The sequence below is a fragment of the Triticum aestivum genome, chromosome 4A (assembly GCF_018294505.1).
Source record: "Triticum aestivum cultivar Chinese Spring chromosome 4A, IWGSC CS RefSeq v2.1, whole genome shotgun sequence".
Classification (NCBI taxonomy): Eukaryota; Viridiplantae; Streptophyta; class Magnoliopsida; order Poales; family Poaceae; genus Triticum; species Triticum aestivum.
Window position 1 is genome coordinate 275300720 of NC_057803.1, and position 72089 is coordinate 275372808.

A 72089-nucleotide genomic window follows, 5' to 3' on the forward strand; every position below is an offset into this window, starting at 1 on the left:
GTAATGATCATCATTATTAGAGCATTGTCCCAGTGAGGGAAGGATGATGAAGACTATGATTCCCCCACAAGCCGGGTTGAGACTCCAGACGGAAAATAAAAAATAAAAATAAAAAAGGAGGCCAAAAAAAGAGAGAGGGCCCCAAAAAAGCGAAAAAATGAGAGAAAAAGAGAGAAGGAGAAATGCTACTATCCTTTTACCACACTTGTGCTTCAAAGTAGCACCATGATCTTCATGATAGAGAGTCTCCTATGTTGTCACTTTCATATAATAGTGGGAATTTTCATTATAGAATTTGGCTTGTATATTCCAATGATGGGCTTCCTCAAATGCCCTAGGTCTTCATGAGCAAGCAAGTTGGATGCACACCCACTTAATTTCTTTTTGAGCTTTCATATACTTATTGTTGAGGAACGTAGTAATTTCAAAAAAAGTCCTACGCACATGCAAGATCATGGTGATGCATAGCAACGAGAGGGGAGAGTCATCCATGTACCCTCGTAGAACATTAAGCGGAAGCGTTATGACAACGCGGACGTGGTTGATGTAGTTGTACGTCTTCACGATCGACCGATCCTCAGTACCGAACGTACGACACCTCCGCATTCAGCACATGTTCAGCTCGGTGACGTCCCATGAACTCATGATCCAGTAGAGCTCAAGGGAGAGTTTCGTCAGCATGACGGCGTGGTGATGATGTTGATGAAGCTACCGTCGTCGGGCTTTGCCTAAGCACCGCTACAGTATGACCGAGGTGGATTATGGTGGAGGGGGGCACCGCACACGGCTAGGAGATATCAATGATCAACTTCTATGTCCTAGGGTGCCCCCTGCCCCCATATATAAAGGAGCAAGGGGGAGGCCAGCCGGCCCCTGTAGGGCGCGCCAGGAGGAGGGGTCCTCCTCCTAGTAGGAGTAGGACTCCCCTTTCCTACTCCTACTAGGAGGAGGAAAGGAAGGGGGAAGAGGAGAAGGAAGGAGATGGAGGAAAAGGGGGAAAGGGGGCCGACCCCCTAGTCCAGTTCGGTTTGGGTTAGGGGGGCTGTGCGCCCTGCCTCCTCAATTCCACCACTTGGCCCATGAGGCCCATTACTTCTTCCTCGTATTCCCGTAACTCCCCGGTACTCCGAAAAATACCCGAATCACTCAGAACCTTTCCGATGTCCGAATATAGTCGTCCAATATATCTATCTTTACGTCTCGACCATTTCTAGACTCCTCGTCATGTCTCGGATCTCATCCGGGACTCCGAACTACCTTCGGTACATCAAAACACATAAACTCATAATACCGATCGTCACTGAACTTTAAGCGTGTGGACCCTACGTGTTCGAGAACTATCTAGACATGACCGAGACTCGTCTCCGGTCAATAACCAATAGCGGAACCTGGATGCTCATATTGGTTCCTACATATCCTACCAAGATCTTTGTCGGTCAAACCGCATAACAACATACGTTGTTCCCTTCGTCATCGGTATGTTACTTGCCTGAGATTCGATCGTCGGTATCTGAATACCTAGCTCAATCTTGTTACCGGCAAGTCTCTTTACTTGTTCTATGGTGCATCATCCCGTAACTAAGTCATTAGTCACATTGCTTGCAAGGCTTATAGTGATGTGCCTTACCGAGAGGGCCTAGAGATACCTCTGCGACAATTGGAGTGACAAATCCTATTCTTGATATATGCCAACTCAACATCTCATATGCTCTATGGCGTTCAAAACGTCTTTGAAGCCATGATTCTAAGTCGTAAAGCATGGTGCACTAAACTATCAAGTAGTCATCATATTGAGCTCGCCAAACGTTCATAACGTCTGCATCTGCTCCTGCAACCGGTCTGTCACCTAGCCGTGCATCAAGGACATAATTCTTCTGTGCAGCAATGAGGATAATTCTCAGACCACGGATCCAGTCTGCATCATTGCTACTAACATCTTTCAACTTAGTTTTTCTCTAGGACCATATCAAAATAAACGGGGAGCTACATCGCGAGCTATTGATCTACAACATAGTTATGCAAATACTATCAGGACTAAATTCATGATAAATTAAAGTTCAATTAATCATATTACTTAAGAACTCCCACTTAGATAGACATCCCTCTAGTCATCTAAATGATCACGTGGTCTAAATCAACTAAACCATGTCTGATCATCACGTGAGATGGAGTAGTTTTCAATGGTGAACATCACTATGTTGATCATATCTACTATATGATTCACGCTCGACCTTTCGGTCTCCAGTGTTTCGAGGCCATATCTGCATATGCTAGGCTCGTCAAGTTTAACCCGAGTATTTTGCGTGTGTCAAATTGTCTTAGACCCATTGTAGATGAAAGTTGAGCTTATCTCACCCGATCATCACGTGATGTCTCAGCACAACGAACTTTGGCAACGGTGCATACTCAGGGAGAACACTTTTACCTTGAAATTTAGTGAGAGATCATCTTATAATGCTACCGTCAAACAAAGCAAAATAAGATGCATAAAGGATAAACATCACATGCAATCAATATAAGTGATATGATATGGCCATCATCATCTTGTGCCTTTGATCTCCATCTCCAAAGCAACGTCATGATCACCATCGTCACCGGCGCGACACCTTGATCTCCATCGTAGCATCGTTGTTGTCCCGTCATCTATTGCTTCTATGACTATCGCTACCGCTTAGTGATAAAGTAAAGCAATTACAGGGCGATTGCATTGCATACAATAAAGCAACAACCATATGGCTCCTGCCAGTTGCCGATAACTCCGTTACAAAACATGATCATCTCATACAATAAATATAGCATCATGTTTTGACCATATCACATCACAACATGTCCTGCAAAAACAAGTTAGACGTCCTCTACTTTGTTGTTGCAAGTTTTACGTGGCTGCTACGGGCTGAGCAAGAACCGTTCTTACCTACGCATCAAAACCACAACGATAGTTCGTCAAGTTAGTGTTGTTTTAACCTTCACAAGTACCGGGCGTAGCCACACTCGGTTCAACTAAAATTGGAGAAATTGACACCCGCCAGCCACCTGTGTGCAAAGCACGTTGATAGAACCAGTCTCGCGTAAGCGTACGCGTAATGTTGGTCCGGGCCGCTTCATCCAACAATACCGCCGAACCGAAGTATGATATGCCGGTAAGCAGTATGACTTGTATCGCTCACAACTCACTTGTGTTCTACTCATGCATATAACATCTACGCATAAACCTGGTTCTGATACCACTGTTGAGGAACGTAGTAATTTCAAAAAAAATTCAACGCACATGCAAGATCATGGTGATGCATAGCAACGAGAGAGGAGAGTTGTCCACGTGCACTCGTAGACCGTTAAGCGAAAGCGTTATGACAACGCGATTGATGTAGTCGTATGTCTTCACGATCGACCGATCCTCAGTACTGAACGTACGACACCTCTGTGTTTAGCACACGTTCAGCTCGGTGACGTCCCGCAAACTCACGATCCAGTAGAGCTCGAGGGAGAGTTTCGTCAGCACGACGGCATGGTGACGATGTTGATGAAGCAACCATCGCAGGGCTTCTCGTAAGCACCACTACAGTATGACTGAGGCTGATTATGGTGGAGGGGGGCACCGCACATGGCTGGGAGAGATCAATGATCAACTTCTGTGTCCTAGGGTGCCCCCCTGCCCCTGTATATAAAGGAGCAAGGGGGGAGGCCGGCCGGCCCCTGTAGGGCGCGCCTAGAGGGGGAGTCCTCCTCCTAGTAGGAGTAGGACTCCCCTTTCCTACTCATACTAGGAGGAGGAAAGGAAGGGGGAAGAGGAGAAGGAAGGAGAGGGAGGAAAAGGGGGAAAGGGGGCCGGTCCCCTAGTCCAATTCAGTTTGGGCTAGGGGGGGGGGCACGCGCCCTGCTTCCTCACTTCCACCACTTGGACCATGAGGCCCATTACTTCTTCCTCATATTCCCGTAACTCCCCGGTACTCCAAAAAATACCCGAATCACTCGGAACCTTTCCGATGTCCAAATATAGTCGTCCAATATATCGATCTTTACGTCTCGACCATTTCGAGACTCCTCGTCATGTCCCCGATCTCATCCGGGACTCCTAACTACCTTCGGTACATAAAAACACATAAACTCATAATATCGATCGTCACCGAACTTTAAGCGTGCGGACCCTACGGGTTCGAGAACTATGTAGACATGACCTAGATTCGTCTCCGGTCAATAACGAATAGCGGAACCTAGATGCTCATATTGGTTCCTACATATTCTACGAAGATCTTTATTGGTGAAACGGCATAACAACATACGTTGTTCCCTTTGTCATCGGTATGTTACTGTAACGCCCCAGATATAATTTCCCTATTTGTACTCCAACTCTTGCCGTTTCCGGTGTCAAGTTATATTTATTTCCTGGGTTCGGGTCTTTGTCTCCGTGTGTTGTTTTTGTTTTCATGCATCTCTTACCATGTCTTCTCGTGCATTGCATTTGCATACATGTTCATCTCATGCATTCGAGCATTTTCCCCGTTGTCCATTTTGCATTCCGGCGCTTCGTTCTCCTCCGGTGGTCATTTCTAGTCTTCTTTCGTGTGTGGGGTTTAAACATTTCCGGATTGGACCAAGACTTGCCAAGCGGCCTTGGTTTACTACCGGTAGACCGCCTGTCAAGTTTCGGGTCATCTGGACTTCGTTTGATACTCCAACGGTTAACCGAGGGACCGGAAAGGCCTCGTGTGTGTTGCATCCCAACACCCCCCAAATTTATCCCAAAACCCACCAAACTCTGCTCCATGTCCTAGAGCGTTCGATCACGATCGTGTGGGCGAAAACCGCACCTCATTTGGACTCTCCTAACTCCACTTATGCCTATTAATACCCCCTCCATTCGGATCTCTTCTTCCCCCGTCCGAAACCCTAGATCCAACTCCTCCCGCCGCCGCCGGACAAAAACCGCGCGCCGAACATGTCCGCCTGGCTCCGCGGGACGAATCCGCCGCCGCCACGTGTCCCGGGGCCGGTCCCCAGTTCGCCGCCGCCCGCGGGCCCGCGGGGCCCGTGCGGGGCCCTCCCGGCCCGCTCCGCCGCCCGCCTCCTCCTCCAGTCGCCGCCCCCGAGCCCGGCGACGCTCGCCCGCTCCGGCCGCCGTGGCGCCATTGCCGGCCGCCGCCCGGAGCACCTCGCCCCGCCGCCCCAAGCCCTCGCCAGCGCTCGCGCCAGGGAGAGGAGCTCCCGGCTCCGGCGCCCGCCCGCCGCGCCGCTTCCTCCTCGCCGTCCGGCCCCCCTCCCCGCTCCGGCTACTTCCTCTCCGGCCGCCGCCGTCGTCTACAGGAATCCCGGCGAGATCCGCCGCCATCTCGGGCCGCGTGCCCGAACCCTAGATCTGGATCTCGGGTTGACTTTTTACCTCTAACCCTAGATTTTTGTGCCTACTTTGACTGCTCGTATCTCCGTAACCGTAGCTCCGTTTTGGGCATATGATATATCAAAATCTTCGCCTCGACATGTACATCATTTCACTCCATTGCATCATTTGCATTTGAGGTCATCTTCATACCCAAAATGCTGTTAGAAGGAGGCTTCGTGAGTTAAATTGCAGATCCGTTAGTTCATCATGCACTTTTGTCATTTTTGCCATGTTTAATTCGTGCATGATATGCCTGTGCCCCTTTGGGATGAATTGTTAAGCATTTTGTCTTCTTTCCAGATGTGCCACCCATGCATTTTTAGGATGTGTGTGTTGTCTTGTGCAAGCTTGCGAAGAGAGGTACCTGAGATTGCTGATTTCAGAGACTTAGTGATTTTCACTAAGTCTGGGATATTTTAGTTCGTGATGCTATATGTCCAGCTTGTTTCCTAGTGATCCGTGCCTCTTTTGAGGATGATCAGTAAGGGAGTTTTGATATTTATGTTATGCTCTATCCATCTATATCTTTGTTTACATATGTGGAGTGCTCTAGGTTGACTCAATCGAGCTCAACTTTTGCTTCGTTGTTAATCCGGGCAGATCGTCAACTTGTTTGCGATTTTGCCGATGCTACCGTTAGTGTTCCATGCATGCTATGCCTTCGTTCTTGCCATGTGTAGCTAGCACTTTGTGCCTTCTTGCTGGTTATATGCTTTCCTTGCCATGACTTGCACCGTAGTGAGTGCATCGAGCTCGTTTACATGCCTTCGTGAGTTATATTTCAGCGTGTCTCAGTTTTCACTAAGTCTGAAAACTGATTGTGTTCGAGCTATGTTCGTGAGCTCGGTAGAGTATTTTGTGAACCCTTTTGGCCCCAGGTCACTTTGGGTGTTTTTTTAAGCTTGTTGAGTAGCTCCATGCCATGTTCTTACTTGTCATGTTCAGGTTTTCTATCATGTTGTTTTGCTGCTCCGAAGAGAGCATCGTGATCTGAAATTTCAGACTAGTGTTAATTTCACTAAGTCTGAAATCTGTTTTGCATTTGCGTTTTAGCCATGCTTGTTTGAACCTCTTAATGGATGAATTTGCCTATGGCTCAGTGCTAGTGTTTTGTCAACCATCTTGTGTACATCACTGCCATGTATTTTGTTTTCATGTTTGGTGGCTGTAGCATGTTCTTTTCGTTGCATTTAGATGCCTACTTGCTGTAAATCGCATACCGGTGTCATATCTTAAAACGCTCGCCATTTCCAAACCGTAGCTCCGATTCCAATGATCTTTATATCGTTTTCAAGCGATTTCATCCCCTCTATCCAGTGGCACACTTGGTTTTCCAAGTTGATGCCAGGTTCATGCATTTTCCTGTCATATCTTGCATTTTGCATCCCGCATCGCATCCCGCATAGCATATCGTCATTTCATCATATTGCTTGGTCTTGCCGTGGTTGATTGTATCCTTGTTGCTTGTTTGTCTTGTTGGGTAGAGCCGGGAGACGAGTTCGCTACCGAGGAGCCCGTTGAGTTTGCTTGCGAGGATCCAGTCAACTCTGACAACTGTGCAGGCAAGATGATCATACCCTCGAAATCACTACTATCTTTGCTATGCTAGTTTGCTCGCTCTTTTGCTTTGCCACTGCTACGATGCCTACCTTTTGCTTGTCAGCCTCCCAATTGCCATGTTGATCCCCTAACCCACCATTGTCCTAGCAAACCGTTGATTGGCTATGTTACCGCTTTGCTCAGCCCTTCTTATAGCGTTGTTAGTTGCAGGTGGAAGATTGGAGCCGTTCCTTGTTGGAACTTTTTATTTACTTGTTGGGATATCACCATATATCTTACTTAATTAATGCATCTATATACTTGGTAAAGGGTGGAAGGCTCGGCCTTATGCCTGGTGTTTTGTTCCACTCTTGCCGCCCTAGTTTCCGTCATATCGGTGTTATGTTCCCGGATTTTGCGTTCCTTACACGGTTGGGCTATTATGGGAACCCCTTGACAGTTCGTCTTAAGTAAAGCTCTTCCAGCAATGCCCAACATTGGTTTTACCATTTGCCACCTAGCCTTTTCTTTCCCTTGGGTTCTGCAGACTCAAGGGTCATCATTATTTTACCCCCCGGGCCAGTGCTCCTCTGAGTGTTGGTCCACCTGTCAGCTACCGGTGGCTACCAGGGGCAACTCTGGGCTGGCCTACCCGTACCTAGGACAATCTGAGTGTGCCCTGAGAAAGAGATATGTGCAGCTCCTATCGGGATTTGTCGGCACATTCGGGCGGTGTTGCTGGTTTAGTTTTACCCTGTCGAAATGTCTTGTTGTACCGGGATACCGAGTCTGATCGGAATGTCTCGGGTGGAGGTCTATTCCTTCGTTGACCGTGAGAGCTTGTCATGGGCTAAGTTGGGACTCCCCTGCAGGGATTGAACTTTCGAAAGCCGTGCCCGCGGTTATGGGCAGATGGGAATTTGTTAACGTCCGGTTGTAGAAAACCCGAAGTTGACCTTATTTAAAATACATCAACCGCGTGTGTAACCGTGATGGTCTCTTCTCGGCGGAGTCCGGGAAGTGAACACGGTGTTGGAGTTATGCTTGACGTAGGTTGCTATAGGATCACTTCTTGATCATATTTGTATCGACCGTGCTTCGCCTTCTCTTCTCGCTCTCTTTTGCGTATAAGTTAGCCACCACATATGCTAGTCGCTTGCTGCAGCTCCACATATATTTGCCTTATCCATTCCTATGAGCTCAAATAGTTTTGATCGCGTGGGTGCGAGATTGCTGAGTCCCTGTGGCTCACAGATACTACAACTCCAGATGCAGGTCCAGGTGATTCCGCTCCAGGTGACGAGTACGAGCTCAAGTGGGAGTTCGACGAGGACTCTCAGCGTTATTATGTTTCCTTTCCCGATGATCAGTAGTGGTGCCTAGTTGGGGTATCGATTCAGGACCTTGTCGCATGTTGGGTTCTTTTCTATTTTGGCGCCGTAGTCGGGCCATGAGTGTTTGTTTGATGGATGTTATTTATGTACTCTGATGTGACGTGGCGAGTGTAAGCCAACTATGTTATCTCCCCCTTTTATTATATATTACATGGGATGTTGTAATGATTGCCTGACTTGCGACATTGCTTTCAATGCGGTTATGCCTCTAAGTCGTGCCTCGACACGTGGGAGCTATAGCCGCATCAAGGGCGTTACAAGTTGGTAATCAGAGCCATCCCCGACCTTAGGAGCCCCCATTGCTTGATCGTTTTTAGCAGCCGAGTTGTGTCTAGAAAAATGTTTTGAGTCCTTAGGAATTATATATCGGAGAGCTTAGGAATTCTTTTACTTCCCAGTCTCCTCATCGCTCTGGTAAGGCATCCTGACGTAGAGTTTTGACTCTTCTCTTCTCAAATTTCACTAAAAAAATTTTTAGGATCACGCGAGTATCTTGGTTTTGTTCCGATGGTTTTGTGACGAGAACATTGTTCTTGGTGCCTCCTGTCTTTAGGGGTTGTGGCAGTGTCCCGGGGAGTTGAGCTCCGAGGTGTTGTCGTCACAATTTCATCGTTGCAATTCTGGTATACTTGAGATATGTTCGCCGACATCGAAAATCTCTTTTATGCAGTTCGTTGGTGAGATAACCTCGACGCCACCCAGTACTGGGGCGGGAGTTCGGGAGTATCGCCATAACTTGTATAACGGATGCTTTTCGAAGGTTGAGGTAGATGGTTTCCGAAGTTTTCCTGGTTATGTGTTGAAGGATGGATACAGCTGGATGTAGGATTTGCTAGTTTGGGTGAGATATTGTGCTTCCCCTGTATCCCCAACACCTGATTGCATAACCAGAAAGGTTCGGGAATTTCATAGGTGGGAATTCTAGTAGCTCTAGTTCTTCTTCCACGGATATTGGTTGAGATTGGGTTTTCTTACCGATTATTCGTTCTTGATCCGTACCTTGTTGAATTGTTTCTCTACCTTAATTCTTCGTGGCTTCTCAATTTATGGATATGTGACCACTTCAAGAGAAATGCATTTGTTCATTCTGTTCAGATGTGAAGACTATATGTTGCAATTTTCATTCCGTTGGATTCAGCTTCTATATTGTTGTCTATCAGTGTGCTAATGGTGGTCAACCTGTTCAGCATGGCTCCTCCAACGCGCACGACTCCGAATCCTGATCCGCCTCCACCTCCGCCTCCTCCGGAAGCATGGCAAGCTGTGATGGCCGCTACTAATGCAAACACACAGTTGATCATGCAAATTCTCCAAGAGCGCAATCAAGGCAGTCAAGGGAATCAAGGCCATAATCAGCACCACTTTGCTACACTGAACCAGTTCCTTGCTAATGGCCCAAAGATGTTCAGCGGTTGTGTTGAGGCTACCGATGCTGACGATTGGCTAGTGGATCTGGGCAAGCATTTTGAATGCAGCAACGTCAGGCCTGAAGATTTCGTCAAGTTCGCTTCTTTCCAGCTCAAAGATCAGGCTGCAGAGTGGTTCCAGCAGTACAAGGATTCCAGAGGTGGACGTGTTATCACTTGGAATGATTTTCGTCAAGATTTCCGCGCTCATCACATCCCTCAAAGTGTGGTTGAGAGTAAGCGTCAGGAATTCCGCAATCTGAAGCAAGGCTCTTTGTCTGTCTATGACTACAACAAGTTGTTCCAGAAGCTCGCCCGTTTTGCCAAGCAGGATGTTCCTGATGAGAAGAGCATGATCTATCAGTTCAGGGGTGGTCTTCGTGAGGAAATTCAGCTCGCTCTTGTCCTCTTTGAGCCGTTGAGATACGATGAGTTCTACAACATGGCACTGAAGCAAGAGGCTGCTCAGATGAGGTGTGATGCTTCCAGGAAGCGTGCCAGAGATGTTACTCCGTCTTCCTCTACTCAAGTGGTCAAGCAGCAGAAGTATTGGCTTCCTCCTCCTCCGTTCCGTCAGCCGTATCAGCAGAAGAGCAAAGGTGGCAGTGGTTTCTCCCACCCACCCAACCCAGGCTTTCAGAACAAGTCTTCGTCTCAAGCGCCAAGATCGAGTGCTCCGTATCACCGTCCGCTTTCAGAGGTCACGTGCAACAAGTGCCAACAGAAGGGTCACTATGCCAACAAGTGTACCAACCAGAGGCGTCTTCCTCCTCCTCCTCCTGTCAGATCGGCAAGTACAGCTGTGGTCAAGCATAACCCCAAGTCCGCCAAGGTCAACTTGATGAATGCAGCTCAGGCAGAGGACTCGTCAGATGTGATCATGGGTAACCTTCTTGTTAATGATATTCCTGCAAAAGTTCTTTTTGACACTGGTGCATCGCATTGCTTCATCTCGAGACCGTTTACAAATAGGCATGAATTGGTCTCACAAGTTTTACCTAGTCCTTTAGAAGTTGTCTCTCCCGGTAAGCGCATGCAGGCTAACTCCATCGTTCCGGATGTTTCTATCACTCTGGGTGACTACAAGTTCTTGGCTTCTCCTACGGTTCTTGGCAACTCGGATATCGATCTTATTCTCGGGATGGACTGGCTCTCTAAGCATAAAGCTCAGCTTGATTGTGCAGCCAGGCAGATTCAACTGACTCATTCGTCTGAGGATGTCATTGTCTTTGCCGCTCGGGATAATACCATCCGGTTGTTTTCTCTCAATGAGAAGGGTGAATTGGATGCTATTTCGCAGATTCCGGTTGTTTGTGAGTATCAAGACGTCTTTCCAGAAGAGCTCCCAGGAATGCCTCCGCACCGGCCAGTTGAATTCGTTATTGAACTTGAGCCTGGCACGGAACCTGTGTGCAAACGTCCTTACAAGCTCGGACCTGAAGAGTTGAAGGAGCTGAAGAAACAACTCGGTGAGCAAGAAAGATTGGGTCTCATTCGGCCTAGTACTTCTCCGTGGGGTTGTGGTGTTCTTTTTGTGAAGAAGAAGGATGGATCGAGTCGACTTTGTGTTGATTACCGTCCAGTAAACAAGAAGACCATCAAGAACAAATACCCACTTCCCAACATCAATGAGCTGTTCGAACAACTCAAGGGTGCTCAAGTATTCTCCAAGCTTGATCTCCGTATGGGTTATCATCAGATTCGTATTCGTGAGCAAGATATTCCCAAGACGGCGTTCAGAACAAGCTTTGGTTCATATGAATACACCGTCATGTCTTTTGGCCTTGCCAACGCTCCTCCGACGTTCTCTCGCATGATGAACTTCATCTCCCACTTGCACTAGAGTCAATAATCTAGTTCACATCTTTATGTGATTAGTTCACATCTCCATGTGACTAATACCCAAAGGGTTTACTAGAGTCAATAATCTAGTTCACATCACTATGTGATTAACACCCAAAGAGTGATCGTGTTTTGCTTGTGAGAGAAGTTTAGCCTATGGGTCTGCAACATTCAGATCCGTATGTATTTCGCAAATTTCTATGTCTACAATGCTCTGCACGGAGCTACTCTAGCTAATTGCTCCCACTTTCAATATATATCCAGATCAAGAATTAGAGTCATCTAGATCGATGTAAAAAGCCTGCATCGACGTAACTCATTATGACGAACTCTTTCATCACCTCCATAACCGAGAAATATTTCCTTAGTCCTCTAAGGATAATTTTGACAGTTTTCCAGTGATCTACTCCTAGATCACTATTGTACTCCCTTGCTAGAAAGATGCTAAGGTATACAATAGGACTAGTAAACGGCATAGCATAATTTATAGAACCTATGACTGAGGCATAGGAAATGACTTTTCATTCTCTTTCTGTTTTCTGCTGTGGTCGGGTTTTGAGTCTTTACTCAACTTCGTACCTTGCAACACAGGCAAGAACTCCTTCTTTGACTATTCCATTTTGAACTACTTCAAAAACTTTGTCAAGGTATGTACTCATTGAAAAATCTTATCAAGCGTCTTGATCTATCTCTATAGATCTTGATGCTCAATGTGTAAGTAGCTTCATCGAGGTCTTTCTTTGAAAAACTCTTTTCAGACACTCCTTTATGCTTTCCAAAAAATTCTACATTATTTCCAATCAACAATATGTCATTCACATATACTTATCAGAAATGATGTACTGCTCCCACTCACCTTCTTGTAAATATAGGCTTCACCGCAAGTCTGTATAAAACCCATATGCTTTGATCACTTTATCAAAGTATATATTCCAACTCCGAGATGCTTGCACCAGTCCATAGATGGATCGCTAGAGCTTGCACACTTTGTTAGCACCTTTAGGATTGATAAAACCTTCTTGTTGCATCATGTACAACTCTTCTTCAAGAAATCCATTAAGGAATGTAGTTTTGACATTCATTTGCCAAATTTCATAAAATGCGGCAACTGCTAACATGATTCGGATAGACTTTTAAGCATCAATACGAGTGAGAAAATCTCATCGTAGTCAACACCTTGAACTTGTCGAAAACATTTTGCGACAATTCGAGATTTGTAGATAGTAACACTACTATCAGCGTCTGTCTTCCTCTTGAAGATCCATTTATTCTTAATGACTCACCGATCATCGGGCAAGTCAATCAAAGTCCATACTTTGTTCTCATACATGGATCCCATCTCAGATTTCATGGCCTCAAGCCATTTCATGGAATCTGGGCTCATCATCGCTTCATCATAGTTCGTAGGTTCGCCATGGTCAAGTAACATGACATCCAGAACAGGATTACCGTACCACTCTTGTGCTGATCTCACTCTGGTTGACCTACGAGGTTCGGTAGTAATTTGATCTGAAGTTATATGATCATCATCATTAGCTTCCTCACTAATTGGTGTAGGAGTCACAGGAACAGATTTCTGTGATGAACTACTTAATAAGGGAGGAGGTACAGTTACCTCATCAAGTTCTACTTTCCTCCCACTCACTTCTTTCGAGAGAAACTCCTTCTCTAGAAAGGATCCATTCTTAGCAACGAATGTCTTGCCTTCGGATCTGTGATAGAAGGTGTACCCAATTGTCTCCTTTGAGTATCCTATGAAGACACATTTCTCCGATTTGGGTTTGAGCTTATCAGGATGAAACTTTTTCACATAAGCATCGCAACCCCAAACTTTAAGAAACGACAACTCGGGTTTCTTGCCAAACCATAGTTCATATGGCGTCGTCTCAATGGATTTAGACGGTGCTCTATTTAACGTGAATGCAATTGTATCTAATGCATAACCCCAAAAGCATAGTGGTAAATCGGTAAGAGACATCATAGATTACACCATATCTAATAAAGTACGATTACGATGTTCGGACACACCATTACGCTATGGTGTTCCAGGTGGCATGAGTTGCGAAACTATTCCGCATTGTTTCAAATGAAGACCAAACTCGTAACTCAAATATTCTCCTCCACGATCAGATCATAGAAACTTTATTTTCTTGTTACAATGATTTTCCATTTCACTCTGAAATTATTTGAACTTTTAAAATGTTTCAGATTTATGTTTCATCAAGAATATATACACATATCTTACTCAAATCATCTGTGAAGTTCAGAAAATAACGATACCTGCCGCGAGCCTCAACACTCATCGGACTGCATACATCAGTGTGTATTATTTCCAACAAGTCTGTTGCTCGCTCCATTGTTCCGGAGAATGGAGTCTTTAGTCATCTTTCCCACGAGTCATGGTTCGCAAGCATCAACTGATTCATAATCAAGTGATTCCAAAAGCCCATCAGCAAGGATTTTCTTCATGTGCTTTACACCAATATGACCTAAACAGCATTGCCACAAATAAGCTGCACTATCATTATAACTTTGCATCTTTTGGCTTCAATATTATGGATATGTGTATCACTACGATCGAGATTCATAAACCATTCATCTTGAGTGTATGACAATTGAAGGTTTTATTCATGTAAACAGAACAATAATTATTCTCTGACTTTAAATGAATAACCGTATTGCAATAAACATGATCAAATCATATTCATGCTTAACGCAAACACTAAATAACTTTTATTTAGGTTCAACACTAATCCCGAAAGTATAGGGAGTGTGCGACGATGATCATATCAATCTTGGAACCACTTCCAACACACATCATCACTTCACCCTTAACTAGTCTCTATTCATTCTGCAACTCCCGTTTCTAGTTACTAATCTCAGCAACTGAACTAGTATCAAATACTGAGGGGTTAAACACTACTAAAGTACACATCAATAACATGTATATCAAACATACCTTTGTTCACTTTGCCATCCTTCTAATCCGCCAAATACTTGGGGCAGTTCTGCTTCCAGTGACCAGTCCCGTTGTAGTACAACACTTAGTCTCAGGCTTAGGTCTAGACTTTGGGCTTCTTCACTTGAGCAGCAAGTTGCTTGCCGTTCTTCTTAAAGTTCCCCTTCTTCCCTTTGCCCTTTTCTTGAAACTAGTGGTCTTGTCAACTATCAACACTTGAAGCTTTTGTTGATTTCTACCTTCGTCGATTTCAGCATCACGAAGAGCTTGGGAATCGTGTCTGTTATCCCTTGCATATTATAGTTCATCACAAAGTTCTAGTAACTTGGTGATAGTGACTAGAGAACTCTATCAATCACTATCTTATCTAGAAGATTAACTCCCACTTGATTCAAGTGATTGTAGTACTCAGACATTCTGAGCACATGCTCACTTGCTGAGCTATTCTCATCCATCTTGTAGGCAAAGTGCTTGTCAAAGGTCTCATACCTTTTGACATGGGCATGAGTCTAAAATACTTATTTCAACTCTTGGAACATCTCATATGCTCTGTGGAGTTCAAAATGTCTTTGAAGCCCCGATTCTAAGCCGTAAAGCTTGGTGCACTAAACTATCGAGTAGTCATCATATCAAGCTCGCCAAACATTCATAACGTTTGCATCTGCTCCTACAATCGGTCTGTCACCTAGCGGTGCATCAAGGACATAATTCTTCTGTGCAGCAATGAGGATAATCCTCATATGACAGATCCAATCTGCATCATTGCTACTAACATCTTTCAACTTAGTTTTTCTCTAGGACCATATCAAAATAAACGGGGAGCTACATCGCGAGCTATTGATCTACAACATAGTTATGCAAATACTATCAGGGCTAAGTTCATGATAAATTAAAGTTCAATTAATCATATTACTTAAGAACTCCCACTTAGATAGACATCCCTCTAGTCATCTAAATGATCACGTGATCCAAATCAACTAAACCATGTCCGATCATCATGTGAGATGGAGTAGTTTTCAATGGTGAACATCACTATGTTGATCATATCTACTATATGATTCACGCTCGACCTTTCGGTCTCCAGTGTTCCGAGGCCATATCTGCATATGCTAGGCTCGTCAAGTTTAACCCAAGTATTTTGCGCGTGTAAAACTGTCTTACACAAATTGTAGATGAGTGTTGAGCTTATCACACCAGATCATCACGTGGTGTCTCAGCATGACGAACTTTGGCAACGATGCATACTAAGGGCGAACACTTTTACCTTGAAATTTAGTGAGAGATCATCTTATAATGCTACCGTCAAACAAAGCAAAATAAGATGCATAAAGGATAAACATCACATGCAATCAATATAAGTGATATGATATGGCCATCATCATTTTGTGCCTTTGATCTCCATATCCAAAGCACCGTCATGATCACCATCGTCACCGGTGTGACACCTTGATCTCCATCATAGCATCGTTGTGGTCTCACCATCTATTGCTTCTACGACTATCGCTACTGCTTAGTGATAAAGTAAAGCAATTACAGGGCGATTGCATTGTATACAATAAAGCGACAACCATATGGCTCCTGCCAGTTGCCGATAACTCCGTTACAAAACATGATCATCTCATACAATAAATATAGCATCATGTCTTGACCATATCACATCACAACATGCCCTACAAAAACAAGTTAGACGTCCTCTACTTTGTTGTCGCAAGTTTTACGTGGCTGCTACGGGCTGGGTAAGAACTGTTCTTACCTATGTATCAAAACCACAACGATAGTTCGTCAAGTTAGTGTTGTTTTAACCTTCACAAGGACCGGGCGTAGCCACACTCGGTTCAACTAAAGTTGGAGAAACGGACACCCGTCAGCCACTTGTGTGCATAGCACGTCGGTAGAACCAGTCTCGCATAAGCATACACGTAATGTCGGTCCGGTCCGCTTCATCCAACAATACCGTCGAACCAAAGTATGACATGCTGGTAAGCAGTATGACTTGTATCACGCACAACTCACTTGTGTTCTACTCGTGCATATAACATATACGCATAAACCTGGCTCTGATACCACTGTTGAGGAACATAGTAATTTCAAAAATGTCCTACGCACACACAAGACCATGGTGATGCATAGCAACGAGAGGGGAGAGTCATCCACGTGCCCTTGTAGACCGTTAAGAGGAAGCGTTATGACAACGCGGTTGGTGTAGTCGTATGTCTTCACGATCGACCGATCCTTAATACCGAACGTACGGCACCTCCGCGTTAAGCACACGGTCAGCTCGGTGACGTCCTGTGAACTCACGATCCAATAGAGCTCGAGGGAGAGTTTCGTCAGCACGACGACGTTGTGATGATGTTGATGAAGCTACCGTCGCAGGGCTTCGCATAAGCACCACTACAGTATGACCGAGGTGGATTATGGTGGAGAGGGGCAGCGCACACGGCTGGGAGAGATCAATGATCAACTTCTGTGTCCTAGGGTGCCCCCCTGCCCCCGTATATAAAGGAGAAAGGGGGAGGCCGACCGACCCCTGTAGGGCGTGCCAGGAGGAGGAGTCCTCCTCCTAGTAGGAGTAGGACTCCCCTTTCCTACTCCTACTAGGACGAGGAAAGGAAGGGGGAAGAGGAGAAGGAAGGAGAGGGAGGAAAAGGGGGGCCAGTCCCCTAGTCCAATTTGGTTTGGGCTAGGGGGGGCGCGCCCTGCCTTCTCACTTCCACCACTTGGCCCATGAGGCCCATTACATCTTCCTCATATTCCCGCAACTCCCCGGTACTCCGAAAAATACCCGAATCACTCGGAACATTTCTAATGTCCGAATATAGTCGTCTAATATATCGATCTTTACGTCTTGACCATTTCGAGACTCCTCATCATGTCCCCGATCTCATCCGGGACTCCTAACTACCTTCGGTACATCAAAACGCATAAACTCATAATATCGATCGTCACCGAACTTTAAGCGTGCGGACCCTATGGGTTCGAGAACTATGTAGACATGACCGAGACTCGTCTACGGTCAATAACCAATAGCGGAACTTGGATGCTCATATTGGTTCCTACATATTCTACAAAGATCTTTATCGGTGAAACCGCATAACAACTTACGTTGTTCCCTTTGTCATCGGTATGTTACTTGCCCGAGATTCGATCGTCGGTATCTCAATACCTAGCTCAATCTCATTACCAGCAAGTCTCTTTACTCATTCTATAGTGCATCATCCTGTAACTAACTCATTAGTCACATTGCTTGCAAGTCTTATATTGATGTGCATTACTGAGAGGGCCCAGAGATACCTCTTCGATAATCGGAGTGACGAATCATATTCTTGATCTACGCCAACTCAACAAACACCATCGAAGACACCTGTAGAGCACCTTTCTAATCACCCAGTTACATTGTGATGTTTGGTAGCACACAAAGTGTTCTTATGGTATTCGGGAGTTGCATAATCTCATAGTCATAGGAACATGTATAAGTCATGGAGAAAGCAATAGGAGTAAACTAAACGATCAAGTGCTAAGCTAATGAAATGGGTCAAGTCAATCACATCATTCTCCTAATGATGTGATCCCGTTTATCAAATGACAACTCATGTCTATGGTTAGGAAACATAACCATCTTTGACCAACGAGCTAGTCAAGTTGAGGCATACTAGTGACACTCTATTTGTCTATGTATTCACACATGTATCGTGTTTCCGGTTAATACAATTCTAGCATGAATAATAAACATTTATCATGAAATAAGGAAATAAATAATTACTTTATTATTGCATCTAGGGCATATTTCCTTCAGTCTCCCACTTGCACTAGAGTCAATAATCTAGTTCACATCTTTATGTGATTAGTTCACATCTCCATGTGACTAATACCCAAAGGGTTTACTAGAATCAATAATCTAGTTCACATCGCTATGTGATTAACACCCAAAGAGTGATCCTGTTTTGCATGTGAGAGAAGTTTAGCCTACGGGTCTGCAACATTCAGATCCGTATGTATTTCGCAAATTTCTATGTCTACAATGCTCTACACGGAGCTACTCTAGCTAATTGCTCCCACTTTCAATATGTATCCAGATCGAGACTTGAGTCTTTACTCAACTTCACACCTTGCAACACAGGCAAGAACTCCTTCTTTGACTATTCCATTTTGAACTACTTCAAAAACTTTGTCAAGGTATGTACTCGTTGAAAAATCGTATCAAGCGTCTTGATCTATCTATATAGATCTTGATGCTCAATGTGTAAGTAGCTTCATCGAGGTCTTTCTTTGGAAAACTCTTTTCAGACACTCCTTTATGCTTTCCAGAAAATTCTACATTATTTCCGATCAATAATATGTCATTCACATATACTTATCAGAAATGATGTAGTGCTCCCACTCACCTTCTTGTAAAGATAGGCTTCACCGCAAGTCTGTATAAAACCATATGCTTTGATCACTTTATCAAAGTATATATTCCAACTCCGAGATGCTTGCACCAGTCCATAGATGGATCACTAGAGCTTGCACACTTTGTTAGCACCTTTAGGATTGACAAAACCTTATTGTTGCATCATGTACAACTCTTCCTCAAGAAATCCATTAAGGAATGCAGTTTTGACATCCATTTGCCAAATTTCATAAAATGCGGCAACTGCTAACATGATTCAGATGGACTTTTAAGCATCGATACGAGTGAGAAAATCTCATCCTAGTGAACACCTTGAACTTGTCGAAAACATTTTGCGACAATTCGAGCTTTGTAGATAGTAACACTACTATCAGTATTTGTCTTCCTCTTGAAGATCCATTTATTCTTAATGACTCACCGATCATCGGGCAAGTCAATCAAAGTCCATACTTTGTTCTCATACATGGATCCCATCTCAGATTTCATGGCCTCAAGCCATTTCGTGGAATCTGGGCTCATCATCGCTTCCTCATAGTTCGTAGATTCGTCATGGTCAAGTGACATGACATCTAGAACAGGATTACCGTACCACTCTGGTGCTGATATCACTCTGTTTGACCTACGATGTTCGGTAGTAACTTGATCTGAAGTTACATGATCATCATCATTAGCTTCCTCACTAATTGGTGTAGGAGTCACAGGAACAGATTTCTGTGATGAACTACTTTCCAATAAGGGAGCAGGTACAGTTACCTCATCAAGTTCTACTTTCCTCCCACTCACTTCTTTCGAGAGAAACTCCTTCTCAAGAAAGGATCCATTCTTAGCAACGAATGTCTTGCCTTCGAATGTGTGATAGAAGGTGTACCCAACTGTCTCCTTTGGGTATCCTATGAAGACACATTTCTCCGATTTGGGTTTGAGCTTATCAGGATGAAACTTTTTCACATAAGCATTGCAACCCCAAACTTTTAAGAAACGACAACTTGGGTTTCTTGCCAAACCATAGTTTATATGGCGTTGTCTCAATGGATTTAGACGGTTCCCTATTTAATGTTAATGCAACTGTCTCTAATGCATAACCCCAAAACGATAGTGGTAAATCGGTAAGAGACATCATAGATTGCACCATATCTAATAAAGTACGGTTACGATGTTCGGACACACCATTACGCTATGGTGTTCCAGGTGGCGTGAGTTGCGAAACTATTCCGCATTGTTTCAAATGAAGACCAAACTCGTAACTCAAATATTCTCCTCCACGATCAGATCGTAGGAACTTTATTTTCTTGTTACGATGATTTTCCACTTCACTCTAAAATTATTTGAACTTTTCCAATGTTTCAGATTTATGTTTCATCAAGAAGGTATACGCATATCTTACTCAAATCATCTATGATGGTTAGAAAATAACGATGCCTGCTGCGAGCCTCAACACTCATCGGACTGCATACATCAGTATGTATTATTTCCAACAAGTCTGTTTCTCGCTCCATTGTTCTGGAGAGCGGAGTATTTAATAGTCTTTCCCATGAGGCATGGTTCGCAAGCATCAACTGATTTATAATCAAGTGATTCCAAAAGCCCATCAGCATGGATTTTCTTCATGTGCTTTACACCAATATGGCCTAAACAGCAGTGCCACAAATAAGTTGCACTATCATTACTAACTTTGCATCTTTTGGCTTCAATATTATGCATATGTGTATCACTATGATCGAGATTCAATAAACCATTCACCTTGGGTGTATGAACATTGAAGGTTTTATTCATGTAAATAGAACAACAATTATTCTCTGACTTTAAATGAATAACCGTATTGCAATGAACATGATCAAATCATATTCATGCTTAACGCAAACGTCAAATAACATTTATTTAGGTTCAACACTAATCCCGAAAGTATAGGGAGTGTGCGATGATGATCATATCATTCTTGGAACCACTTCCAACACACATCGTCACTTCACCCTTAACTAGTCTCTGTTCATTCTGCAACTCCCGTTTCGAGTTACTAATCTCAGCAACTGAACTAGTATCAAATACTGAGGGGTTGTTAGAAACACTAGTAAAGTACACATCAATAACATGAATATCAAATATACCTTTGTTCACTTTGCCATCCTTCTTATCCGCCAAATACTTGGGGCAGTTCTGCTTCCAGTGACCAGTCCCTTTGCAGTAGAAGCACTTAGTCTCAGGCTTAGGTCTAGACTTTGGGTTTCTTCACTTGAGTAGCAACTTGCTTGCCGTTCGTATTGAAGTTCCCCTTCTACCCATTGCCCTTTTCTTGAAACTAGTGGTCTTGTCAGCCATCAACACTTGATGCTTTTCTTGATTTCTACCTTCGTCAATTTCAGCATCACGAAGAGCTTGGGAATCGTTTCCGTTATCCCTTGCATATTATAGTTCATCACGAAGTTCCAGTAACTTCGTGATAGTGACTAGAGAACTCTGTCAATCACTATCTTATCTGGAAGATTAACTCCCACTTGACTAAAGTGATTGTAGTACTCAGACATTCTGAGCACATGCTCACTAGCTGAGCTATTCTCCTCCATCTTGTAGGCAAAGTGTTGTCAAAGGTCGCATACCTTTCGACATGGGCATGAGTCTGAAATACTAATTTCAACTGTTGGAACATCTCATATGCTCTGTGGCATTTAAAACGTGTTTGAAGCCCCGATTCTAAGCCATAAAGCATGGTGCATTGAACTATCAAGTAGTCATCATATCGAGCTCGCCAAACATTCATAACGTCTGCATCTGCTCATGCAATCGGTCTGTCACCTAGCGGTGCATCATAGACATAATTCTTCTGTGCAACAATGAGGATAATCCTCAGATCACAGATCCAATCCGCATCATTGCTTCTAACATCTTTCAACTTAGTTTTTCTCTAGGACCATATCAAAATAAACGGGGAGCTACATCGCGAGCTATTGATCTACAACATAGTTATGCAAATACTATTAGGACTAAGTTCATGATAAATTAAAGTTCAATTAATCATATTACCTAAGAAGTCCCACTTAGATAGACATCCCTCTAGTCATCTAAGTGATCACGTGATCCAAATCAACTAGACCATGTCCGATCATCATGTGAGATGGAGTAGTTTTCAATGGCGAACATCACTATGTTGTTCATATCTACTATATGATTCACGCTCGACCTTTCGGTCTCCAGTGTTCCGAGGCCATATTTGCATATGCTAGGCTCGTCAAGTTTAACCCGAGTATTTTGCATGTGTAAAACTGTCTTACACCCATTGTAGATGAACGCTGAGCTTATCACACCCGATCATCACGTGGTGTCTCGGCACGACGAACTTCGGCAACCGTGCATACTCAGGGAGAACACTTTTACCTTGAAATTTAGTGAGAGATCATCTTATAATGCTACCGTCAAACAAAGCAAAACAAGATGCATAAAGGATAAACATCACATGCAATCAATATAAGTGATATGATATGGCCATCATCATCTTGTGCCTTTGATCTCCATCTCCAAAGCACCGTCATGATCACCATCGTTATCGGCGCGACACCTTGATCTCCATCATAGCATCGTTGTCGTCTCGCCATCTATTACTTCTACGACTATCGCTATCGCTTAGTGATAAAGTAAAGCAATTACAGGGCGATTGCATTGCATACAATAAAGCGAAAACCATATGGCTCCTGCCCGTTGCCGATAACTCCATTGCAAAACATGATCATCTAGTACAATAAATATAGCATCATGTCTTGACCATATCACATCACAACATGCCCTGCAAAAACAAGTTAGACGTCCTCTACTTTGTAGTTGCAAGTTTTACGTGGCTGCTACGGGCTGAGCAAGAACCGTTCTTGCTTACACATCAAAACCACAACGATAGTTCGTCAAGTTAGTGATGTTTTAACCTTCACAAGGACCGGGCGTAGCCACACTCGGTTCAACTAAAGTTGGAGAAACTGACACCCGCCAGCCACCTGTGTGCAAAGCACGTCGGTAGAACCAGTCTCGCGTAAGGGTACGCATAATGTCGGTTCGGGCCGCTTCATCCAACAATACCGCCGAACCAAAGTATGACATGCCGGTAAGCAGTATGACTTGTATCGCCCACAACTCACTTGTGTTCTACTCGTGCATATAACATCTACACATAAACCTAGCTCTAATACACTATTGAGGAACGTAGTAATTTAAAAAAATTCCTACGCACACACAAGATCATGGTGATGCATAGCAACAAGAGGGGAGAGTCGTCCACATATCCTCGTAGACCGTTCAGCGGAAGTGTTATGACAATGCGGTTGATGTAGTCGTACGTCTTCACGATCGACCGATCCTCAGTACCGAACGTACGGCACCTCCGCGTTCAGCAAACGTTCAGCTCGGTGACATCACACGAACTCATGATCCAGTAGAGCTCGAGGGAGAGTTTCGTTAGCAGGACGGCGTGGTGACAATGTTGATGAAGCTACCGTCGCAGGACTTCGCCTAAGCACCGCTACAGTATGACCGAGGTGGATTATGGTGGAGGGGGGCACCGCACACGGCTGGGAGAGATCAATGATCAACTTCTGTGTCCTAGGGTGCCCCCTTCCCCTGTATATAAAGGAGCAAGGGGGAGGCCGGCCGGCCCCTGTAGGGCGCGCCAAGAGGAGGAGTCCTCCTCCTAGTAGGAGTAGGACTCCCCTTTCCTACTCCTACTAGGAGGAGGAAAGGAAGGGGGAAGAGGAGAAGGAAGGAGATGGAGGAAAAGGGGGAAAGGGGGCCGGACCCCTAGTCCAATTCGGTTTGGGCTAGGGGGGGGCGCTCGCCCTGCCTCCTCACTTCCACCACTTGGCCCATGAGGCCCATTACTTCTTCCTCGTATTCCCGTAACTTCCCGATACTCCAAAAAATACATGAATCACTCGGACCCTTTCCGATGTCCGAATATAGTCGTCCAATATATCGATCTTTATGTCTCGACCATTTCGAGACTCCTCGTCATGTCACCGATCTCATCCGGTACTCCGAACTACCTTCGATACATCAAAACACATAAACTCATAATACCGATCGTCAGGAAACTTTAAGCGTGCGGACCCTACGGGTTCGAGAACTATGTAGACATGACCGAGACTCGTCCCCGGTCAATAACCAATAGCATCACCTGGATGCTCTTATTGGTTCCTACGTATTCTACGAAGATCTTTATCGGTGAAATGGCATAATAACATATGTTGTTCCCTTTGTCATCAGTATGTTACTTGCCCGTGATTCCATCGTCGGTATCTCAATACCTAGCTCAATCTCGTTACCGGCAAGTCTCTTTACTCGTTCTGTAGTGCATCATCCTGTAACTAACTCATTAGTCACATTGCTTGCAAGGCTTATAGTGATGTGCATTACCGAGAGGGCCCAGAGATACCTCTCCGACAATCGGAGTTACAAATCATATTCTTGATCTATGCCAACTCAACAAACACCATCGGAGACACCTGTAGAGCACCTTTATAATCACCCAGTTACGTTGTGACGTTTGGTAGCACACGAAGTGTTCTTCTGGTATTCGGGAGTTGCATAATCTCATAGTCATTGGAACATGTATAAATCATGGAGAAAGCAATAGCAGTAAACTAAACGATCAAGTGCTAAGCTAACGAAATGGGTCAAGTCAATCACATCATTCTCCTAATGATGTGATCCCGTTTATCAAATGACAACTCATCTCTATCCTTTGGAAACATAACCATCTTTGACCAACGAGCTAGTCAAGTAGAGGCATACTAGTGTCACTCTGTTTGTCTATGTATTCACACATGTATTATGTTTATGGTTAATACAATTCTAGCATGAATAACAAACATTTATCATGAAATAAGGAAATAAATAATAACTTTATTATTGCCTCTAGGGCATATTTCCTTCACTTATAGCTCTAGTGCATCCGTTGCATGGCAATCCCTACTCACACACATTGATATCTATTTATGGGCATCTCCATAGCCCGTTGATACGCCTAGCTGATGTGAGACTACTCCTTTTTTCTTCTCCACAACCACCATTCTATTCCACCTATAGTACTATGTCCATGGCTCACGCTCATGTATTGCATGAATGTTGAAGTTTGAGAATACTAAAGTATGAAACAATTGCTTGGCTAAAACCGGGGTTGTGCATGATTTAAATATTTTGTGTGATGAAGATGGAGCATAGCCAGACTATATGATTTTGTAGGAATAGCTTTCTTTGGCCATGTTATTTTGAGAAGACATGATTGCTTTGTTCGTGTGCTTGAAGTATTATTATTTTTTGTTAATATTAAACTTTTGTTTTGAATCTTATGGATCTGAATATTCTTGCCACAATAGAGAAGATTACATTGATAAATATGTTAGGTAGCATTCCACATCAAAAATTATGTTTTTATCATTTACCTACTCGAGGACGAGCAGGAATTAAGCTTGGGGATGCTCGATACGTCTGCAACGTATCTATAATTTTTTTATTGTTCCATGCTATTACATTATCCATCTTGAATGTTTTATATGCTATTTTTTATGACTTTTGGGACTAACCTATTAACCTAGAGCCCAGTGTCAGTTTCTATTTTTTTCCTTGTTTTTGAGTTTTACAGAAAAGGAATATCAAACGGAGTCCAATTGATGTGCCAATTTTTGATGATTTTTATGGACCAAACCAAGCCCCCGGAGTAAAATAGTTGGGCCAGAAGAGTCCCGAGCCATCCATGAGGGTGGATGGCGCGCCCTACCCCCCTAGGCATGCCCCTGCCTCATGGATGACTCGAAGACCCCCCTGACGTGACACCGACGCCAAAAATTCCTATAAATACGGAAACCCCCAAAAAGAAACCTAGATCGGGAGTTCCGCTGCCGCAAGCCTCTGTAGCCACCAAAAACCAATCGGGACCCTGTTCCGACACCCTGTCGGAGGGGGAATCATCACCAGTGGCCATCTTCATCATCCCAGCGCTCTCCATGACGAGGAGGGAGTAGTTCACCCTCGGGGCTGAGGGTATGTACCAGTAGCTATGTGTTTGATCTCTCTCGTGTTCTTGATTTGGCACGATCTTCATGTATCGCGAGCTCTGCTACTATAGTTGGATCTTATGATGTTTCTCCCCCTCTACCTTCTTGTAATGGATTGAGTTTTCCCTTTGAACTTATCTTATCAGATTGAGTCTTTAAGGATTTGAGAACACTTGATCTATGTCTTGCATGGGATACCTGTGGTGACATTGGGGTATTCTATTGATTCACTTGATGTATGTTTTGGTGATCAACTTGCGGGTTCCGTGACCTTGGGAATCTATGCATAGGGGTTGGCACACGTTTTCATCTTGACTCTCCGGTAAAAACTTCGGGACACTCTTTGAAGTTCTTTGTGTTGGTTGAATAGATGAATCTGAGATTGTGTGATGCATATGGTATAATCATATCCGCAGATACTTGAGGTGACATTGGAGTATCTAGGTGACATTAGGATTTTTGTTGATTTGTGTCTTAAGGTGTTATTTTACTACGAACTCTAGGGCTATTTGTGACACTTATAGGAATAGCCCAATGGATTGATCGGAAAGAATAACTTTGAGGTGGTTTCGTACCCTACAATAATCTCTTCATTTGTTCTCCACTATCAATGCCCTTGGAATGACTCTTTGTTGCATGTTGAGGGATAGTTGTATGATCTAATTCTATTATCCTTGTTGAGAGAACTTGCACTAGTGAAAGTATGACCCAAGCCTTGTTTCAACACATTGCAATACCGTTTTCGCTCACTTTTATTATTAGTTACCATGCTGTTTTTATAATTTCAGATTATAAAAACCTATATCTATCATCCCTATTGCACTTGTATCACCATCTCTTCGCCGAACTAGTGCACCTATACAATTTACCATTGTATTAGGTGTGTAGGGTACACAAGAGACTCTTTGTTATTTGGTTGCAGGGTTGTTTGAGAGAGACCATCTTCATCCTACGCCTCTCACGGATTGATAAACCTTAGGTCATCCACTTGGAGGCCAACAACGTCTACAAGAAGAAGGTTGTGTAGTAGACATCAAAAAACAATTTCAATTTTTGATGATGGTATTGAACTTAATCATTTATGTATGTCATAGCTCTGCAAATCCTGCATAGACTTTAAAACAACATATGCACTGGCGACTTAACATCAAAAGTCAGGGCGGGTAACAACCCAAACATAATATAGTCTTATGCAATTATAAAAAGACTAGCATTAAGGCCATTCAAGCCTAAACATATTGGCGACTTAAAGTCAAAAGCCAGGGCTGGTTATCAAACCTCGCATATTCATTCAATCAATTTAAAAACATACCTCGAAAATAGGCTCAAATTGCCGACTTACATCACCACATCCAGTGACGGTAATAATCCAATGATCTCGAAGTGCACGATGCCAAAGGCGCAATCCAAAGTATACTGGCGACACTACAGCACATCACTCAAAGCAACGTCAAACAATCCGTCGGCATAGGTCACCTAAGACGACACATTTAGTGTCCGCAAAGACCTTTCGCGATAGAAAGGAGTTGTCGCCTATAGTCCTGCCGGGAAAGGTCTTTTCTGACAGATAAATCTATGCCAACAGAAAGTATGACACCGTTTGTGAGATCTACACCGACAGACTATTATGTGCCGACAGTTCATCTGCTAGTGTGCTATACCGAAAGATTGTGCGACATCCATTATTACGCCGTCAGCTTGTCTATCTATGCGCTATGCCGACAGTTTGTGCGACATCAAATACTTATACCGACACATTTGCTCCTAGTGTTCTACATTTTAGCACAAATGCAAATGCACAATATTTTTTATATAAAATACATTCATAATATTAAATTCATGTACAATATGCAACACATACAAACAATTGAACTCTTCTATTCATCACAAGATATCATTGATCAATGCATTAATTTTAATATCTATATAAGATTCAATAGTTTTCTTCACTCAAGTTAGCTACAACCATTATGGAAATACACAAGTCGGATATACAAGAGAGGCATGTTACAAACATAATGGCCAAAGTTCAAAAGAGACCAAGGGACCAAATCTTCAATCGCCAAGCCAAATCAACTTCCATATGAACAAAATGTGTCATCCATATTATCAAGAAAAGCAATCACAAGAACATCTTCGATCAACTAGTGGACTTGCTACTTTCTACCATTTTCCCTACAATAGAACGCATATGTTTCAGCAATCTTTGAAACAATACAATGTATTCAAATGCATGAGTTGCCTTTGAGTCCAAAGGTCTAAGAAATAGAAGATGTACAAAAGTAAACTGACACTTGATTGCCTCACCTCTCTAATAAAACTTATGCATATAATTGCGGTTCATGCATTCTATAGTTATAAAGCAAAGATTCAAGTTACAAAAGGTAACATTATTAGAATATAAACCAAAGTCAGCATAGCACCTAGCATATCAGAAATGGCTTACTATAAAAATGCATGAAATCGCTGATGAGCACTCAGGTTGTTCTAAGCCATTAGGAGTAAGGTCCTTACTGTAATTTGAGAGATTGCATTAGAAGCTACTCAATCAGCAAAACGCTACAACACCTATGTTTACCTACAAAAGGAGACGGGTGTAATCCTAATATGTGGACTGAACTAAATATGGTTCCCAGAAAAATAATGGTCAAGTTTTGTTTTTTTGTGGCTGATCTTTAAAAGAGAGCAAGCTTCAGTTTAGCTGTTAGGAATTGCAGACTGACGGACAATTGTACCACTCACCGTGTTTGAACAAATATGCAAGCAAACATTCAGTTTAGCTTGCATACTAAATCACACATTTCTGCTAGCTTCCATGATCAAGTCTCTGAACTTGATACTATTTGCATATAAACATAGAAACCAAACATTATATGTTCTGCTATAACCCAGATTTATTATCACCTTATCGTGCCCTTAATTCTAATCTATTTCTGATAGAAATTAGATAATCTAGTAGCCTGATGCATCATCCATTTATAATGACATTACAAACTGCACTGTATGTGTTTAGTTATGAAGCATGAAACCAGACAAGAAAAATACAAAGATTGCCCAAAAGAAAAATAATAGTGTTAGTTCAAACTGAGGACCATTTTCCCCATTCTGAACCTTTGTCTTATTTAATCTAGTGTTTAGTTCAAACCGAAGATCACATGAAGATTCTAAGCAAAAGAACAACTTATTTATAAAACCCTCCATTAATTTAATCTAGTTTAGTTTCAACCGAGCAGCAACTTGATCATGGTTTAGTATTTGTTTATCCTGGACCGAACTAGTAGATTTGATGAACAATGGCTGAATAAGAAAACTACTACTACAAGTCCAGTCCCTAGAACCAACAAATATTAAGCATCGATCCCATGGTCTGCAAGGGTCAAAGTAAAGAGCAATTTCTACTGTACCAGATTCAGATTAGACTGTTTACTCAATAAATAAACCTGAAATTTAATCTATAAGCAAACAACATCGATATTATTCAATAAAAACCTCAAGAGGAACAAGCCGCAAAAAAGATGCATTCAGTTTGATATATCAATGTAAACAGGACAAATAACGCTTAAACAATGAAAACAAAAGCAAGAAAGAATGATTGATGTTGTTGTGGCTTGCATGTGACTCCATTTTCGGTTGCGACAATGACTAGAACATCTTAGCCAAAGAGGGATCACAAGTCCAGAACAAAATAAGATAACTGCATTTACGCACAATTCCTAGTTCCTTACCAAACATGTCGCGCCTACTGATGCATCAGTGGCGGACTGAACTAGTGCAGTCAGTTAGCTGAACTGCAACGCTAGTGTGTGTGTGTGGGCTTGGGGCCGTATGTGTTGTGGGCCTGAGGCCATGTAAGGGTAAGCCCAGGAGGGGCGGCTACTTATGTACGAAACACTAAGGAGAAAGGCAGCGAGTGATTGACTGAACCTTCTTTCCCCTCCTCCACGTCTCTCACCTACTCTCTTCTATCTTCCTCATCCCCAATTTCCGATCGAGATCCGTCTGGGCATTACAATCTGGTAATCAGAGCCTTCCCGAAATTTTTTTTCCGCCACCACTCTACACGGAGGGCGCAGCGCAGCTGCCGTTCGCCCGGCTCGTCAACCATGGGCCGCCCCTGCTGCTGCAAAACTCTCCCACGGCGTACGAGCGGGGCGCCGAGCATTACACCAAGCCGCCCAAGCACGACTTCCCCCGTTTTGACGGCGACGCGCCGCGCATCTGGCTGGAGCGGTGCCTCTCTTACTTCGAGCTCTACCGGGTGCCGCAGCACAGTTGGGTCGCCACCGCCGGCCTGTATATGGATGGGCTTGCGGCCATGTGGCTTCAGGCGTACAAACAGACGCACCCTGCTCTGTCGTGGCCCGCCTTCAGAACCGCAGTGGAAGCAGAGTTTGGACCTGAAGAATTTGAAAGTTTGGACCTGAAGAATTTGAAGCGCAGATGCATCAGCTAGTGCAATTGCGTCAGACTGGGAGCGTGCAAGAGTATCGACAGCAATTTGAAACCTCCATGTACCACCTATTGTCTCTGGATCCAACCCTGAGCACACAGTTCTTCATCTCACAGTTCCTTCTCGGTCTGAAGGATGAACTGAGATTGGGTGTCCGTTTGCAAGCCCCAACAAGCATCACACGCGCAGCTGTTTTCGCGAGGATTCAGGAAGAAGAACTGGAGAAGCAACGTTTGCAGCGCCCGCGCATTGTCCCAGTGGGCAGGCCACCTCCAGCGACAACCAACACCAACCAAGCTCGCGCAGCGCCTCCCCCGCGACCGGGCGGCGACGAGTACACGCGCGAGCGGCAGCTGCGCGACTTCAGACGAGCCAATGGGCTTTGTTTTCGCTGCGGCGACAAATACTCCCGCGAACATCAGTGCAAGCGCACGGGACAAATACTGATGATTGAGGTGGGCGATTTCGGCGAGATCCTCTCGGATGACACCGTGCACGCGCTGCAATTGCTCGATGAACCAGCCCTGCCCGAGCCGGAGTGCTGTACCTTATCGCAGGACGCAATTTCCGGCGAAGACGCGCCGTCCACCGTTCGTCTTCGCGCCCAAGTCGGAGATCAAGTGATGCTGCTCCTGGTGGACTCGGGCAGTTCTCATAGCTTTGTTAGCGAAGCATTCATTCAACGCATTGCAGCCGACACCCAGCCACTGTCGCCCGTCTCCGTTCGGGTAGCAAATGGCCAACGCTTGCACTGCAACAAGATGGTAAAGCAATTGGCATGGCAAGTGCCAGGACACACATTCCACACTGATCTACGGGTGTTGCAGTTGAGTGCATATGACGCAGTGCTGGGAATGGATTGGCTCTCTGACCACAGTCCGATGAACTGTCACTGGAAATTAAAGCGTATATCATTCGAAACCGAGGGCAAGACGGTGCAACTGCAAGGGGTTCGCACCACCAATCTCTCCCCCACGGCCGTACTGGATGCTTATGAACTTCACCGAATGGAGATCGCCAATGACATATGGACAGCAGCTCTGGTCACTGTCGAGCCGTCAGAGAAAGGGAATACTGAACCGATACCTCCCAGGATTCAGCAAGTGCTCTCTGAATATCAAGATGTGTTTGCTGAACCCAAGTCCCTGCCTCCTCATCGTCAGTATGACCACGGCATACACCTGGAGCCAGGCACTACACCCATCAACACCAAACCATACCGCTACTCGCCAATGCAGAAGGATGAGATCGAGCAGCAAGTACAAGAGATGTTACAATCAGGGGTCATTGTGCACAGCATGAGTCCATATGCCGCACCAGTCCTGCTTGTGAAGAAAAAGGATGGCAGCTGGCGTTTCTGTGTTGACTTCCGTCGACTGAATTCTGCGACGGTGAAGAACAAATTTCCGCTGCCCATTGTGGATGAACTTCTGGACGAGCTTGCGGGAGCAAAATATTTCTCCAAGATCGACCTCCGTGCAGGGTATCACCAGATCCGCATGCGTGAGGAGGATGAAGCAAAGACTGCTTTTAAAACCCACCACGGGCACTATCAATTCAGAGTGATGCCATTTTGCCTTTGCAACGCGCCGGCAACCTTCCAGTGTCTGATGAACAGCATATTCGGCCGCTATGTCCGTAAGTTCATCATCATTTTTCTTGACGATATCTTGGTCTTCAGCTGTGATCTACAGGAACATGAACAACACTTGCGCCTCACACTTGACCTGCTACGCGAACACCAACTGTTTGCCAAGGCGTCCAAGTGTTCATTCGCCCAGGAAAGCATTGAGTACTTGGGCCACGTCATTTCACAGGACGGCGTCGCCACGGACACAAGCAAGATGAGCGCGATGCAGGCGTGGCCGGTGCCCTCTACACCCACTGAACTGCGTGGTTTTCTTGGCCTCACCGGCTACTACCGCAAGTTTGTCCCACATTATGGCATCATCGCGAAGCCGCTCACCCAGCTCCTGACCAAGAAGGGATTCGAGTGGAGCGCCAAGGCCCAGCAGGCGTTCGAGATGCTGAAACAAGCGATGGTGAGCACCCCCGTGCTAGCACTCCCGAACTTCTCACGCCCTTTTGCCATTGAGACGGACGCGTGCGACACGGGAGTGGGCGCGGTGCTCACCCAGGATGGCCACCCCGTCGCCTACCTCAGCAAGGCTTTGGGGATCAAGAATCAGAAGTTGTCCACATATGAAAAAGAGTTCTTGGCCGTTATGATGGCCATCGACAAGTGGAGACCTTACCTGCAGCGCGCGCCGTTTGAAATCGTCACCGACCACAAGAGCCTCTGCATGCTTGGGGATCAACAGCTGGTGACGGAGCTGCAGCGCAAAGCCATGTCCAAGATGGTGGGCCTGCAGTTCACCTTTCGGTACAAGAAAGGCGTCGACAATGGTGCCGCTGATGCGCTATCCAGGGTGGGACATCTGTTGACACTGGATGCGTTATCAGTCTGTCAGCCCCAGTGGTTACAAGAAGTCGCCAACTCCTACGAAACCGACCCAGAATCACAAGAACTCCTGACCAAGCTGGCACTCACCACCACAGATGATCAAGGGCGAACACTTCAGAACGGCGTGATCAGGCAGCGTGGGCGTCTGTGGATTGGAGCCAATTCCGCGCTGCAGACCAAGCTGATCGCCGCACTGCATCACAGTGCTGTTGGGGGCCACTCCGGTGCAACAACGACGTACCATCGTGTCCGGAAACTGTTCGCGTGGCCTGGACTGAAGCGCGCCGTGGAGGATTTTGTCCGTCAGTGTGCCGTCTGTCAGCATGCCAAGCACGAGCACACGCACCCCGCAGGCAAGCTCCAACCCCTACCCATTCCTACGGAACCATGGCACGATCTGACTATGGATTTTGTCGAGGGGCTACCCAAATCAGAGGGGTCTGATGCCATCATGGTCGTCGTCGATCGCCTGACCAAGTACGCACACTTCATTCCGCTGCACCACCCCTTCACCGCGGCGCAAGTCGCCCGCGCATTCTGGGAGCATGTCATCAAGCTACACGGGGTTCCTCACTCCATCGTCTCGGATCGTGACAAGATCTTCACGAGCGCCATGTGGCGGGAACTGCTCGCCGCCGCGGGAACCAAGCTGCTCTATTCCACGGCGTACCACCCGCAGACGGACGGCCAGACAGAACGTGTCAACCAGTGCCTCGAGATGTACTTGCGATGCGCGGTGCACGACACGCCGCGGCAATGGCGCAAGTGGCTCCCTGCGGCAGAATTCTGGTACAACTCCGCTCATCATTCCTCACTCAATTGTTCGCCGTTCAAGGCGCTGTACGGCAAGGAACCGAACCTGGGCGGTCTACCACACCTGAGCTCCACGCTGCACGATCAAGCGGCGTCGCCGGAGCTAGACTGGACAGCACACACCGAGATGCTGCGCGCCCAGCTCACGCGCGCCCAAGCTCGCTTCAAGAAGCAAGCCGATCGTCACCGCGCGGAGCGCGCCTTCGACGTCGGCGAGAACGTGCTCCTCAAACTGCAGCCGTACGCGCAGTCGACCGTCGCCAACCGCCCGTGTCGCAAGCTCTCCTACAAGTTCTTCGGCCCTTTTGAAGTGACAGAGCGGATTGGAACCTTGGCATATCGCCTGCAGTTGCCTCCAGACAGCCGCATCCATCCGGTATTTCACGTCTCCCAGCTCAAACCCTTCACTCCAGATTACACTCCAGTCTTCGCCGAGCTGCCACGGGTACCCGACCTCACTGGGGGTGAAACGGAGCCAGTGGCGATCTTGGAGCGGAGGATGATGAAGAAGGGCGATGCACCGGTCGTGCAACTCCGTGTCCAGTGGGCAAACATGCCAACTTCAGCCACCACCTGGGAAGATTACACCGTTCTTCGCCAACGCTATCCATCAGCCTGCATCTGGGAAGGAGCTTCATCTCAAGGGGAGGACAATGTCGCGCCTACTGATGCATCAGTGGCGGACTGAACTAGTGCAGTCAGTTAGCTGAACTGCAACGCTAGTGTGTGTGTGGGCTTGGGGCCGTATGTGTTGTGGGCCTGAGGCCATGTAAGGGTAAGCCCAGGAGGGGCGGCTACTTATGTACGAAACACTAAGGAGAAAGGCAGCGAGTGATTGACTGAACCTTCTTTCCCCTCCTCCACGTCTCTCACCTACTCTCTTCTATCTTCCTCATCCCCAATTTCCGATCGAGATCCGTCTAGGCATTACAAAACAACAACAACAAGATAGTCAGGCCTCTTGCATCGGACCATAAACTGGCCAGAATTAATGCGATGATACAGAAAATGCAGAGGGAGGAGAGTTGTTGTTTATTACCACCATTGTTTGTCCTGCTGTTGTAGTTGATCAAAAGGGCGACTTGGTTGATTCCTAATCTCGATACTGATCCAGTTCCATCCGACCTCCTGCCTGGAGCTGGACTAGAGGGATTCCAACTCTACCTACGAACCAGGCATATTAATTGGCAACATATATTTGAAAAAAACATGTATCTATCTAATTCGCAGCGAGGAAATCAATCAACTAAAAGAGAGTCATGTCCTGAATATTAATTAAGAAACAGTATAACTAACTGACCTACGAGCCCTCACAACCACCCTCGCGCAGGTTACGTCGGATTAGTGTTTGACCGTCCTGATTTAACGATCGGGGGTTGCGGGCCACGTGACTGGGCTGCTGCTCCTCAAGTCTATTTTGCTGGCCTCTCATTCAATGGGCCCTGGCACAGAGCTTTCACGGCCTGTTAGTAGTGAAGCTTCCTTCATTCGTTCGGCCTACAACAGCATATCGATGGTGATGGACTCCCTCTATGCGATCGCGGCGCCCCTCGCTCTCCCTCCACTGCCCCTCCCCGTAATCCACTCTTCCCAAGCAACCTCTCTCCTCTAGCAAGCTAGGCTTAATCCTAGATGTGCCAAAGCCACAACCATTCCCTCCTGTGCAGTCCGCACTCTTTTTTGACTTCGACAATCAGGATCCTTGCGCAAGGGGAGAGCTGTCCGTGCTCATCCAATAGCTGATATGATCGTTAGTGTTGCATGTTGCTTGGCATTTTCAGGTATATATCTCACAACTATCTATCAGGATCCATATTCAGTTTTGTATCTGACTTCCCCGATCTGACATTGTTTTTCCAAATTTTGCAACACATCCTTTAAACCTTGAATATCTGCATTTGTCATGTTAATCTGTCAAGCAACAACATGAGTGGATCAATCCCCTATGAGCCTAGCTTTTTAATTATATCATTCGTACAACATCACAAATCCTTTCATGGAGGCAATATGACATAAGTAAAAATTTCATCAAATTTCAGGGAACTTTTCATGTTGATATGGTGAACCAACTGAAGAAACTCTGTATGATTGCACCCTGAAAATGAATATTATAGGGTCTAAGTTTTATTTATGAATGATAAGTTAATTTCAGTTAGTTTTTCCAAATTCAGTCCTACCATAGTTCAATCTTTATAATTTTAATTTTTAGGAGTTTCTAACTTTCTGTTATGTGTGTCAACCACTGATCGCAATGTTTGGATAATTTTCTCGACATATTTCTCATTTGTGTTGGTCTACAAATTATGCGAATTATATTGGCGCCTTTATGAATAAAGGAATAAACAGAAATATAACCTGCGTACATTTTACAAGAATGATATATCAATACTGCTATGATGTATTAACCATTTATATAATAGGAATCGTGTAATAATCGATGGCTGATTTGTATGAAAAAACCACACTTTAATATAAGAAGGGGTGAAATGGTAGATCTTAAACAGTTTGCAATGATTGCGGTAACATCACAATTTCAGTCCTCAACACGCTGAATGTTCATACCAATTAGTATTGACATGCATATCTTACACATAATATACTCTGGTAAAGAAAAAGGAACGTATATACAACCACCAATGCTAATTGTATTTCTACCCCCAAAAAAAGTTATAATTGTATTTCCATTTTTTTTCATTAATATATATGTATCCATACATTGTGTATTGTGTTATACTACAGGATAGTGGTTGATGACATCACCCATTTGAATTCTTCGTTGTCTTGTCACACCATGCTGCTTTGCAGGTAGCTTGCTTCATCACCCATTTATGATTTGATTTTGATCCTATGCTCCTCTCCAGATAATGGAGCATATAGTTTCCTAGGTGTTTTGTTGTAGTCTTTTTTCCATGTTGGAAGTTTATGAACATGTTAACTATTCAAGTTTTCAATTGCTTATCTACGCACAAATTTACTTTCTATGCTGGAGTCAGAGACATTTCTCATATATCATATTTTTATCTTTTTCTCATCAAAATGCATTGGCGCTGTAACGCGCACCATCATGTTCTAGTTGGTAACGAAGATCCAACCAACAGAATGGTGGCATGCCAGGATGCCAAAAACTGTTAGTTCAACAAGGAGAATATATCAAGGGAAAATCTAAAAATAAGAAACAAGGCTTGCCGCTGGCCTATCCACAAAGTATCTCGGATAGATATATGATAGCACCTAGCATTCTTGCTGGAATAATATTCACATGTATGTGCTTGCAAACTAAACAATACATTTTCTGCTAGCTGCCATGATTAAGGCCCAGGATTTGATACTATTTGCATAATCAGGGTGCTGCTATACAAATATAAATATAGAAACCAAATACTCAATGTTCTTCCATAACCCAGATTTACTATCACCATATTGTGCCCTTACTTATTACCATTTTTGATAGAACCTAGGTATTATGACAGTCTAATGCATCCAATGTTTATAATGACATTACAAATTGTACCATTAAGCAGCTTAGGAGGACTATCCTCTGTTCCTGTAACAGAACCGGCGTAAAATCTTGACTTGCCTCCACCACCTACATATGAAGATTGACTAATTGTTAGTACATTACTGACAAATGCTTCTCTTGGATAGACGCGTCACTACATGTGTACATAATTAGGACATACAAATCAGATTTGTTACTTCATAGACCCACACATAATCAGATTTAGCTACAAGGCTTTGAAAGCTGGCATCCATGCAATAAGAAATAAATAAATGAAAAATAAAATATGCCACTCACAAAGGGAAACATAATTACAATTCTAACAGTAGAATGACACGCATCCCTCTCCTTTGTAATGCCTCGGCCAGGAAATTGTTACATGCAACAAATTTGTGGATGATGCACGCACAAGAACAACCATATATTTATTTACCTACTGGAAGAGGCCAACCGATTCATGGCTGGATCTGTTCAGTTACCTGCACATACTAGAAAACCACTGACACAGCTTACCTAGACCAGATCTGGAGGTGGGGCAAGGAAGGGGCGATGAGAAACCACTCACATACCAGAAGCTTACATCTTGAATTCTGTAGGCGGGGCGGAGCGAAGGAAATCAGATGAAACAGAGGTCGCACGTGGAGACAAATCAGCAGTGGATCCTCAGCGGCGGTTGACGGCGCTGCTGCTCCTCGGCGTGGCGGACGGAGCTGCTGCTCCCGGGCGGATGGTGCCCTGCGGGGAGGGAGGCCAGGGTCGGAGATGATGTGGCACGAGGGGACCAGAGGACGGGCGGCGGCACGCAGATCAGGGGCGGTGGCGCAGTTGAGTTAGGTTTAGGTCGGGGGCAACGGTGCAATCGGGTAGAGAGAGGGGGAGGGGGATTGGGGAGTGGACGGGTGTGTTTTTTCTGGTGTGGTCCCACCCGCGTGTTTTCCACCGCGTGCGCATGGCTCTCTTTCCACGCCTTATTTTTCGGGCGTGGGTGGAAGGAAACTACCCGACACTTTTTCTGTTCCTATGAATCGCCGACACACAAACAATCAGTAAATGGTAAATGCCGACAGAAATTACGTCGGTGCTCTGGTGGTGCTTCGGCGACAGATAATTTGTCAATGAGGTTATATAACACTGTCATACTATGTGTCGGTATAGTTTGGGACAGAAAAAGTGTCGGCGATGCTCACTTTTACCAACAGATGGATGTCGTTTTTGTGGTGTTATGGTGTAGTGCGACTTAGCATCCAAAGCCAGGGCGGGTTATCAAACCTCGCATCTTCATATAAAAAGTACAAAGTATACCTGTGAATTTGTTTCACACTTCGAGCTTACATCACCACATCCAATGAAGTTGATAGCCCAAAGATTCATAGCACACAACACCAATTGTGCAATCAAAGTGCACTGGCGACTTAAAATCCATAGTCAGGGCGGTTTACCAAACCCAAAATATTCATACCATTATTGAAAGACATACCTGTAGATTAATACCATGGTAATGCCATGATAATTATAATCTGGGGCCAGTATCAACCCGGAGTCATGAAATATCCTCATTTTGATTGCTCAAGGCAAAATATCCTGGCGACTTAAAGTCTGCTATTAGGGCGGGTTATCAAACCCAAAGATGCTCAATGATGAGTCATATAATCAAGGCCATATGGCATGTGAAATCCGTTCATACTGCCGGCTTACAGCGCCATATGCAGTAAGTGTAATAGCCCAAAGACTTAGAGCGCAACGCCCTGTTCAATTTATTCATACTATCGGCTTACAACGCCATACGCATCAAGGGTAACGTCCCAAAGACTTAGAGTGCAAAGCTCCAAGCGTATAATCAAATCATACTGATGACTTATCGTCCAAAGCCAGTCTGGGTTATCAAAAACTCCAGATAGATTGTAATGTGAATTATAAGGATCAAGAGGACGTGGCATGAATCAATTTCAAACCATATATCAATATGGTACAAACGATGAACCTCAAAAGGTGTTGAAAATAATAACAAATCAGAAAAAACAAGGCTTTCATAGTCTGCCAAGCCTCAATATCAAGTGCTATTCAAGGGCCGCACAACCACGGAGTTAATCCTTTATTCAAACCTGTAAGCTGGGCCTCACATGACCAATTGTCGTTTTAACTTTAACAAGTTCATGGTCTTTATAAGATTGACTGTCAAGAGTACGGTGAGTCATTCCAGGATTACCTGGGCGGAGTGGCAGACATACAAAGGCAGGATAACCCAGATTTTTGGCGAATACACCTGGCGTCCAAGCTTATTACAAGATACAAACAAGGCTCTGTTTCATTAAACAAGAAGCCGCCAAGTAATTCTTCAATCCAGGCGTATAAGCCGGACCAATAGGGTAGTCATAGCTATGCTCAATGAGCAGGAAGCCCCCCAAGTAATTTTTAACAAGCCATCAAGGCAGGTTACCTATGTTTGAACCGCACATTATAGCAAGTTCTCTTTGGTAACAATTCAACTTAGCAGAAACCCTCAAGTTATTTGCAATCAAGGCGTACAAACCGGATCACTAGGGTAGTCATAGCTATGCTCAATGAGCAGGAAGCCTCCAAGTGACCAATAATGAGATAAGCCCATAAGGCGGGATACCCATATTTGAACCGCGCATCATGGCAGCAAGTTCTCTTTGGCAACCTTTTAATTTTTCCTGAGAACTCGAACTTGCGAGAGATGGATTCTTTTTGAGACGGAATTTAAACCGGATATTCAGAGCTTCAAAGCTTTATGAGAGACAGATTTCCCTTGAGCCGGATTTTAAACCGGAATCCTTCAGTTTAAGCCAGAAATTTTCTAACGGTTTTTAAATTTTCATCAATATGGTAGTAGCCTCCGGGACCGGTTATCTTTCCCTCCAATCGAGGTTCTTGAATTTGCTGAGACTGGCAAAATTTGTTAAGTCATGTCATCGTAGCCCCCGAGTCTCAAGACGACTCAAGGAGCTGGCTTGAGATTCCTCATACTTGACCGTGATATAAAACGGTATATAGTTAAACAGCGGAACATGGGAATTTATGGAAACCAGAAGCTTGAAGCGAATTGACAATCTTCGCAACACTCATTGCACACTTCCGGTATGAGTTATTTAATAAACTCCGTGACATGATGGTGACATTTGCAGTAGAAAACTTGTCCTACATAGATAGATGATCCGTCCGAACTGTTGGAAATATGCCCTAGAGGCAATAATAAATTAGTTATTATTATATTTCCTTGTTCATGATAATCGTTTATTATCCATGCTATAATTGTATTGATAGGAAACTCAGATACATGTGTGGATACATAGACAACACCATGTCCCTAGTAAGCCTCTAGTTGACTAGCTCGTTGATCAATAGATGGTTACGGTTTCCTGACCATGGACATTGGATGTCATTGATAACGGGATCACATCATTAGGAGAATGATGTGATGGACAAGACCCAATCCTAAGCCTATCACAAAGATCGTGCAGTTCGTATGCTAAAGCTTTTCTAATGTCAAGTATTATTTCCTTAGACCATGAGATTGTGCAACTCCCGGATACCGTAGGAATGATTTGGGTGTACCAAACGTCACAACGTAACCGGGTGACTATAAAGGTGCACTACAGGTATCTCCGAAAGTGTCTGTTGGGTTGGCACGAATCGAGACTGGGATTTGTCACTCCGTGTAAGCGGAGAGGTATCTCTGGGCCCACTCGGTAGGACATCATCATAATGTGCACAATGTGATCAAGGAGTTGATCACGGGATGATGTGTTACGGAACGAGTAAAGAGACTTGCCGGTAACGAGATTGAACAAGGTATAGGGATACCGACGATCGAATCTCGGGCAAGTACAATACCGCTAGACAAAGGGAATTGTATACGGGATTGATTAAGTCCTTGACATCGTGGTTCATCCGATGAGATCATCGTGGAACATGTGGGAGCCAACATGGGTATCCAGATCCCGCTGTTGGTTATTGGCCGGAGAGGTGTCTCGGTCATGTCTGCATGGTTCCCGAACCCGTAGGGTCTACACACTTAAAGTTCGATGACGCTAGGGTTATAAAGGAAGTTTGTATGTGGTTACCGAATGTTGTTCGGAGTCCCGGATGAGATCCCGGACGTCACGAGGAGTTCCGGAATGGTCCGGAGGTAAAGATTTATATATGGGAAGTCCTGTTTTGGTCACCGGAAGAGTTTCGGGGTTTATCGGTAACGTACCGGGACCACCGGGAGGGTCCCGGGGGTCCACCAAGTGGGGCCACATGCCCCGGAGGCTTGCATGGGCCAAGGGTGGTGAGGGACCAGCCCCTAAGTGGGCTGGTGCGCCTCCCACAAGGCCCAAGGCGCAGCAAAGGAGGAGAGAGGGGAAACCCTAGGCTTAGATGGGCCTAAGGCCCACCCTAGGGGGCGCCCCCTCTCTCCCCCTCTTGGCCGCCTCCCCTTTCCCATCTAGGGCTGCCGCCCCCCTAGGGGTGGGAACCCTAGAGGGGGCGCACCCTCCTCCCTCTCCCCTATATATAGTGAGGCCTGGGGCTGCCCATAACACGCGATCTGATCTCTGCCTGTTGGTGCAGCCCTCCCTCTCTTTCTCCTCATATCTCGCGGTGCTTGGCGAAGCCCTGCAGGATTGCCACGCTCCTCCATCACCACCACGCCGTTGTGCTGCTGCTGGATGGAGTCTTCCTCAACCTCTCCCTCTCTCCTTGCTGGATCAAGGCATGGGAGACGTCACCGGGCTGTACGTGTGTTGAACGCGGAGGTACCGTCCATTCGGCACTTGGTCATCGGTGATTTGGATCACGACGAGTACGACTCCATCAACCCCGTTCACTTGAACGCTTCCGCTTAGCGATCTACAAGGGTATGTAGATGCACTCTCCTTCCCCTCGTTGCTAGTCTCTCCATAGACAGATCTTGGTGACACGTAGGAAAATTTTGAATTTATGCTACGTCCCCCAACAGTGGCATCATGAGCTAGGTCTATGCGTAGATTCTATGCACGAGTAGAACACAAAGAAGTTGTGGGCGTTGATTTTGTTCAATATGCTTGCCGTTACTAGTCTTATCTTGATTCGGCGGCATCGTGGGATGAAGCGGCCCGGACCAACCTTACACGTATGCTTACGTGAGACTGGTTCCACCGACAAACATGCACTAGTTGCATAAGGTGGCTGGCGGGTGTCTGTCTCTCCCGCTTTAGTCAGATCGGATTCGATGAAAAGGGTCCTTATGAAGGGTAAATAGCAATTTGCATATCACGTTGTGGTTTTGCGTAGGTAAGAAACGTTCTTGCTAGAAACCCATAGCAGCCACGTAAAACATGCAAACAACAATTAGAGGACGTCTAACTTGTTTTTGCAGGGTATTCTATGTGATGTGATATGGCCAAAAGGATGTGATGAATGATATATGTGATGTATGAGATTGATCATGTTCTTGTAATAGGTATCACGACTTGCATGTCGATGAGTATGACAACCGGCAGGAGCCATAGGAGTTGTCTTTATTTATTTATGACCTGCGTGTCAACTTAAACGTCATGTAATTACTTTACTTTATTGCTAAAGCGTTAGCCATAGTAGTAGAAGTAATAGATGACGAGACAACTTCAAGAAGACACGATGATGGAGATCATGATGATGGAGATCATGGTGTCATGCCGGTGACAAGATGATCATGGAGCCCCAAGATGGAGATCAAAGGAGCTATATGATATTGGCCATATCATGTCACTATTATTTGATTGCATGTGATGTTTATCATGTTTATACATCTTATTTGCTTAGAACGACGGTAGTAAATAAGATGATCCCTCATTACAATTTCAAGAATGTGTTCTCCCCTAACTGTGCACCGTTGCTAAAGTTCGTCGTTTCGAAGCACCACGTGATGATCGGGTGTGATAGATCCTTACGTTCACATACAACGGGTGTAAGACAGTTTTACACATGCAAAACACTTAGGGTTAACTTGACGAGCCTAGCATGTACAGACATGGCCTCGGAACACAAGAGACCGAAAGGTCGAGCATGAGTCGTATGGTAGATACGATCAACATGAAGATGTTCACCGATGATGACTAGTCCGTCTCACGTGATGATCGGACACGGCCTAGTTGACTCGGATCATGTAATCACTTAGATGACTAGAGGGATGTCTATCTGAGTGGGAGTTCATAAGATGAACTTAATTATCTTGAACATAGTCAGAAGGTCTTCGCAAATTATGTCGTAGCTCGCGTTTTAGTTCTACTGTTTAGATATGTTCCTAGAGAAAATTTAGTTGAAAGTTGGTAGTAGCAATTATGCGGACTAGGTCCGTAAACTGAGGATTGTCCTCATTGCTTCATAGAAGGCTTATGTCCTTAATGCACTGCTCAGTGTGCTGAACCTCGAACGTCGTCTGTGGATGTTGCGAACATCTGACATACACATTTTGATAACTACGTGATAGTTCAGTTAAACGGTTTAGAGTTGAGGCACCGAAGACGTTTTAAAACGTCGCGAAACATATGAGATGTTTCGAGGGCTGAAATTGGGATTTCAGGCTCGTGCCCACGTCAAGAGGTATAAGACCTCCGATGATTTTCTTAGCCTACAAACTAAGGAGAAAAGCTCAATTGTTGTGCTTGTGCTCAGATTGTCTGAGTACAACAATCGCTTGAATCGAGTGGGAGTTGATCTTCCAGATGAAATAGTGATGGTTCTCCGAAGTCATTACCACCAAGCTGCTAGAGCTTCGTGATGAACTATAATATATCAGGGACATATATGATGATCCTTGAGATATTCGCGATGTTTGACACCACAAAAGTAGAAATCAAGAAGGAGCATCAATTGTTGATGGTTGGTGAAACCACTAGTTTCAAGAAGGGCAAGGGCACGAAGGGATACTTCATGAAACGGCAATTCAGCTGCTGCTCTAGTGAAGAAACCCAAGGTTGAACCCAAACCCGAGACTAAGTGCTTCTGTAATAAGGGGAACAGCCACTGGAGCAGAATTACCCTAGATACTTGGTAGATGAGAAGGCTGGCAAGGTCGATAGAAGTATATTGGATATACATTGTGTTGATGTGTACTTTACTAGTACTCCTAGTAGCACCAGGGTATTAGATACCGGTTCGGTTGCTAAGTGTTAGTAACTCGAAATAAAAGCTACGGAATAAACGGAGACTAGCTAAAGGTGAGATGACGATATGTGTTGGAAGTATTTTCAAGGTTGATCAAATATCGTACGCTCCCTCTACCATCGAGATTGGTGTTTGCGTTGAGCATAGACATGATTGGATTATGTCTATCGCAATACGGTTATTCATTTAAGGAGAATAATGGTTACTCTATTTATTTGAATAATACCTTCGATGGTCTTACACCTAAAATGAATGGTTTATTGAATCTCGATCGTAGTGATACACATGTTCATGCCAAAAGATAGTAGTGATAGTACCACCTACTTGTGGCACTGCCACGTAAGTCATATCGGTATAAAACGCATGAAGAAGCTCCATGTTGATGGATCTTTGGGCTCACTCGTTTTTGAAAAGTTTGAGACATGCGAACCATGTCTATTGGTGTATATGCATGAAGAAACTCCATGCAAATGGACCGTTTGGACTCACTTGATTTTGAATCACTTGAGACATGCAAATCATACCACATGGGCAAGATGAATGAAAGCCTCGTTTTCAGTAAAATGGAACTAGAAAGCAACTTGTTGGAAGTAATACATTTTGATGTGTGCAGTCCAATGAGTGCTGAGGCATGTAGTGGATATCATTATGTTCTTACTTCACAGATGATTTGAGTAGATGTTGAGTATATTTACTTGATGAATCACGAGTCTGAATTATTGAAAGGTTCAAGTAATTTCAGGGTGAAGTTGAAAGATCGTCGTGACAAGAGGATAGAAGATCTATGATATGGTCATAGAGATGAATATCTGAATTACGAGTTTGGCACAGAATTAAGACATTGTGGAAATTGTTTCACAACTAATACAGCCTGGAACACCATAGTGTGATGGTGTGTCCGAACATTATAACTGCACCCTATTGGATATGATGCATACCATGATGTCTCTTATCGAATTACCACGATAGTTTATGGGTTAGGCATTAGAGACAACCACATTCACTTTAAATAGGGCACCACGTAATTCCGATGAGATGACACCGTATGAACTATGGTTTAGAGAAACCTAAGCTGTCATTTCTTAGAAGTTTGGGGCTGCGACGCTTATGTGAAAAAGTTTCAGGCTGATAAGCTCGAACCCAAAGCGGATAAATGCATCTTCATAGGACACCCAAAACAGTTGGGTATACCTCCTGTCTCAGATCCGAAAGCAATAAGGGATTGTTTCTAGAATCGGGTCCTTTCTCGAGGAAAAGTTTCTCTCGAAAGAATTGAGTGGGAGGATGGTGGAGACTTGATGAGGTTATTGAACCGTCTCTTCAACTAGTGTGTGGCAGGGCACAGGGAGTTGTTCCTGTGGCACCTACACCAATTGAAGTGGAAGCTTATGATAGTGATCATGAAACTTCAGATCAAGTCACTACCAAACCTCGTGGGATGACAAGGATGCGTGGTACGTAATCCTGTCTTGGAAGTCATGTTGCTAGACAACAATGAACCTATGAGCTATGGAGAAGCGATGGTGGGCCTGGATTCCGATAAATGGCTGAGGCCATAAAAATCTAAGAGAGGATCCATGTATGAAAACAAAGTGTAGACTTTGGCAGAATGGCTCGATGGTCGTAAGGCTGTTGAGTACAGATGGATTTTAAAAGGAAGACGGACAATGATGGTAAATGTCACCATTAAGAAAGCTCGACTTGTTGTTAAGATATTTCCCGACAAGTAAGGAGTTGACTACAATGAGACTTTCTCACTCGTAGCGATGCTAAGAGTCTGTTGGAATTATATTAGCGATTACTGCATTATTTATGAAATCTTGCAGATAGGATGTCGAAACATTGTTTCCTCGACGATTTTCTTGAGGAAAGGTTGTATGTGATACAACCGGAAGGTTTTGTCAATCCTGAAAGATGCTAATAAGTATGCAAAGCTCCAGCAATCCTTCTAAGGACTGGAGTAAGCATCTCGGAGTTGGAATGTACGCTTTGATGAGATGATCAAAGATTTTGGGTTTATACAAAGTTTATGAGAAACTTGTATTTCCAAGGAAGTGAGTGGGAGCACTATAGAATTTCTGATGAGTATATGTTGTTGACATATTGATGATCAGAAATGACGTAGAATTTCTGGAAAGCATATAGGGTTATTTGAAAAGTGTTTTTCAATGGAAAGCCTGGATTAAGCTACTTGAACATTGAGCATCGAGATCTATAAGGATAGATCAAAACGCTTAATGGTACTTTCAAATGAGCACATGCCTTGACATGATCTTGAAGGTGTTCAAGATGGATCAGTCAAAGAAGGAGTTCTTGCCTGGGTTGTAAGGTATGAAGTTAAGACTTAAAGCTCGACCACGGCAGAATAGAGAGAAAGGACGAAGGTCGTTCCCTATGCTTAAGACATAGGCTCTACAGTATGCTATGCTGTGTACCGCACCTGAAGTGTGCCTTGCCATGAGTCAGTCAAGGGGTACAAGAGTGATCCAGGAATGGATCACAGTACAGCGGTCAAAGTTATCCTTAGCAACTAGTGGACTAAGGAATTTTCTCGGTTATGGAGGTGATAAAGAGTTCGACGTAAAGAGTTACGACGATGCAAGCTTAACACCTATCCGGATAGCTCTGAGTAGAGATACCGGATACGTATAATGGAGCAACAATTTAGAATAACTCCAAGTAGAACAGTTATTTGAAATGGCTCCAAATAGAGCGTGGTAGCTGCATCTAGGAGATGACATAAAGATTTGTAAAGCACACACGGATCTGAAAGGTTCAGACCCGTTGACTAAAACCTCTCTCACAAGCAACATGATCAAACCCAGAACTCATTGAGTGTTAATCACATAGTGATGTGAACTAGATTATTGACTCTAGTAAACTCTTTGGATGTTGGTTACATGGCGATGTGACCTGTGAGTGTTAATCACATGGCGATGTGAACTAGATTATTGACTCTAGTGCAAGTGGGAGACTGTTGGAAATATGCCCTAGAGGCAATAATAAATTAGTTATTATTATATTTCCTTGTTCATGATAATCGTTTATTATCCATGCTATAATTGTATTGATAGGAAACTCAGATACATGTGTGGATACATAGACAACACCATGTCCCTAGTAAGCCTCTAGTTGACTAGCTCGTTGATCAATAGATGGTTACGGTTTCCTGACCATGGACATTGGATGTCATTGATAACGGGATCACATCATTAGGAGAATGATGTGATGGACAAGACCCAATCCTAAGCCTAGCACAAAGATCGTGTAGTTCGTATGCTAAAGCTTTTCTAATGTCAAGTATCATTTCCTTAGACCATGAGATTGTGCAACTCCCGGATACCGTAGGAATGCTTTGGGTGTACCAAACGTCACAACGTAACTGGGTGACTATAAAGGTGCACTACAGGTATCTCCGAAAGTGTCTGTTGGGTTGGCACGAATCGAGACTGGGATTTGTCACTCCGTGTAAGCGGAGAGGTATCTCTGGGCCCACTCGGTAGGACATCATCATAATGTGCACAATGTGATCAAGGAGTTGATCACGGGATGATGTGTTACGGAACGAGTAAAGAGACTTGCCGGTAACGAGATTGAACAAGGTATAGGGATACCGACGATCGAATCTCGGGCAAGTACAATACCGCTAGACAAAGGGAATTGTATACGGGATTGATTAAGTCCTTGACATCGTGGTTCATCCGATGAGATCATCGTGGAACATGTGGGAGCCAACATGGGTATCCAGATCCCGCTGTTGGTTATTGGCCGGAGAGGTGTCTCGGTCATGTCTGCATGGTTCCCGAACCCGTAGGGTCTACACACTTAAGTTCGATGACGCTAGGGTTATAAAGGAAGTTTGTATGTGGTTACCGAATGTTGTTCGGAGTCCCGGATGAGATCCCGGACGTCACGAGGAGTTCCGGAATGGTCCGGAGGTAAAGATTTATATATGGGAAGTCCTGTTTTGGTCACCGGAAGAGTTTCGGGGTTTATCGGTAACGTACCGGGACCACCGGGAGGGTCCCGGGGGTCCACCAAGTGGGGCCACATGCCCCGGAGGCTTGCATGGGCCAAGGGTGGTGAGGGACCAGCCCCTAAGTGGGCTGGTGCGCCTCCCACAAGGCCCAAGGCGCAGCAAAGGAGGAGAGAGGGGAAACCCTAGGCTTAGATGGGCCTAAGGCCCACCCTAGGGGGCGCCCCCTCTCTCCCCCTCTTGGCCGCCTCCCCTTTCCCATCTAGGGCTGCCGCCCCCCTAGGGGTGGGAACCCTAGAGGGGGCGCACCCTCCTCCCTCTCCCCTATATATAGTGAGGCCTGGGGCTGCCCATAACACGCGATCTGATCTCTGCCTGTTGGTGCAGCCCTCCCTCTCTTTCTCCTCATATCTCGCGGTGCTTGGCGAAGCCCTGCAGGATTGCCACGCTCCTCCATCACCACCACGCCGTTGTGCTGCTGCTGGATGGAGTCTTCCTCAACCTCTCCCTCTTTCCTTGCTGGATCAAGGCATGGGAGACGTCACCGGGCTGTACGTGTGTTGAACGCGGAGGTACCGTCCATTCGGCACTTGGTCATCGGTGATTTGGATCACGACGAGTACGACTCCATCAACCCCGTTCACTTGAACGCTTCCGCTTAGCGATCTACAAGGGTATGTAGATGCACTCTCCTTCCCCTCGTTGCTAGTCTCTCCATAGAGAGATCTTGGTGACACGTAGGAAAATTTTGAATTTCTGCTATGTTCCCCAACACGAACGATAGATGATCCATATATAGCGTCTGTGAATACCGTCAAATAATTTCAATGGCGATCGAGCCACAAAAAATAGGCCTTCAAAATTCCCTTTCTTGGTTGATTGGTGTAGACAAATACTTCTTCATCAGTTGCAGTTGTGTGCATCGACAAATCTGCCACCTTTGGCACCATGGGCAAAGATCAAATATTTCTCAAAATTCTTTCCAATCACTAGTTCAATACCCCCAAGCATGCAGGTTTGTCCAACTGACTGATGGATATATCCTTCAGGATCCGAGTGTTGATGCCATCATAGTAGGGCAAAATTTGTCCTCCAGTTCCTCACACAAGACACCCACAACTCCCAGCATAATGGCACACACCTTACACTCTTCAAATTTTGGAGTCCCAAATACCGACAGAACTACAGAAAGTTCAAACAGACTGTATATGTGAGTGCGTCGATAACAAACATGGAACCAGATCTTCTGACTGTATACTCTAAGAAAGGCAAACTTTGTTGACTCCATCTCTCCCAATCTCTGAATAATAGTCAATAGGCAACCACAAAGAAGGTCCTGAAACTGCTTGATGTTTTTCTCCAACATGTTTCTAATCAAACCATCCGTAGTATTTTGAGTAACATCCAACAACATGCTAACTCGTTTCTACTACTGCTGAGATCGCGGTTGCAAGCGGCAACACCAGCTGTAGAGATGGCGTTTGCAGTGACACATGGTAGAGACAGAAGCAAACTCCAGCAGGACCGGCTCGCAGTAGGAAAGGTCACCGGGCGGTCATGACGGCTCAACAGTAGCAGAGGTCGGGGCAAAGTGGCTCATAGTTTGGAATCGGCCGGTAGGGCGGCTCGCCAGAATGGCCTTGGCAGCGGTTGTGGACTCAGTAGGGACCGGGTCTTTCGTGAAGCCATGGCGGCAATTTTAGGCGGCTCGACGACGCGCGACAACGACGGTCGATCAAGGAGAGGTCGGGCAACTCGATGAGTTGGGGCCACTTGGCGAGGTGGCTGAAGCAAATAGACTCGGAATTGGGCGTGGCTGTTTCGGAACATGGCAGCGACGTCTCGGAGTGGCAAAGGAAAGTCTGAGCATGGGTGGCGAAGGCGAATCTGAGTGGGTACGGCTTGAGGCAGGGCGGCTCTCCGGCGGTGGCTCAATACGGAGAGGCAGCTTTGAGATGGCTCACACCATGATAGAGAAAATGGCCCGCTGGCATGGACGACTTCAGCAGAGGCTGGGGTGCTCCCCGCGGGCGTATTGAGGTAGCACTCGGATTCAGCAAGGCGGAGGCGGAGGCGGCTAACCGGCGATGTGGTTTTGCAGCTCAGTGGTGCCCTGGCGAGCCCGCGGTTGAGGGATTTCGGCGAGTGATTTGGCGTAGGCGACTCATCGCAATGAAGGTGAGATTACAGCCATGGCGAAGAAAACCGCCAGCTTATTCAATAATGTTACACTGGAATCTCCCCTTGACATTTCTCGTGTCTTCACGTGATCAATACGAGTTGATCCATCCAAACTTGCTCTGATTACAGCTCACGTACTAGGATTAGCTTGTAGTGCTATTCAAAAGTCAAACAGATCTCATAAAACATGCAACTACTAGTACTCCCTCCGTTTCTTTTTAGTGTGCATACAAGGTTTCGTCAAAGTCAAGCTTTGTAAAGTTTGACTAACTTTATAATAAAAAATATAAACATTGACAGTATGAAATCAATATTATCAGATGCACCACAAAATGTATTTTCATACTATATAGTTTTAATATTGTAGATGTTCACATTTTTTATATAAATTTGGTCAAACTTTGTGTAGTTTGACTTTGACCAAATCTTATATGCGGAGCAAAAAGAAACGGAGGGAATACTTGGTTGTGATTTCCTTGATCGTAGCAGCAGTGATTCAATCCTCTCGGGAGTTAATCCTGTCACTATTTGTTGTTTTTTGTTTATTCAGTGGGTAGCCTTAACCAAGAATCCGACCAGGACAAATATGACTCGATGAAGTAGACGTCGTCTCGGTTTGTACAGCGGTTGCTGCAGCAGATATTGATCAGTCTTTGGATTCGGCGAGTCACCGAGCCACGCATGGGGCGGCGCACATATACCCTAAAATCTCTTCATCTCTGTATCTGTCAGCTCCAAAGTTTAGCCATAATTCTAAAAAAATTGCCAGCTCTCCGTGTGGTTGTCCGGTAGCTCATGCGATTGCTCCGTGCCGACTCTTTTTCATTCGATTCAATCGTGAATTTCTCGATTCTTGAGAGAGATCCCTTCAAGAACTCAACACCACCGTGCGTAAGCCCCATGGTGGGCGCCAACTGTCGTGGAATTTTCACGGCAGGTGTCCTTCATGTCAGGACTTAATCATGAGGCCAACCCATCCATGTAGTAGCTTGAAGGGGTTGGTTGGAATCGAGAGACGCAAGGTTTTACCCAGGTTCGGTCCCTCACGGTGGAGGTAAAAGCCTACATCCTTCTTCATTGATATTGATGATGATGAACATGATTACAAGGGTGCTCTATCTCGAGAGCTATAGACTTGTTTGTCTAACCCTAATCTGTCCAACTCGTGGAACTTGTCCCTCTTGGGGTGCCCTGTCCCTCCTTATATAAGTTGGAGGGGCGGGTTACATGTGGAGTCCTAGTAGGACTAGGACTACTCTATTACAAGTGGAATACTGATATTGCTTCCTTTGCAAGAGAATATTCCTTATGCCTGAAACCGGCCCACCAAAACATGAGTCGGCCTTCCATGAGCCGCCTGCTGGGCCAGCGAGTCTTGTCGCTCCTCTGACCCGCCCTGTCGGGTCACCAATGAGCCGCCAACTTTAGGCGGGTCACTAGTCGGTCGCCGGATCAAGACAGGTCACCAGTGAGTCGCCATGTCCGGTCGGGTTACACCGCGGGGTATATCCCCGACACGCTGCCTCATGGCTTCCGCTCTTTGTGCAATGTGAATACCCCCTTGTCGAACCACAAAGGGCTCATGGCCCCATAGGTGACCATGTTCTCGGACAATGACATGGATCGAAAAGACAAGGCCTCCTTCCTAGGAGCCTCCTAACTACCCCTGGTCATTGGCGGTCTCCACATAGTAGAAGACTCCACCGGGGTAGTAGTAATCGTCGGTGGTCGCATCTGGCTCCTGGGGTCCGTCATCTGATCATAGCAATCAAATATGGGGGGAAAGAGGTAGCAAAGCAACCGCGAGTACTCATCCAAAGTACTCGCAAGACTTTCATCAGATCTATACTAAGTATGCATCAGTATCAAAAGAATGGGGCTATATCTTTGGACTGGATTGCAAAAATGCTAGGAGAGAAGGGAAAGCCTAACCTATATAATACTAGAATCTCGAAGCATCTTGCAACATTAGAATAGTGCAGATTAGTATATATAATGAAACAATTATTTGTAGTAACGCCCAGATATCGTTTCTCGACTCCAACAAGAAAGAAATCCCGGAGCCATCATATCCATTTATCATATCAAGCATCCACTTCTGGTTCTATAGATCAGGATACAACTCCGAGCGTCTGTTATCATGGACACGACTATTCGAATAGATTAACTTCCCTGCAGGGGTGAACAAATTTACCCAACACACTCGATTAACTCCAACCGAACACAGTTTCCTGGGTCATGCCCGGCCTCGGCTGATCAACACACCATAGTCCTACCTAGGCTCAACAGAGATGCCAACACGCCGGTCTACATCCTTAGCACTCAGGGGTCTTGGGCCCATCGCCCTTTGCACTCATGCGCATTGCATAGACGGCCAGGATCTATCCTGGCTACCACTTTATACAAAGCAAGTGCTTACGCGGACCACACAGGTGTGTGCCACTCACTCGCTGATGTTCGAAGAGATTTCGGAGAATCGTTTGACGTCGAGTACCCATACTTATTCCTACGTGGTGGTGAGTGCGAAAAGTCCATAGGCCTACTTGGATCATAGATCCAAACCGTTAGTGTCTAGGGAGCATGCAGAGATGATCAGTGATCCACTATTTGTGGTCCCAATGCCCGGTCTCACGGACTTACGGCAAGAGCTAAGAATGCCCAGCTGTGCAGCATAGTTATCTCATGGGTTCCCTCCAGGTCAACCTGGCTGCACATCACTCACGGGTCAACCCGACTCACAAGAGACTATCGGGAACTCAGATGCACCTCTACCAGAGTGTTACCGCGTGTCCGTCCAGTCCCGCAAAAACAGTAACTCTCGCGGGTACCCCTCGTGACTGACCCATCTTTAACATGGTTTTGGGGGTAAGTTCAAAGTAAACATGTGTTCGCAACACCAAGGGGGTATCCGAGGAATCACCCTTGATGTAACAGTCAAGGTGAACTTGGAGGAATCTGTAATGCCCCGAGACCGTTGCGCCAGGTGTCTTCCAGTTATTCGATGTCGTTGTCATGTCATCTGCTTGCGTGTTGCATCTTATCATGTCATCATCCGCATTGCATCTGCATGTTTTCGAAAACTTGCATCTGTCCCGGTCTCCTCGTTCCGTCCGTTGTCCGTTCTGAGCCCAGACACACTCGCCCGCGCCTGCGGTATGTCCTAATTATTATTTTATAAGTGGCCGGGAAATGTTCTCTGAATGGGATGAGAGTTGACGTGTGGTCTTGTTATAGTGTAGGTAGACTGCCTGCCAAGTTTCATCACAATCGGAGTTCGTTTGACGCCCCAACGTTTAACTATAGCGACAGTATAGCCGGTCTAACGTCGGACGTTTTCGGTCTCCGGAAATAGTCGTCGGGCCTCCCTCTCTTCTCTTCTCTTAGCTCGAGACCATCTACACAGCCCACGACCTACCGCCAGGTCCAACCTAACCTCTCTCGTCAGCCCGCGGCCCTCCTCGCGCGCGCGTCCGTAAGTTGTCCCGGACCCGACCCGGACAGTCGCTACCGTTGTGCCCGGATCATCCCCATACATCTACAAAACGTCTCTGTTTTCTTATTTGGACTCCCTAGCTATTTTATCCGCGATCGTCCTTTTACGATCGGAGGGTTCCGTTAGCCCCTAACCTAACCCACCAACGTATATTATGGGCAACCCTAGGAATTAGGGATCCTGTCCCATCCAATCCATCCCTGCCGCCAGTCTCCTTGATTTCAGTGCCCAACCACCAAGCCGATCCAATCCATCCCCTCCTCGATCCACCCGTCTGCCCGAACACCGCCTAGGTCCACACGGCCGAGCCACTCGCGCACGAGCCCGCGCACCCCTGCTCCGCTCGACCTGGATCGGGAGGAGCCAGATCCCGAGCTTCCCCGACGCCCCACCGTTCCTTCGTCTTCGCCAAACCCCGCCGCCTTCAGTGAACATCGCTGGTGAACCCAGCAGGTCCCCTGCCTCGCACCCTTTTTCTCCCTTTCTTGGCTTTCCGATTCCTCTCACCTCACTAGCTCTCTCTTTCTCTCCCGCAGGTAACAACACGCCCCACCGTCGTTCATCTGGCGCTCTGCCTCACCGTCAGCCTGCTCCGGCCAGATCCGGCCAGGTGCCCCGGATCCGAGCTCCACCGCCGCAGATCCAACCTCCAATCGCCTCCCCGACCAGACCTGCCATCCCATGTCGATGTTGACTGCTGGAACCGCCGCCGCTGTTTTCCCGTGCGAGAGGAGGACGATCCCCTCGCTCTCGTGCCTCCTCCGCTCGCACGCGCTTGGGCCTGCGTCGCCCGGTCCAGCCAGCCCCTTCTGCTCCCTGGGCCTCCTCCTATCGCTTGGGCCATGACCCAGATCTAAGCGGCCTGCCTTGGCCTCTCGAGCGACCAGGCCGAATCCCAATGGGTGAGCTGCTCCCCAACGCCTCTCTGCTGGCCCAAGAATAGTTTCGTCCCAATGTATTTTTTCCCTTGTCTGCAATTTTAGCAATTAAACCTGAGACCGCAGTTTTGTAGGAAACCCCCTGCTGTTCATGCATTTAATAACTCCCAAACCGTGCATCCAAATTAAACAAACTTAATATGAAAGTTGCTTAGAATTTTGTCTAGTTTCATAATATGCCACTTTCATCCATGTTTAAAATGATGTTTGGTTAAATTTTCTCCTATGCCATGTTAAAATGCTTTAATTCATAACTAAATAACCGTAGCTCCATTTTAAATAAACTTTATATGTAAATGGGGTAGAAGAATGCCTAGTTTAACATGGTGGCATCACTTTGCATGTTTAAAAACTCTAAAATTGTGTTTAGGGCAGAACAGTACCAAACTTAATATATGCATATGGGGATTTACCGGAATTGTTGTTCGTTGCCTCCGGCCACATTTAAATTTGCCTAGTTAGGTAGTTTTATTATGCTTCACCCTCTTGCCATGTTAATCAATATTTAATATTGTTGGGTACATAAACGAGAGAACTAAATAAGTCATGCGGTGTTTTCTTCAATATGCAACTCCGTTGCATATTGAGCTCCACTTAAGTTGTAGTGTTGTTTGTTGCACTTTGCCATGCCATGCCATGTATCATTAAACCGGACATGCATCATACTTGGTTGTGCATCATGCCATGTCCATGTGTTGTTTGTTTACTATGTTGTGTGCTTCTTTCGGGTGTTGCTTCTTCGGGTTGGTTCCGATAACGTCGCGTTCGTGAGGACCCGTTCGACTACGCCCGTTTGTTTTCTTCATGGACTCGTTCTTCTTCCTTGCGGGATTTCAGGCAAGATGACCATACCCTCGAAATCACTTCTATCTTTGCTTGCTAGTTGCTCGCTCTTTTTCTATGCCTATGCTGTGATACCTACCACTTGCTTATCATGCCTCCCATATTGTTAAGCCAAGCCTCTAACCCACCTTGTCCTAGAAAACCATTGTTTGGCTATGTTACCGCTTTGCTCAGCCCCTCTTATAGCGTTGTTAGTTGCAGGTGAAGATTGGAGCTTGTTCCATGTTTGGAACATGGATATTTGTTGGGATATCACAATATTTCTTATTTAATTAATGCATCTATATACTTGGTAAAGGGTGGAATGCTCGGTCTTATGCCTGGTGTTTTTTTCCACTCTTGCCGCCCTAGTTTCCGTCATATCGGTGTTATGTTCCCGGATTTTGCGTTCCTTACGCGGTAGGGTTATAATGGGAACCCCTTGACAGTTCGCCTTGAATAAAACTCCTCCAGCAAGGCCCAACATTGGTTTTACCATTTGCCACCTAGCCTTTTCTTTCCCTTGAGTCGGCCGGCTCAAGGGTCATCTTTATTTGAACCCCCCCGGGCCAGTGCTTCTCTAAGTGTTGGTCCAACTGAGCGATGTCCGAGGCTACCAGGGGCAACTCTGGGCTGGCTTACCTGACATCTTGCTCATCCGGTGTGCCCTGAGAACAAGATATGTGCAGCTCCTATCGGGATTTGTCGGCACATATGGGTGGTCTTGCTGGTCTTGTTTTACCATTGTCGAAATGTCTTGTAACCGGGATTCCGAGCCTGATCGGATCTTCCCGCTAGAAGGAATATCCTTCGTTGACCATGAGAGCTTGTGATGGGCTAAGTTGGGACACCCCTGCAGGGATTTGAACTTTCGAAAGCCGTGCCAGCGGTTATGGGCAGATGGGAATTTGTTAATGTCTGGTTGTAGAAAACCTGAAGTGGATCTTAATTAAAATACATCAACCGCGTGTGTAACCGTGATGGTCTCTTCTCGGCGGAGTCCGGGAAGTGAACACGGTGTTGGAGTAATGCTTGACGTAGGTTGTTCTAGGATCACTTCTTGATCAGAGTTGTTCGACCGTGCTTTTTCCTTCTCTTCTCGCTCTCATTTGCGTATGTTAGCCACCATATATGCTAGTCGCTTGCTGCAGCTCCACCTCATACCTTTACCTTACCCATAAGCTTAAATAGTCTTGATCGCGAGGGTGTGAGATTGCTGAGTCCCCGTGACTCACAGATACTTCCAAAACCAGCTTGCAGGTGCCGTTGAACCGTGCGGATGACGCAGCCAAGCTCAAGGAGGAGCTCGATGAAGATTTTGTTCTTTATGTTGTTCCATTTTTCCAGTTGATCAGTAGTGGAGCCCAGTTGGGACGATCGGGGATCTGTGTAGCATTTGGGGTAGTCTTCTTTTATTTTGGTTCCGTAGTCGGACCTTGATTTGCTAGTTTTGGGTGAGATATTATGCTTCCCCTGTATCCCCAACACCTGATTGCATAACCGGGAAGTTTCGGGAGTTTATAAGTGGGAATTCAAGTAGCTCTTAGGATATCTTCCCGTCAAATGTATGATATGATATTGGGGTTCGACGTCTAGTGGTCCGCCTATTCACGGTTGGTTTTATAGTGGTCTTGTTGTGTCTTAAAGAGTCCTTGGCTATGCCGACTCGGGGACGCTTCGTATGTCATGTGCACTGCCTTGTACATGATAGTGCTGTATGATCGAGCCCGTGTAGGCCCCACCACGAAAACTTCGAACGAAATCTCTATCATATGTTTGTTCCGGCTTATTCTGCAAGCCAATCCTTGTTTTTTGTTTTAAGTTGTGGTATTCGAGTTGCTTCGAAGTCAAATGTTGATTCCATACTTTTCCTAAGCGGTGTTCTCGTACTCCGATGTGAATACTAATCCTTCTTGATCATCGAGATTGTGTTGTCAATTCTTTTCAAACGGCGTGTCTCTCTTCAAGTGGGTCCGATCATCTCAACATCCGCAAGATCTATTGCTAGTTCTTCTCAACGGTGTTGTCTTCATCCGTTCCAAGTTGACTTTGTTTTTCCCACCCACCCACCCTTTTTCTTCGAGGACTCAGATTTCTTAATCAACTATCCATTTTATCGATGGAAGTCTCTCCATTCTTATCCAGTGTTTCTCATGAAGATTCTAACGGAGCTTCTAGTTCATCATTCTTCGTTCTTTTTCTTCTCCGGTGGTTTCAATTCAAGCTTTTGGTGTTGATCATATCCCTTTTCCTCGTTTCAAATGTTTTCTCATGCCGTTGCACCTCATAATCATCCACTTCTCATTATTCAATTGTTCCGGTGCCCTGAAGATACCTCAGAAGGCTCGTCTTGCCATTCAAGATCTTTCGAGAATGTTACCTTATTCAAGCCATTGATTCAACCGGTGCAATCTATCTTTTAATTCATCAATGGTGTTTCTTTTAAGTGGGCCCTAACCCACAGGTCTTTTCCCAGGATCTTACCTGACTCTTCTTATTTTCCCAGAGCTATCCTAAATTCTTTTGAAGTTTGATGTAAGAATGAATCATCATCAATCAAATGTATTTCTCCAAGATCTGTCAAATTCTTTTCATTGTTGGTTCAACTTTTCCATTCTTCTTCATTCCGGAGCGATTCAACAATTCTTCGTGGTGTGTCCCGTCGTAATTCTTAGAATTTGAAGACCGAAGAAGAGTTTCTCTTCAGTCTTATCCATTCTCTCGAAGATTCATGATGCTAGCTTACTGCCATCCTCTCATAATTGTTTTGATTGTGAGTATTCTTTTCACCCATCCGGAGCATTTCATGAGTTGTTTTCCATTTCTTTCCTCCGAAGGCCATCTTTTCAAATATTATTCATTTCAGCTGGCAGCTCACATTCTCGAAATCTTACCGGTGCATCGATCAAATATCCTCTAATCAGTTCTTGATCTCTTCGTTCTCATGTATCTAAATCCCCTCAAGCTTCTTCGTTCATTTGCTAATTCTTTCCGGTGTTTCTTTATATTTTTCATTTTTCATTTTCAATTCTTACTGTGGTTCATTCAAGATTCTCATCTTTCGTTTATCATATCAATTTATTTGTTATTTCTATCCTACCGGTGGTTCGTTGAAGACATTCCCAAGTTTATGTTATATCTCTCTTAATTTTCTCTACGAGAATAAGTTGTATGCCAAATCCGTTGCTTGTCATCAATTTAATTGGTGAAGGATAAGCATAATGTAATTCTTATTCTTGTTTCATCGAGTAAATTTTATTCCTAATTCCGGAGGTTCATGATATCACATTCTCGGTTATCTTTTCTTTTCCGGAGTTCCAAGCTCTCGCAATTATATTATCACGGAGATCTATCTAAATCATTACAAGGTTTCACCTTGTGTTTTCAACTTCTTTTTTCCTTCCGTTTGATAATTCTTTTGTTTACTGGAGTTATTCATGGAGGCTCTACATGATGATTCACCAAGGATTTAATCCCTTCTCGAAGTGTTCATCAAGATTCTTTTCAGAGGAGCTCAAGCATTCTTCATCTTGTAATCCGTAGTGCAATTCTTTCTTACGTATCATTAGAGGTGGTATTATGTCATTCTTTATAATTTGAGTTCATGTTCCATGATTCACATGTTGTTAAGAATGACATATGTTAAATCCATCAACCTCTTCGTTGGAGTTATCTTGGGTTATTTTTCACCTAAAAATTTCCCTAAGGTTTGTTGCTATTTATGGTGATAATATATGATCTAAGTTCTTCATCTATCCTCCTGGTGAAATAATCTTCTCATCTCCTTGTTCATATCAATCCAATTTATCGTTTCGTTAATGGCAGAATTTCACCTCGTAGTTTTGAGATGTTTTCCATAAGCCCACAACAAGCTTACTCTTTTCGTTGTTGGTTTGTCAACAACTCCGTTCGACCCTTCTCCTAAAGATGCCTTTTCAAGCTCTTTTGTGACAGAAGTTGGCATTTTCTTCTCAATTCTCCTATTTCAATTATCTATCTTCTATTCTTTTGTTCCGGAGGCATTGTGATGTTGCTTTCTTCAACCATCATCTCGTTCATCAAAGATACTGTTCTTTTCGTGCTTATCCATTTAACCGGAGTGTCATGCCCTCTTTTCAAGTTCTATCATCTTATCAAGTTTTACCTCCCTTCTCAACCGGAGTGTTGTCTGAGATCTTTCTTACCCCTTGTCCCATTCTTTCAATAGTTATGGAGGTAGTTTGTTGTGATTTCATCAAGTATCTTCTCATCTTATCAAGTTCTTATTCAATTCCTTTTCTTTTCAATCGGAGTGCTGCCCGAATTTGTTCTTCCTTGTTCCTCTTTCTAACAGAGTGTTTTTTTCTCAACTTCGATCACCTCCGTGGTTTTATTCCTTTCAAGTTGTTCAACCTTTCAAGGTTCATTAGTTTCATTCGTTTGGCAAAGAAGCAACTTAGTTTTACCTTTTCTCTTCCTCTTCCATTTTCCCTCCGGTGCCATTCTAGATCTCGGGACGAGATCCTCTCGTAGTGGTGGAGTGTTGTAATGCCCCGAGACCGTTGCGCCAGGTGTCTTCCAGTTATTTGATGTCATTGTCATGTCATCTGCTTGCGTGTTGCATCTTATCATGTCATCATCCGCATTGCATCTGCATGTTTTCGAAAACTTGCATCCGTCCCGGTCTCCTCATTCCGTCCGTTGTCCATTTTGAGCCCAGACACACTCGCACGCGCCCGCGGCATGTCCGGATTATTATTTTATAAGTGACCGGGAAATGTTCTCGGAATGGGATGAGAGTTGACGTGTGGTCTTGTTATAGTGTAGGTAGACCGCCTGCCAAGTTTCATCGCAATTGGAGTTCGTTTGATGCCCCAACATTTAACTATAGGGACAGTATAGCCGGTCTAACGTCGGAAGTTTTCGGTCTCCGGAAACAGTCGCCGGGCCTCCCTCTCTTCTCTTCTCTTAGCTCGAGACCGTCTACACAGCCCACGACCTACCGCCAGGTCCAACCTAACCTCTCTCATCAGCCCGCGGCCCTCCTCGCGCGCGCGTCCGAAAGTTGTCCCGGACCTGACCCGGGCAGTCGTTACCGTTGTGCCCGGATCATCCCCATACATCTACAAAACGTCTCTGTTTTCTTATTTGGACTCCCTAGCTATTTTATCCGCGATCGTCCTTTTACGATCGGAGGGTTCCGTGTAACGCCCCGAGACCGATGTGCCAGGTGTCGTCCAGTTATTCGCTGTTGTTGCCTTTTCATTGCTTGCGTGTCACGCATGTCATATCATGTCATGATGTGCATTTCATTTGCATACATGTTCGTCTCATGCATCTGAGCATTTTCCCCGTTGTCCGTTTTGCATTCTGGCACTCCTATGTCACCCGGTGCCCCTTTCTACCTCTTTTCGTGTGCGGGTGTTAAACGTTTTCGGATTGGACCGAGACTTGCCATGCGGCCTTGGTTTACTACCGGTAGACCACCTGTCAAGTTTCGTGCCATTTGGACTTCGTTTGATACTCCAACGGTTAACCGAGGGACCGAAAAGGCCTCGTGAGTGTTGCAGCCCAACACCCTTCCAAAGTGGCCCAAAACCCACCTAAAGCCTCTCCATCATCTCGGTCGTTCGATCACGATCGCATGGCCGCAAACCACACCTCATTTCGACTCTCCTAGCTCCCTCTACCTATATATATATGTCATCTCCTCCGAAAAATCATGGATGAAACCCTAACTTCGTCCTCCTCGCGCCACCGGACACTTCTCCACCGCACCGGACATGTCCGCCGCGCTCAGCCACCTCACCCCAGCCAATCAGGGCTTGCCATGTCGCCCCGCCTCTGCTCCCCTCCACTCAAGCGCCGCCACCTGGCCGTACCCGCCGCCTCTCCCGCGCGGGCCCGGGAGGCCCGGATCCACCCCCTTGGCCCCCCCGGCCCGGTGTGCCGCGCCCGCCGCCTGGCCGTATGCCGCCCGCGCCCCGCGTGAGACACTGCGCCGCCGTCGTCTTCTCCACTTCCGTTCTCCGGAGCAGCTCCGGCCACTGCCTCCACGCGCCTAGCCGGAGTTCGCCACTCCGCATCGCCGCTGCGTAGTCTCGGCGCCCGAGCTTGCCGACCGATGCCGTCCGCCACGGCACGCCGCCTGGCCACCTCCTCCGTTCGCCGGCGTCGACCGCCGCCATCTCGCGTCGCCGCATCGCCGGCGCAAGCGCCGCCCCGCCGCCGTCCTTTCTCGCCCTCGCCTTGCTGGAGAAGATCCGCCTCGCCGGAGTTCGAAGTCCGGCCGGATCCGGGGAGTGGGATGAGATCCACCACTCCCCCAAACCAAACGCACCCTCGCCCGATCCGGATTTCGTCGTCCCGGATCCCTCCGTCCCGTTGACTTTTCGCGGAGGTAAAATTTCACTAAGTCCCCGAAATTTCCAGATTCATATGCCCATGTTCATCATGTCATAACTTTGCATCCGTAGCTTCGTTTTGCACGTGTACCATATCAAAATGTTCGTCTCGACGAGTACATCATTTCATCTCATTGCATAATTTTCATTTGAGCTCATCTTGATGCCCGAAATGCTGTTGGAAGAGGGCTATGTGATGAATTTGTCAGATCTGTTTCAGCAAATAGCTATTTGTCATTTTTGCCATGATTAATGTGTGCATGCTATGATCCTGAGCTCTACATGTGTTTTGTTATATGCCATGCCATCCTTACAGAGGTGCTTACCATGTATTTTTGTGATATTTGTGGTGACTAGCACAAGCTTGCAAAGTAGTGTAATCGGTAATGCTAATTTCAGGGACTTAGAATTTCACCAAGTCCTTGTCCTGTTTTTGTTGTTATGCCATATGTTCATGTTGTTTCCTAATGATCCGTGCCTCTTTTGAGGATGATCAGTAAGGATGTTTTGTTAACATTGTAGTGCGCCATCCATCCATGTCTTTGGTTGCATTATGGAGCACCCTAGCTTGAGTCAATCGAGCTCTACTTTTGCTATAAAATGTTCCTGGCGGATTGTTAACTTGATTAGTGATTTTGCCGAGGTTGTTGCTATTGATCCGTGTATGATATGTTACTGTTCTTGCCATGTCTAGCTTCTATGCCATGTCTTCATGATGGGTGTATGCTTAGTTTTTCATGCAATGCTTTGTAGGGAGTGCATCGAGCTCGTAAACATGCCTACTTGTTAACTGTTTTGCCATGCTCCAGTTTTTCACTAAGTCTGAATCTTTTTATGTTTTTGCCATGTTCACATGCTTGCAATTGTATTTTCTGATCCCTTTTGGCTCAAGGTCACTAAGGGACTTTTGTTAAGTGCTTTGAGTAGCTTCATGCCATGCCTTGCTTTGCCATGTTAAGTTCCTGTAGCTTGTAGTTTTCATGCTCTAAGGTGTGCTTCCTGATGGTAAATTCCAGACTTGTGTTAATTTCACCAAGTCTGAAACCTGTTATCATTTGCTCTTTCGCCATGCTTGTTTGAACCTGTTAATGGATGAATTAGCCGTAGCTCAGTGTTCATCTTTTGTCAAGCATCATGAGTGGATACCGGGCATGTATTTTGTTGTCATGTTTGAGTGCTGTAGAATATTTATCTTGATGCATTTAGAAGGCTACTTGCTGATTATCGCAGACCGGTGCCATATTTGTTTTGCTTGCCATTTTCAAACCGTGCATCCGATTCCGGTGATCTTTATATCGATTTCGACCGAAATCACCTCACCTTTATAGTGGCACTCTTGGATTTCCAAGTTGAGGCCAGGTTCAATCCTTCCTTTCCAAATCATGCAAATGCATCACATACTGCATACCGCATATCATACCATGTTCGTGTGTTGGTTGTTTACTATGTTGTGTGCTTCTTTTCGGTGTTGCTTCTTCGGGTTGGTTCCGAAAACGTTGCATTTGTGAGGACCCGTTCGACTACGTCCGTTTGTCTTCTTCATGGATTCGTTCTTCTTCCTTGCGGGATTTCAGGCAAGATGACCATACCCTCGAAATCACTTCTATCTTTGCTTGCTAGTTGCTCGCTCTTTTGCTATGCCTATGCTGCGATACCTACCACTTGCTTATCATACCTCCCATATTGTTGAGCCAAGCCTCTAACCCACCTTGTCCTAGCAAACCGTTGTTTGGCTATGTTACCACTTTGCTCAGCCCCTCTTATAGCGTTGTTAGTTGCAGGTGAAGATTGAAGTTTGTTCCTTGTTGGAACATGGAGATGTTGTTCCTTGTTGGAACATGATTACTTGTTGGGATATCACAATACCTCTTATTTTAATTAATGCATCTATATACTTGGTAAAGGGTGGAAGGCTCGGCCTTATGCCTGGTGTTTTCTTCCACTCTTGCCGCCCTAGTTTCCGCCATATCGGTGTTATGTTCCCGGATTTTGCGTTCCTTACGCGGTTGGGTTATAATGGGAACCCCTTGACAGTTCGCCTTGAATAAAACTCCTCCAGCAATGCCCAACATTGGTTTTACCATTCGCCACCTAGCCTTTTCTTTCCCTTGGGTTCTGCAGACTCAAGGGTCATCTTTATTTTAACCCCCCCGGGCCAGTGCTCCTTTGAGTGTTGGTCCAAACTAGAGCCGTGTGCAGCGCCCCCTAGGGGAAACTCGAGGTTTTGTTTTAGTTGTTTGGAGAGCTCATCTGAGTGTGCCCTGAGAACGAGATATGTGCAGCTCCTATCGGGATTTGTCGGCACATTCGGGCGGTGTTGCTGGACTTGTTTTACCATTGTCGAGGATGTCTTGTAACCTGGATGCCGAGCCTGATCAGATTGTCTTGGGAGAAGAAATATCCTTCGTTGACCGTGAGAGCTTGTGATGGGCTAAGTTGGGACACCCCTGCAGGGATTTGAACTTTCGAAAGCCATGCCCGCGGTTATGGGCAGATGGTAATTTGTTAATGTCCGGTTGTAGATAACATGAAACTTAATTTAATTAAAATGTATCAACCGCGTGTGTAACCGTGATGGTCTCTTCTCGGCAGAGTCCGGGAAGTGAACAGGGTGTTGGAGTAATGCTTGACGTAGGTTGTTCTAGGATCACTTCTTGATCATAGTTGTTCGTCCGTGCTTTGCCTTCTCTTCTCGCTCTCTATTGCGAATAGGTTAGCCACCATAAATGCTAGTCGCTTGCTGCAACTCCACATCATACCTTGCCTTACCTATAAGCTTAAATAGTCTTGATCGCGAGGGTGCGAGATTGCTGAGTCCCCGTGACTCACAGTTTACTTCCAGACCAGATGCAGGGACCGATGATACCGTTCCAGATGATGCGCTTGAGCTCAAGTGGGAGTTCGATGAAGACTCTCGCTGTTACCATGTGTCTTTCCAAGATGATCAGTAGTGGTGCCCAGTTGGGGCGACCGGGGACTTTGTCGCATGTGGGGGTTGATCTTTTATTTGGGTACCATAGTCGGACCATGAGTGTATTGGATGATTGTAATGTTATTCATGTATTTGTGTGACGTGGCGAGTGTAAGCCAACTATGTATCTTTTCCCCTTTTAATATATTTACATGGGTTGTTGTGAAGATTACCTTACTTGCGACATTGCTTTCAATGCGGTTATGCCTCTAAGTCGTGCTTCGACATGTAGGAGATATAGCCGCATCGAGGGCGTTACATTCCGTTAGCCCCTAACCTAACCCACCAGCGTATATTATGGGCAACCCTAGGAATTAGGGATCCTGTCCCATCCAATCCATCCCCGCCGCCGGTCTCCTTGATTTCAGCGCCCAACCACCAAGCCAATCCAATCCATCCCCTTCTCGATCCACCCGTCTGCCCGAACACCGCCCAGGTCCGCACGGCCGAGCCGCTCGCGCACGAGCCCGCGTGCCCCTGCTCCGCTCGACCTGGATCGGGAGGAGCCAGATCGTGAGCTTCCTCGACGCCCCACCGTTCCTTTGTCTTCGCCAAACCCCACCGCCTCTAGTGAACGTCGCCGGTGAACCCAGCAGGTCCCCTGCCTCGCACCCTTTTTTCTCCCTTTCTTGGCTCTCCGATTCCTCTCACCTTGCTGGCTCTCTCTTTCTCTCCCGCAGGTAACAGCACACCACACCGTTGTTCATCTGGTGCTCTGCCTCACCGTCGGCCTGCTTCGGCCAGATCCGGGCCAGGCACCCTAGATCTGAGCTCCACCGCCGCAGATCCAACCTCCCATCGCCTCCCCGACCAGACCCGCCATCCCATGTCGACGTTGACCGCTGGAACCGCCGTCGTTGTTTTCCCGTGCGAGAGGAGGACGATCCCCTCGCTCTCGTGCCTCCTCCGCTCGCACGCGCTTGGGCCTGCATCGCCCGGTCCAGCCGGCCCCTTCTGCTTCCTGGGCCTCCTCCTATCGCTTGGGCCATGACCCAGATCTAAGCGGCCTGCCTTGGCCTCTCCAGCGACCGGGCCGAAGCCCAAGGGGTGAGAAGCTCCCCAGCGCCTCTCTGCTGGCCCAAGAATAGTTTCGGCCCAATGTATTTTTTCCCTTGTCTGCGATTTTAGCAATTAAACCTGAGACTGCAGTTTTGCAGGAAACCCCCTGCTGTTCATGCATTTAATAACTCTCAAACCGTGCATCCAAATTAAGCAAACTTAATATGAAAGTTGCTTAGAATTTTGTCTAGTTTCATAATATGCCACTTTCATCCATGTTTAAAATGTTTAAAATGATGTTTGGTTAAATTTGCTCCGATGCCATGTTAAAATGCTTTAATTCACAACTAAATAACCATAACTCCATTTTAAATAAAATTTATATGTAAATGGGGTAGAAAAATGCCTAGTTCAACATGGTGGCATCACTTTGCATGTTTAGCAACTCTAAAATTGTGTTTAGGGCACAACAGTACCAAACCTAATATATGCATATGGGGGATTTACCGGAATTGTTGTTCGTTGCCTCAGGCCTAATTTAAATTTGCCTAGTTAGGTAGTTTTATTATGCTTCACCCTCTTGCCATGTTAATCAACATTTAATATTGTTGAGCTCCACTTAAGTTGTAGTGTTGTTTGTTGCACTTTGCCATGCCATGCCATGTATCATTAAACCGGACATGCATCATACTTGGTTGTGCATCATGCCATGTCCATTTGTTGTTTGTTTACTATGTTGTGTGCTTCTTTCCGGTGTTGCTTCTTCGGGTTGGTTCCGATAACGTCGCGTTTGTGAGGACCCGTTCGACTACGTCCGTTTGTATTCTTCATGGACTCGTTCTTCTTCTTGCGGGATTTTAGGCAAGATGACCATACCCTCGAAATCACTTCTATCTTTGCTTGCTAGTTGCTCGCTCTTTTGCTATGCCTATGCTGTGATACCTACCACTTGCTTATCATGCCTCCCATATTGTTAAGCCAAGCCTCTAACCCACCTTGTCCTAACAAACCGTTGTTTGGCTATGTTACCACTTTGCTCAGCCCCTCTTATAGCGTTGTTAGTTGCAGGTGAAGATTGGAGCTTGTTCCATGTTTGGAACATGGATATTTGTTGGGATATCACAATATCTCTTATTTAATTAATGCATCTATATACTTGGTAAAGGGTGGAAGGCTCGGTCTTATGCTTGGTGTTTTGTTCCACTCTTGCCGCCCTAGTTTCCATCATATCGGTGTTTTGTTCCCGGATTTTGTGTTCCTTACGCGGTTGGGTTATAATGGGAACCCCTTGACAGTTCGCCTTGAATAAAACTCCTCCAGCAAGGCCCAACATTGGTTTTACCATTTGCCACCTAGCCTTTTCTTTCCCTTGAGTCGGCCGGCTCAAGGGTCATCTTTATTTTAACCCCCCCGGGCCAGTGCTTCTCTAAGTGTTGGTCCAACTGAGCGATGTCCGAGGCTACCAGGGGCAACTTTGGGCTGGCTTACCCGACGTCTTGCTCATCCGGTGTGCCCTGAGAACGAGATATGTGCAGCTCCTATCGGGATTTGTCGGCACATCTGGGTGGTCTTGCTGGTCTTGTTTTACCATTGTCGAAATGTCTTGTAACCGGGATTCCGAGCCTGATCGGGTCTTCCCGCTAGAAGGAATATCCTTCGTTGACCGTGAGAGCTTGTGATGGGCTAAGTTGGGACACACCTACAGGGATTTGAACTTTCGAAAGCCGTGCCCACGGTTATGGGCAGATGGGAATTTGTTAATGTCCGGTTGTAGAAAACCTGAAGTGGATCTTAATTAAAATACATCAACCGCGTGTGTAACCGTGATGGTCTCTTCTCGGCGGAGTCCGGGAAGTGAACACGATGTTGGAGTAATGCTTGACGTAGGTTGTTCTAGGATCACTTCTTGATCAGAGTTGTTCGACCATGCTTTTGCCTTCTCTTCTCGCTCTCATTTGCGTATGTTAGCCACCATATATGCTAGTCGCTTGCTGCAGCTCCACCTCATACCTTTACCTTACCCATAAGCTTAAATAGTCTTGATCGCGAGGGTGTGAGATTGCTGAGTCCCCGTGACTCATAGATACTTCCCAAACCAGCTTGCAGGTGCCGTTGAACCGTGCGGATGACGCAACCAAGCTCAAGGAGGAGCTCGATGAAGATTTTGTTCTTTATGTTGTTTCGTTTTCCAGTTGATCAGTAGTGGAGCCCAGTTGGGACAATCGGGGATCTGTGTAGCATTTGGGGTAGTCTTCTTTTATTTTTTTGTTCCGTAGTCGGACCTTGATTGTATCTGGATGATGTAATGCTTTATTCATGTTTTGTGTGAAGTGGCGATTGTAAGCCAACTATGTATCTCTTTCCCTTATGTATTACATGGGTCGTGTGAAGATTACCTCACTTGCGACATTTCTTTCAATGCGATTATGCCTCTAAGTCGTGCTTCGACACGTGGGAGATATAGCCGCATCGAGGGCGTTACAGAATCACCCTCAAAAGGTTCACACTTTAGGTGTTGCACGGCAGAGTTGTTATGGGGAGTGGTGAAGGAGGACTCACCCTCCGTAGACCACAACCAATTAGCTACACTACAGGGATCTCATCAGAAGTGCTATATGAGGTATCACACTCAACACTCGATAGTAGCCCTGTGCAGTTGTACAACTAAGGGGGTGTGAGGTGATATGTCGAGCTCTAGACATCGATCACACTGATCGAGACATTAATCATAAAGCAGGGGCAACGGGGACAAGGTGAGGGGTCACTGGTGCATCACTAACCAACCTATATTAAACATGTAGGATGAGAAGGTAGGTAACAATAGTTGGTTACAAAAGTAGGCTATGCATCAGAATAGGAGCTATCTAACAATAGTAGCAAAATGTAATGCGAGTATGAGAGAGAAATAAATGGGCGATATATGAATGATCAAGGGGGTTTGCTTGCCTGGAAGCTCTGCTGAGAGTCGCTGGGCGGTAGGGGTGTAGTCATACACAGCAGCAACGTCAGTCTCGGTGTCTACCAGAGAGAAGAGTGGGAAGAAACAATAAATATAAAGCAAACAAATGCATCATTAAGCATGATATGGCAATATGCAGTGCTAGGGGTGACCAAACGAAGTGCTATACGATATAGATGAAGCCGGAAGATAGCTGGGAATGTTTTCTCGGCATTTGTCATTTTTCGGACAAATGAATCGAAGGGGAAGGATCCATGTTCATCATGCTAGATACATGTGATATATAAATGGATAACATATTCGGATTCCTTACATTTGTCTGAGCAACTTTAATGTAAATTATTTTCATCTCACTTATAGGTTATTTTATATGAATTTTCAAAGTTTTAAACATATTGGCATCTTGGCCACAAGCATAGCAAGAATAACTTTAATCAAAAATGGATATTTCAAATGCATCAATGAGATCATAGAGATTATCCTAGCATTCATCCTTTGGTAAGCATGAAGGGAAATTAAACAATGTAAGAGTTGAAGAGTTACTCTCATTAGAAGGTGGGCACGGGTGATCAATCCGGTCTTCCTCCTTTTGTTGTTCGCTCTCCTCATCGTCTTTTTCATCCAGTGAGCTCAAGTTTCATCTATTTCCTCTTCCATAGTTTCCTGCAAAATATTAGTCTCTTCTTGGACAGTGGAGACTCTCTCAATAAACACATCAATATCGGTGTTGTATTTATAATTTTCATAGCAATATTGAAGTAGAGCAAAATTTTCAGGTCTATAAATAGAATCTAGACTTTTTCAATAAATAAGAGTGTCGAACCCAACGAGGAGCAAAAGGTAGAACAAATATTCCCTCATGTTCTATCGACCACCTACACAACTCTACGCACACTTAACGTTTGCTTTACCTTGAATGAGAATAAAACTAGAAGTACTTTGCGAGAATAAATTGCAAGATAATAAAAGTAGATAGCTTTTGTCACACAAGAAAGTCATTTGTCCCTAGGTGATCGGTAACTAAACCGGTGATCATTGTTGCAATTTTATATGAGGGAGACGCCTGAGCTAACATACTTTATCTTGGATCATATGCACTTATGATTGGAACTCTAGAAAGCATCTGCCACTACTAAAGATCATTAAGGTAAAACCCAGCCATAGCATCAAGTATCAAATCCTCTTTACTCCCATACGCAACAACCCACTTACTCGAGTCTGTGTATTATTTCACTCACGCCACCCACCATAAGCAAATCATGAACTTATTGCAGCACCCTATAGCAGGGGTCCCTCACGTTTGTGCGACATGGAGGGCACCATAGGATAGCACCAAAATAAAACATACAACTCAAACCAATCACGATCATGAATCAACCACTAGGACAAAACGAATCTACTAAAACATCATAGGATATCCATGGATCATTGGGGAATAATATATAGCATTGAGCACCATGTTCAAGTAGAGATTCAGCAGGTAGAAGAGAGGTTACACCACTGCATAGAGGGGGAAAGAGTTGGTGTTGATAGCGGTGAGGATGTTGATGTAGATCGCCGTCACAATGATTGCCCCGACGACGCTCTAGCGCCACCGAGAGAGAGGAGGAGAGAGCCCCCCTCCGTCTTCTTCTTCCTTGGCCTCCCCCCAAGATTGGATCTCTCCGTCTGTGCTCTTCTATTTGGCTTTCCTACTTTCTGGCCAAATACCATCTGTTATATTCTCGGATCAAAAGCAGATGCTCTATACACTAAATTACAGCCTTGCGGCTCTCGCGACCGCGTCGCCCCGGCGGGCGACCGGCCGTGCCCCGGCTCCTCCTCCGCCAGCTCCCCCTCTTTCCCCCCTCCCCGCCACCGTCGCTGACGTTCACCGCCGGGCCTAGCCCGGGTGACGCTGGTGGCGGCGGCCCCTGGCCATTCCCCTCTCGGTTGCTGTCCGGCGCGGGGCGGAGGGCGCCGGGGGGTGTTCCCTAGGCGGCGGTGGTCCGGCGTGGCGGCGGGGCTTCCTGGCGCGGCGCGGGAGATCGGCTGGACGACAGCGTCGCCCTTGGCGGCGGGGTGGCACGGCGGCGCGGCCAGGCGGCGCCCGCTCGGCCCAAATCTGGGCCCTTCCGGCCCCATCTGGGTCTGGGCGGGCCGATGGCGGGGCGGGTCGACGGCGTGGCTCCTAGGAGGCGGGGGAGCGGCAATGGGGGTTGGGGTGCTGGCGGTGCTGGAGCTGCCCTGCTGCAGCGTGGCCGGCGGGGCTTAGCGGGCCCGATTCGGGCCTGGCCGGGCCAGGGGTGGCCTAGTATGCCCTGCTGTTGCGTCCGGACGGCGACCGCGACGGTGCCGGAGGCTCAAGCCTCCTACACGATGGCGGAGGAGGTGGTTCCCTCCCGCGCGGCTACGGCGCTGCTACTCTCATCATCCAACGCCTCCTCCTCGTTCTCTTAGCCTCGTGGTGGCGATCTCAGTGAGGCGGCATGGGTGGCGTTGCGACCGCGGTGGCGCATGCTGGTGGGCAGTGGGTGGCGAGCTGGTTGGTTGGCTTCGATCTGGTTGGACGGTGGGGTTTGGAGTTGGGAGAAATCCTTGCCGAATCTTCCGGCTCCGGTGCGGTGACGCCTGCGGGTGCCACCATTCGTCCTTGGAGGGTGTCGGTGGTCTTCATTCCCCTCTACCCTCCATGTGCCAGGGGAAACCCTAGGATACGTCCGGGCAGCAGCGTCGTCGGCGTCGTTTCCTTCCTGGAGGTGCTGCTTGCGACACGGAGGATCGAAGCCTAGGATCGTGGTGGGTAGATTTCGGAGGGCGCAGCGGTTGTAGGTCATTCGCGCCTGTCGAGCTGCCGGTGTTGGCATTGTTTCTTTTTCTTTTTCTTTGGCTTGTTGTGCTGCTCGCCCTAGCGTTTGCTCTGTAATCGGTGTTGGTGCTTTGGAATACAAAGCAGGGGGAAACCCTTTTTCGGTAAAGCAGATGCTCTGGTTAAGGATGGATAAGTTGAATATACTTAGGGGCACAATGGCCAGCAAATTGATTGGTTGAGAACTATCCCATATCTGGAATGATGTATGAGCCGGAAGGACA

General features: G+C 45.7%; 1 long non-coding RNA gene across 1 annotated transcript; it reads right to left on the reverse strand.

The window, feature by feature from the left end:
* Positions 1-27796: 27796 nt before the first annotated feature.
* On the reverse strand, positions 27797-38079 carry LOC123085955 (uncharacterized). Its single transcript, XR_006440177.1, has 4 exons — positions 37734-38079; positions 37177-37251; positions 34705-34829; positions 27797-28113 (listed from the first exon to the last, which is right to left on the reverse strand). It is a non-coding gene; the product is annotated as an uncharacterized lncRNA (long non-coding RNA).
* Positions 38080-72089: the final 34010 nt, after the last annotated feature.